At 39.2% G+C, this 60948-nt stretch overlaps 7 protein-coding genes across 8 annotated transcripts; 2 read left to right on the forward strand and 5 right to left on the reverse strand.

The window, feature by feature from the left end:
- Positions 1-2011: 2011 nt before the first annotated feature.
- On the reverse strand, positions 2012-8661 carry LOC136263556 (probable ATP-dependent RNA helicase DHX35). Its single transcript, XM_066058165.1, has 27 exons — positions 8505-8661; positions 8299-8441; positions 8155-8247; positions 8027-8104; positions 7871-7975; positions 7221-7352; positions 6707-6766; positions 6611-6654; positions 6197-6265; positions 6040-6136; positions 5827-5858; positions 5698-5776; positions 5549-5645; positions 5444-5497; positions 5291-5389; positions 4198-4322; positions 4095-4149; positions 3948-4043; positions 3804-3898; positions 3679-3756; positions 3577-3625; positions 3012-3092; positions 2883-2964; positions 2606-2677; positions 2493-2550; positions 2388-2441; positions 2012-2169 (listed from the first exon to the last, which is right to left on the reverse strand). The coding sequence occupies exons 1-27, from the start codon at positions 8533-8535 to the stop codon at positions 2110-2112; spliced, it is 2118 nt and encodes a 705-aa protein (XP_065914237.1). The 5' UTR covers positions 8536-8661; the 3' UTR covers positions 2012-2109.
- Positions 8662-13467: 4806 nt separating this feature from the next.
- LOC136263886 (uncharacterized) lies at positions 13468-15684 on the reverse strand. The gene is made up of 2 exons (XM_066058507.1): positions 15577-15684; positions 13468-15523 (listed from the first exon to the last, which is right to left on the reverse strand). The coding sequence occupies exon 2, from the start codon at positions 15430-15432 to the stop codon at positions 13564-13566; it is 1869 nt and encodes a 622-aa protein (XP_065914579.1). The 5' UTR covers positions 15433-15523; positions 15577-15684; the 3' UTR covers positions 13468-13563.
- Positions 15685-24872: 9188 nt separating this feature from the next.
- LOC136262805 (uncharacterized) lies at positions 24873-33238 on the reverse strand. Its single transcript, XM_066057210.1, has 11 exons — positions 32905-33238; positions 32480-32844; positions 30754-31760; positions 30107-30294; positions 29303-29431; positions 29152-29251; positions 28761-28957; positions 27904-28050; positions 26466-26601; positions 25240-25366; positions 24873-25185 (listed from the first exon to the last, which is right to left on the reverse strand). Exons 1-11 carry the CDS (start codon positions 33175-33177, stop codon positions 25014-25016), a joined length of 2841 nt encoding a protein of 946 aa, XP_065913282.1. The 5' UTR covers positions 33178-33238; the 3' UTR covers positions 24873-25013.
- Positions 33239-33243: 5 nt separating this feature from the next.
- LOC136262811 (ankyrin repeat and SAM domain-containing protein 6-like) lies at positions 33244-40329 on the forward strand. Of its 2 annotated transcripts, XM_066057218.1 has the most exons (15): positions 33270-33349; positions 33393-34073; positions 36412-36450; positions 36512-36624; positions 36678-36769; positions 36992-37155; positions 37220-37295; positions 37348-37381; positions 37435-37546; positions 37800-37930; positions 38620-39238; positions 39561-39628; positions 39681-39788; positions 40073-40118; positions 40164-40329. In XM_066057218.1, exons 2-15 carry the CDS (start codon positions 33557-33559, stop codon positions 40217-40219), a joined length of 2175 nt encoding a protein of 724 aa, XP_065913290.1. In that variant the 5' UTR covers positions 33270-33349; positions 33393-33556; the 3' UTR covers positions 40220-40329. The 2 variants fall into 2 exon arrangements, with proteins under 2 accessions (XP_065913289.1, XP_065913290.1); XM_066057217.1 differs by having other exon boundaries at positions 33244-34073.
- Positions 40240-42530, reverse strand: LOC136262857 (eukaryotic translation initiation factor 6-like). Its single transcript, XM_066057281.1, has 7 exons — positions 42248-42530; positions 42107-42192; positions 41874-42049; positions 41712-41822; positions 41597-41662; positions 40447-40628; positions 40240-40389 (listed from the first exon to the last, which is right to left on the reverse strand). The coding sequence occupies exons 1-7, from the start codon at positions 42352-42354 to the stop codon at positions 40368-40370; spliced, it is 750 nt and encodes a 249-aa protein (XP_065913353.1). The 5' UTR covers positions 42355-42530; the 3' UTR covers positions 40240-40367.
- An 8-nt stretch (positions 42531-42538) lies between these two features.
- On the reverse strand, positions 42539-47280 carry LOC136262864 (cilia- and flagella-associated protein 418-like). The gene is made up of 6 exons (XM_066057290.1): positions 47066-47280; positions 43490-43559; positions 43134-43204; positions 43012-43077; positions 42814-42962; positions 42539-42759 (listed from the first exon to the last, which is right to left on the reverse strand). The coding sequence occupies exons 1-6, from the start codon at positions 47182-47184 to the stop codon at positions 42659-42661; spliced, it is 576 nt and encodes a 191-aa protein (XP_065913362.1). The 5' UTR covers positions 47185-47280; the 3' UTR covers positions 42539-42658.
- LOC136262821 (sodium/hydrogen exchanger 8-like) lies at positions 47215-52173 on the forward strand. Its single transcript, XM_066057233.1, has 17 exons — positions 47215-47458; positions 47507-47640; positions 47802-47882; positions 47942-48084; positions 48145-48246; positions 48310-48344; positions 48392-48535; positions 48590-48722; positions 48768-48873; positions 48926-49042; positions 49096-49178; positions 49234-49345; positions 49536-49699; positions 49856-49915; positions 51621-51706; positions 51763-51802; positions 51858-52173. The coding sequence occupies exons 1-17, from the start codon at positions 47262-47264 to the stop codon at positions 52062-52064; spliced, it is 1944 nt and encodes a 647-aa protein (XP_065913305.1). The 5' UTR covers positions 47215-47261; the 3' UTR covers positions 52065-52173.
- The last annotated feature ends 8775 nt before the right edge of the window (positions 52174-60948 follow it).

Here is a 60948-nt window from a genome sequence, read left to right on the forward strand (position 1 = left end):
ATGTCAAAAGTGTCTCATTATTTTACACAACTAGGAAATTTCCAAAGAATGTGCTTGATATTTTACCGTATAGTGGTTTTACCATGTCTATAATTATCATGAATCTAAAGAGAATGCTACACACATTTCCACAAACATCGTTCTCCACAAATATCTGCTAAACTTTTTATGTCAATTATTGGGGTGAGTCTGACTGAGGTCCTTCTTTTTCATTCATGCTTACAGTGTTTATGTCTGGTGGTTCCAGCTGAGCTGAACCCCATTGCTCCTGAATTTATAGATTTGCAACAAACAACTTCCAGACTATTCTACATCCAGCTAGCTTGCAGTAGAACAAAAAAAGCAGGTGCCACAAAGTATTTGTTTATGAAGTAAGCATATTATGTAACTGCAAATGGGATGCTGAGAATATTGTGACACAAAATTTGTTTTGATATCATGGTGCTAATAATCATGCTATGGACTGTAATGAAGCTTTTGCAAACTAATATTATTTTCTCTAGTTTTAGTTATAGTTTCAATTAGTTTCCGTATTAAAAATTATTTTAGTTATAGTTTTGATTAGTACTTATCAATGCTATGGATATTATAATTATAGTGAACAATTGAAAATCCCTAACTAAAACTATTTTAGTTCAAAACAAACTATAGTATAAGCATATAAGCATGCTTTTATGCAGCCTTTTATGTTTGTGCGAAGTAAATAATGGCTTGAAAGCTGCCAATTTTATGATGAAATAATGGAAATGGACCACCCACCACCCGCATGCAAATATGCATGAGTCCAGGACAGGAAGCAGAGAATTTATTTGGAGTGGCCTGGCCTAACCCACATTATCTATACATACCTGAAACTAGATGACCATGTCCACATAGCATATATCCAGATGGATAGAAAAGAGTACCTTAAATGACAGAACAGGAAGGACAGCAGAAACTCCATTGCAAAGAAATGCAAGGGTGGTAGGAAGAAGAGAACGATGTGCACGTGACAGAGCTAGATGAGCTACATTGACAACAATACAGGTCTAGTAATAGTGACCACTTTACCACTGCAGATGACAGACTACACGATATACTACAATACAGGTCTATGACATCCTGATTTCATGGTGTGAATGCATATATGCACTAATACAAATAGGACCACTGACTAACATCCTAGGCCAGTTTTCAGTAGTTACAAGTTCTAGTGTAAACGAAGTCCAAACTCCAAAGTGGTTTGAGGTGACTTCATAGTTCAGTTAAACCACCACTACAGGTAACAACAAATCTTGTTTTGTTTTTTTCCATAACACACTCATATACGTACCAAACTGGATTTTGAAGTCCATTTGCGGCAGCATTTCTACAGGTCTAGGCTTACTGGAGTCTTGTCTTCAAACATAATAATGAATTAGTCATAATTATATCCATGCATGTGTATACGCACCAATTAAAATTATTATAAATAGCACATAATTATTTATATGACCAAGAGTGAATAATGGAGAGGACACATAACTGATTAAAAACATAATACATGCATATATCAGCCAGCCTTCAGGTACTATTTATAAACAGAACTGCTGTGCCCTGAACTGCTCTGTGTCATGCATGGAATTCAACTAATTAATTTCAACAGCAAAGGTTAATTGTCTAATTTGTATCTCTACGATTATATCCACTGATGTATGTACAGGCTCATAAACCACTGCATGGTACGTGCTTATGCTAATTAGCTCTCAAAAGTGATCATGAAGTGTAGCTATATCATATACATGCAGATACAGCAATACCCAGCCACTGTGAAAGCATAATGTGCATGGCTTGCAATGGTATACCAAAGAAAGAAAGTTTCACTGCTATTTTGGCTTCTACTCTACTATAAACCAGTTAAACTCTGTGTGGTGCACCTTTAATATGCTATCATTGGAAATTTTCCAGCTTTACAGTGATAGTTATTATATGTTGAAAACTAATAATGTGTTCTATAGTAAGTCAGTTGAATTAACCTTGCATGTACTTAAAGGACTGTTATTTTTGTCTTTTGATATCTTGTTAAGGTATATACAATTCTACAATTTGTCATTGTCAAAAACATCTACCCCATCTATCTCATACACTATCTTAATCTTCATCTGTGTTGGGAGTGAATTTCATCCTCTTTGCTTCAGCTACTTCTCTCTCCTATAGCCAATCAAAAAAAAATGTATAAAACACAGTGTGAATGGCTGTTATTATATTATAGATTGGTCTTAGAATTGTCAGTGATGGTAAATGCATGATACCATCCCTGCCAACAATTTCTCTGCTTAACTTGAGCCAACACCACTGATAAAGATATGCATGCACATACTAATCACAACATGCATTTAAAAATATATATATATACTTTGTACACTAACCGTGCCAAAGTCATAAAAGTGTGGTGCTAATTGGTGGAGCCATTCAGGTTTAATCTGCAAACATGGAGTAGGAGTGGCTGGCAAACTTAACCAATCAAAACTCACCACAGTGACATCTCTCATGTACATATTAGCAGTTTGTACCACCTCATTGTAAACCACCCTGGAGATCATGTGATGTCAGGTGATAGTGCATGGCATTATGGGGTAGGGCTCACCATTGGGGTGGAGCTTCCTTAAACAGCACTGATGATGGATGAATTAGCAATGAGAAATCTCCTCTGATAGATCTATTCAATTATGTAATAATAATGACATCACAATTATTTTATAATACAGCGAGACCTGGTCACTATGTAACAAGGCCACCTGCTTAGCACAGCCAATTCTTAAAATCCCCAAATATGTCCTTAGTGATCCTTTAATAAAGCTTAATAAGGTTAGAATATCTTAACTTATACATAACTAGATTAGAGATCTCGCATCAAAATTTACCGATATTCTCCAGTGTAATGTAGACGAGCTGCATTGGCAAAGAAACCAGCAGTGATACACATTTGAACAGGTAATGAATTTTCTACAGAAGTGGAGAATTAACACTGTAAGCAGATCAGTATGGAATACCTTCACTGGATATCATTCGAATGTTGAAGCGCCGCAACAACTTCTTCAGTTGTTCCCTGATACTGTCAGCATGCATCAGTGCTAGATGGTTAAGCAGAGGTCAGATAACAGAACAATTATTATCGAAATGAGTAATCAGAATTCTTGATCTAAAGCAGTTTTGGTATCTGAAGATGTGCTCAATTCTATTTTGGAGACTTTGTATACATTCCAACAACATAGTATGTTTGCTATACAGTTTTACTGTCCCAGGTACAGTTGGATAAAACATGTGCCACAACCCACTATTTCGTCCTGTTCAAGAAAACAGCAGGTTGTCTAGAAGACCCTGAAAGTGATCCCTCACAAAAGAAGAGACTACCACCCAAGACAAGCCTGCAAAGGGCTGAGGGCTAATATAACTGCCTTGCTGGGCAAGCCCACTAACACAAGAGTTGCAGCCTGCCTTACTGGGCAGACCCAAAGTAGACAGCTCTCCTGAGCATACACTTTCAAACAATGCTCTGGTTTAGGCTGTGTGCAGGACGCACACTAACGGGCAAACACACAGAGTCACACTACACACCTTTATAACTAAGGTAATATTTCTGACAGAATTGTGGAGTCTTGTCAGCCTGTAACACTCAAACTACAAACACCGATCAAATAAAGTGACTGCACTACTGACGTGGACAAATCCTCTGTACACATTCAACAAGGTCAGGTGATCCCCCTCATACACTGATAACTTTCTCTGTGCATTAGTCTGCAAGAGATCACATGATCACAGTGGGTGGAGCTCATCTCACTCACTGCATCAGCTTTCCTCCTGGTGGGAGACAGAAAGACATTCTGCACCTGCAACATGGCTGCTATGCTTAGTATCTCCTCTGAACAACCAAACTGGTCTAAGGGTGGGCTTTAAATGGGATGGTACAGTGATAATGTTATGATTACCTGATACCAACAACATTTTGGCAAACATCGGATGTAGTGGGAACTCAGCAATTTGACGACCTAGCAGTGGTGTTAACTGGCAACTGTCATCAAGGGCTATACAAATGTTGGAACATCATGTGACATCACACAAGATCACATGATCACCTTCTAGAGCATAGAGCAGTTCCAGTCCCCTCATCATGGCAGCTGCTGATGGAGGCTAGAGGGTGGGTGTGGCTAAATGCTTGCACAATAGGTAGAAACATACTGATATGAAGTTGAACCTCAAAACATTATCAATCCCTAGTGCCTTCAAGTGGAGTATAACACTTGCCAGGTTGCTACGCTGTATCTCAGGAGGCGTGGCCTTCTCCAGTGCATTATAAGATTCCTCTGTGAGGTGAAGAACATTATCACTATGGCTACAACACTGACTATCATAAAATACAATAACTTTACTGTACACGCATAATCAGATTTACATAGGAATCCAATCCAAATCGCACAACAAGAGTTCCCACTGATGAATTTGAAGAATACAGTGGGATGAGTGATGGTTGGCAGGTCAGGTACCAGCTTAGCTTCAAAATCAAAATGGACGTATATAGGTGGTCAAATGTTTTCTGTGTTAATTGTGCTGCATATTAGAACCATAATAAATTTCATCTTCTGCTTTCATTCACCATCCCTGTCCAAACCATCTTCCTTGTACCAGTGCTTCCTGTCAAGCCAGGCCCTAGCCACAAAGCCTGCTGCTCAAGCTTGCCATAACACCTAGAAAAGATGACTCTCAAAACCACCCTAGTGTAGCTTTAAGTTTAAACCAATAGCCTGGTAGTATAGCTACTAGATAGTGGCATTAGCATATTGTGCAATTTGGATTGGTCTTGTAAAGCAGGACATTACTAAGTAATGGATGGAGCCTTTGTGAATGTGAATATAGTGTCCTCAATAACTACTGGAGGCTTTAAACTGGATCATGTCAGGGGCGTACACAGGAATTTTGAAAAGGGGTTTCCACTACAGCTAAGTGACTGTTAATTAGAGTAGTTTATATTGCCTGACTGCTTTATTAGAGTATCTCAATCTTTTCACCAAAATCGTAATGCTATTAAGTGTTCCTATCAGGTGAGAAACTATTATCTAACTAAGATAAAAGTTTAAAATGTGTCCTGTTCCATGATAGATTCCACATTCTGGAAACCTGAAGTTTCAATTTCTTAATGTTTCTAGTAGTGTGTAAAATCCAAAGGGAAACCGCTGGAAACCCCCCTCGATACGCCCCTGCATGTCCTCACCAGTCAACTGACTGCTTTAAGCTGACTGCTTTATTACAGTATTTTTATACACTAATCCACTACCTGTGTACAGTCGGTAAGATCTTCCAGATCGCAGCCTTCCAGCACGGCCTGATCTTTGATTGGCTGAAGATTGTGATATTGGTACCACTACTAGGGACTCTGTAACCACAGGTCACATGAGGTCTGGTGATCTCAATAATTTATTTGGATTACCTATGGCGTTCTTAGCTGAAAACGTCCTCAACTTCACAAAGCCACAATCAATTACTACAAGGATGACACATCATTACAAAACAGCTGGGAACTCCCTGATCTTACCATACACAATTCCTGCAATTGTAATAGAAGTTTCTGCCAAGTTAGTTGCTATAACAACCTTACGAGTGTTCGGCGGTGTACGGTGAAATACCTTCAGCTGGTGGAGCCACACAAACAAATGAAGTGATTCAGACATCACATGATCATACTTGTTCCCGTGGTGGTAACCCACCATACAAGGGTAACACCATCAGTTGTTGTTTCTTGTTGATGCGTTCAGCATATTCCCTGTATGGCAGTGGCAGGTAAATGTGTAAGTGTTACCAACCTCTGTTTACCTCAGTCTGGTACACACCGTCTCCACTTCTTCCTACAACATGTTAACATACAATGTGACATACACACTGACAAGAGACACAAAATACACACACACACACACACACACGCACACACACACGCACACTACACATACACACACACACACACGCACACACACACACACACTAAACTCACGCACACACGTACACATACATGCACATGCACACACTTACTTGGCCAGTTAGAAATGCTAATATATCACCTTGGGGCTCTTCCTTATGTATAGCAACAACAGTATCTATGGTTACCCTGACATAATCTGGAACAGGACTGCAATACCAAAGAGTACAGACAATAAACACAACACAGTACACACACACACGGACCTACCTCTTGACATAGTAAATATCAACATCAAACAGTCGGCCTTCAATGGACAAGATGGTGGCTGTGTCTTTCCTAGAGAAATACCACAATTGCATCCTTAAAGACAAACCTACAGTATGCTTTAAGATTTTCAATCATGTACATGTTCCTAGTCCCATATCTGATTAAAGTCCCATGACTATATTTAAGGAAGGTTCTACACTTGAAGTGGTTTCTCTTTAAAATGCACTGAAACATGGGTCACTGTGTAGGAAGGTAATGCGTTAGTTTAGAAATTCTTATACATTATTTGTTGACAAAATGACCTGCCTAATGCAACTAGCTGCTAGTGGCCCAATTGTGACCAGATATATGAGCACATTTTTACTGTACAAAACAGATTCCTTCAATGGTGAAATAGTGTACTTTAACCCTTACGTCTTATCTCCAGTGGTGTTGGTCTCAAAGAAACGCTTGAACAGCTGCATACAAATAAAGAGTGTGTGAAGTGTTGTGTTACATATGATGATCCACCTCTGCATCCAGTGTAGCTGAGGAGATTATGATATGTAGGTCTTCACGCTTCTTCTGCACCTAAAATTGCAATGATAAGCAGATGTAAATGTTTAAGGCATGGATAACAGCCAAAACATAAGTTCACACACATACGCACACTGCACACACAAACACAAAACAAGCAAAAAAATAAAGCCGCTGGCAGCCTTGTGAAACACAGCAAAATATGTCACCCAGTGAACCAGAACTGGGATCCCTGTACATCACTCAGACACTCAATTCTGTGCAGGCCAATTCTCCTGGCCAACCCACAGGAGAACTGTTTAAGTCTCACAGAAGGAACCCAAAGCTACTAAGTAAGACAAGGACAGTTGGGCATTGCTTCCCATGTCAACACCATACAGCTGACTGTATAGAGTTTCTTGCTCAAGGAAACTACAACTGGGCACCACAGATCATTGTACACCTCAGTTACCATGCCAGTACTCTAACCTGCTGCCTTAGTTTACTTAGTTTTATTGACACACACTACCTTTTTCAGTAGTCCAGTTATAATGTCAGTGTAGAGAGTACGTTCATGAGCTTCATCCAACATCAGGACACTATAGCAACTCAACAATGGATCCCTCATTATCTCTCTCACCAACATGCCATCAGTCAGGAACTATAGCAACAAGACACACAGCAACATGTTGTGTGGTCAAGTAAGCCAGCATGTCACACAGTGTGTTGTTAACAGTTACAATAATGCAATTTTTCATGTAAACGTATAGTACTGTGTTCCCTTATCCAAATGAAGTAATTTGTATAGCCCACTGTACTATTTTAATTTACAATTAGAGTCAAAAGAGTTACTGCATTCTGTAAACAACCTGTGTATACCATGACAGTATAAAGTACAAGCTAACTTGAAGTTGTAAAAGTGTATGCAAAAAGGCATAGTTAGAAAGAAAGAAAAATAACTATGCCAAACCACAACTCTTGCACATAAGATATTAGTCAAACAATCTTCAAAATGCTATACAGGACAAATGAAAGCAAGTAGCTAGAGGCCTTCGATAATAGCCAGATGATGAGTGCCTTACTTTGAGGATGAAACATATCAATACAAGCTGAGACTGGCGAGTAATAAACGTGACAAACAGTATTTCAGCCATATACACTCACGCTTATAGTTGCTACCTTAATTCTTGTAGACTCTTTATCACTACAGTCATCAAAACGTATAGAGTAGCCCACCTCACCACCAAGCATTGTACCTCTCTCCTCGGCAACACGCATGGCAACCTAAAAAGTGTTGGGTGCAAACTAAACACATAAACAATGTGGCTGCCATACTGTTGTCACAGCAACTCGTCTCGGCTGAGTAACACCAACTACAAAGTTATTAGCTGTCCAGCCAGCCTCATGAAGATACTGTTAGAATATAACTTATTAAATGTAAGTATTTCTGCTGGTATATTTACTTGTGGTATTTGTGTAGTCTTTCCACTACCAGTTTCACCAACAATCACTAGGGTACGATAATTTTCCAGCAGGTATAGTATCTCGTTACGGTGCTATGAAGACCAGTGTGGTTGCCATGGTGACTACAATATGGTGGGTACTACCTGGAATATGGGTAAACGTTGTTTTTGCTGTGAGATGGACAAGCTGAGGTTGGTGTTGTAAGTGATGCAAGTTCCCGCCCCCTCGCTGCCCTCTGATGCGCGTTCTAAACTTAGCCCCACCCCCTGCTGTGGCGCAGAAGTGCCTGAGGTAAAAACACATTCAGTTTAGTGTTACAAAGTAGACGTCATGCTATTTTCAACCTAACCTGGTTTCCAAAAGGTAGGGGTTCGCGCCATCAACTGTTGTGACTACAATCAACCGCGGGGATTACATCTTGGTTTGAACATAAATCTATGGTTTGAACACTAGGGTTTTGAAGCTCGTTTTCAATTAAAAGCGCATGGGCGTATGTATGAGAATCGTGACACGTGTAAATAACCATAGATCATACCCCATAGATATTTTCTATGGGGGTATTCCATAGATATTATCTATGGAATAACTTACCGCTGCCAGTTCGCGCTCGGTCAGATCCAGTCCCGTCCCGTCCAGTTCAGTTCATAACAAAACTGTAGTCTCTCGAGTCCCCCATCTTCCTTGTAATGGTGATCATGGAATTTCAAGTTACCGACTAAGCTCGTAATCAGAGGTAAGATATCATATTTTTTCTGTTGTTTGTCAGTCACACATCTCAATATACATGGCACTCTTAATGTGTTATGATTGCTCTATTAGAATATAAGTTACAATGGCTTGAGCAATCACTTAGCCATGATCCCTCAAACCCACAAGGGGTAGTCACTTCAATACTGTCTGTTGAAACACTCATGACTGGAATGAAGATTCGATCAAGGGGCTTTTGTACAGAGAATCATGTCAGGACATCCGCAGAAGTGACAATCAAGCACCTTTGAAAGCTAACTTAGCAAATGCAATAATTTACTGGATTTTACAGTAAATGATCAAGAACCAAGGCTCTTTTATAGGTGAAATCAAGTGATCAAGGCAAAATTTCTCAATGATCGAAATTCTTGATCCAGTCGCAAGTGTATCAACTGGTGGTATGGAAGTGACTACCCCTTGAACCACCTTTATGTGCACTTTATTTCAGAATTCAGTTTAGTTAACATATTGGTAAGTGCACAGAAGCTAAGGCCTTTAGGGTGGCTTGGTCTCCATCCATGTTAGTCCAATTCAAAAAGCCTATACTCAATAGGGATGTCAAAACCCTTATAAAATTACGAATTTCTTCTCGTAAATATAGTGTCACAACAAGTTGTGCATCCTGCAGATAGCTTAGGCACTAGAATTTTTTGTGTTTCATAGTGATGAACTGCATGGTCAAGGTAGTGCTCTTCTGGTGAGTTTCCTCATGATTAGAGTAACTAGGTATGTGTGGAAGCCCCAATATTAGACCCCTGGCTAGAAAATGTATGGAAGATGACAGCAGGCTAATTTTGTCAATTGCCACATAGAACAGTGTATCAATAGGGTGGTTTTCAGTCAGTGCAAGATGCAGTTTGAACATCTGTATTAGTTTCCTGCTAATAATACAAAGTGACGTAATCACCCATACATCACTTGTTTTTATTTTTGTGCCATGCCTTATGATGGCTACCCTGGAGAATTGCCTATTTGTTTATTTAACAATTACTGGCTATTACAATAGCTAATATGGAAAACCTATATATCATTAATTTTTGAGTTCTACAAAATGCTGTGACTAAAATATGCATTTGTTACACTTTTGAAAATCCATGACATCCCTACAAGCTATAGTAACTCGACTTCTTGTGCACATATACCTGCAAGTAACTAGCAATCAAGTTTGTCTGGCCCAAGTCAAGTTAAAGCTCATGCCAGGACACATCCGCAAACAACTAACTGGTACACACTCTTTTCTTGTGCAAATATAGGCTGATATACCATCTATTTATTATGGAGTAGATTCACTAGTTGAACTGGATGATGTTAAGATGATTTCCTACAGACTAATAATTATTTGCTCTAAATATAATAACAAGAAACAATGCACACTTTAAATGACATAGATTTTAAGGGGGGTGTATGGGGGCTGAAGCACCCCCCTCCACAATTTTACGTTTGAAAACTAGGAAGCTACTAGAAGCTGTAGTACGGGTGTAATTGCATCTTACATACATGGGCAATGATTCAGAAAAGATGCATGGAAAAAGTAGGGAAATTAGCAAGAGGGGCTCATGTAAAATTATACTTTAGGACTAAGTCTTAACTTAGAGCTACTAAAAATTGAAATTCTCTAATAGAACAGTCTACTACTCTAATAGAACATCCATCATTAAAACTGTTGTAAGTTGAAATCAAACCAATTCTTCTTGACCAGTGCACTGCTATCTTGCCATTGTACCAAACATCCTGCCATACCAATTTTATAGTTACCTATTAATGTACTGATTTATATAGTATATCAATTCAATAATTCTTCTTGAAACTCTATTTTGAAAACAAAATATAGAGTGGGTATTTTCAGGTACAAACTTGATTGTTGAGTTGAAATGCTTCCTCTTGCAAAATAAAACAGTAATTATAGTAAAAGTTTTGGCATCTATATATGAAGTTAACATGGCTACAGCATCTGAGAGCTCCACCCCCTTACTTCCATGCCACATTTACCTAAATGTATAATATAGTTGTAGTGACCACTGTATGTAGCTATCCCTTTTATATACTTGTATAATTAATAGTTTTTTATCAACACAAGTGACAGTGACAAAAGTAGGGATAGCTATATAATGTTCATCTTCCTTATATAACCTTATAAGTCCAAAGGAGCTAGATGCTCTACAATAACCACTGTATTAACCATTACATAAGTGATTCCAAAGAGGGAATTGCCCTTCCCTGGTGAAAAACTCTTTGAAAGCAGTTGCAACATATATTCAGTGGATGCAGTTTGCACCATCTTAGTGTTATCATGCAGCATCAGTTTAAGCTTAATATCATACAGCCTGTGTCCCGAACCGCTTGAAAATCAACTTTAGCTCAAACCATATAATACAGCATTTATTATCTATATTTTCAGGAGGGTCATAATAGTTGTGGCCATGTGAAATCTAGTCGTAATGTAAATAACTTTGGAGTAGTAAAATATGGTGATAAAGTTAGCTATGTACATGTGCAATTTAAATATCTGCATGTGATAAAATGACCTCAAGATCCAATTCTGTGTTTCTGAAAATTTCTTTTTGCTCCACTATTTGACCTTACAATTCAGTCTAATCATAGTGTGTATATAGCTACTCTTTATTCTGTGTATATAGTTCTGTCTGCAATTTAAAATTGTTTTCAACTGATTTAACACCACTGTGTGCCCACTATATAGTTCTTTTGAATTTCTTCCAGATTTCAACCTACTTTTCACAATCTTAGCTTTCAGTACAACATTTGGTTTTAAAATAGCTCTCTAGATTCAATCTGGTCGTAGCTATTTTCCAGGTGGAGCATGCCCCCAGAATCCCTAGCTGGAGCATGCTACGCATCCTGACTGTATATGACTCACTCTGCTGACACTTACCACACAAGTCCTCTCTTTATTGACTGTTTGTAGGACATTTACAATAATAGTTTGAGCCATGATACTATATTCTCAAACACAATGGCAAATTTGTTTAGTTGAGGTGAGTAGGCCTGTGTCAAATATGCCAGCACAATATAAAGCACAATAGGCTAGAGTGCTATGCCAGCATAATGCTAGCATATTAGGTGGATATTTCAAACTATGGAGCTTAATTCCACTGATGAAAATAGATGGATACTGGAAAATGCACTCAAATAATAATTATTATAATATACTGTACATAGATTGATACTCTCTAATAAAACAGTCACTTTGTAGTGATAGAGCATTCACTGATTAGAATGTTCCAAGATAATTGTAAGAAATGTTACTAATCTAGGAACATAATGCAAGCATAAGGAAACACTGAAGAGCATAATAGGTGAAAAATATGGGGAATTCCTGAAGCATTTTGGGCTTAAGTGCATGCAATGGCTTTTATAGCCATTGGTAAAACATGGAATGTGGAATGGAATAGAATGGTAGTATGTTGCTTTGTTAAAAAAATTAAATGACTAATAAATTGGCTATACAGAATCATTTTCATGTAAGGTCTTTAGTAGGACTATCTGCTTTTAAAAGTCTTTTTCTGAGAGTGTTTATGCCAGTGTGCAGGGACACCTACAAAAGGGGGCTGGGGAATGGAGCAATTTTTTCCCGCCCATGCAGCCTGTTTGGGGCCCCACTGAACGATGACCTAATGAAATAAGTATGCCTAGTTGACTCCCACCTTATCCCACAAACCACACTGGCAGGGCCACTGGGGCAAGTGATAGAAAATAAAGGTGGGGCCCTTACTGTATGGAAAAGTACTAGTCCAAATACATCTTTACTATATAGGGCCCAAAGCAGGCCAGGGAAAAATTTACTCCAGTTGCCCTTCTCCCCTTTTAGGTAGCCCCTGCACACTGGTATATAACACTCACAGTCTCACATATGTTGAGTAGTTGTTTAGAACAAAATCTGTATGGCAGATCCTTTGAACAAATTATAATGTGGTCAAGAGACAGATGGTCCTTCTATCGACCTTACATGAATATGATTAAGCATAGCCAATTGCAATTTATTAGCCAAAACCTTTTAACAAAGGAACACAGTATCATTCCATGTTTTACAACATTCCCTGCATCACAACCATTAAGCCACCAAAGTGCTAACCATGAACAAACAACCACCTATACACTGTATCTTTATGTCTGTCACATAGTTCAATGTGCCTAACCCTCAAATCAAATAAGCATGATTTATATTGGCTTCTTGTTATGGTTGCAAACTTCTTACAGTAAATATATAGCCATCACTACTAAGACTAGATTGCTATAAGTAGCTATATAGGCTTGCCCCTTCAATGCTATGCATTCATCTATAATAATATTGATCATGTTCCCATCTCTCTCCCTTTCTATAAATTTTAAGCTATTGCAACAACGACTAGTATTACATAACAATTGCTTTGCACATTGGAGCTAGTTACATCAACCATGCAGTTGTCACTTTTCTTTACCCACCCATTATATAGATCCCTTTTAGCACCGAAATCCTAGATCTGCCCCTGTAAACCACAGCATTCATGCCAAACTGGTAAATAGTCAAAACCATTGCATGATATAGGATCACCTTGCCTTATAATGAATCAGTCATTCACACTCAAAATTGCTAAAACCGTATATGGTATATGAAAAAAATCGTAAAGCAACCTATAATAGTCAGCTAGCTTGTAATATTATTGTCATGGGTTCATAATAACAAGACTACCCCATTTGGAATAGAACTCAGCAGCTGTAGGTCGTCTTATTGCATCTCTCTCCCAACACATGTCAAGAAGATCTTCCACTGGTTGTGGCAGCACAGCATTACTAGCATGGGTAGTGGGCAGCATCATACCATCGCCAACATTAACCTGCAACTGTCTAATGCTAAGACCACGGAAAGGTTCTTCTTCTGTTATTACTTCAAACACCACGACAGCCAAAGAGTAAACATCAGCTTGAAGAAGCTGGTTAATATCAAGTATTTCTCCTCGGAGGACTTCGGGTGCAGAATAACGAGGAGTCCCTTGTCCTGGAGCGACACCTGCTGCACTAGACCTAGTTGACTCTGTATCCTTCTTGACAGCACTCAGACCAAAATCACATAGCTTTGCATTGTCCTGCCAGTCCAGTAGTATATTCTCACTCTTGACATCACAATGAGCTATTTTACGTTGATCACATGTGTGAAGGTAGTTCAAAGCATCAGCTACTTGATAGATGATATTCTTCTTCTTGGGCTCTGACAGTTGCACACATTCAATGAAGATCACTCGATAAAGACTGCACTTCAGATACTCCATTACAATCCCGATATTGTTCTCCTCAACCACAGTACCAAACATCTTGATCACGTGGGGATGACTAATGCCTGCTAGAATGGACACTTCATTTACAAAGTCATCTGACTGCCTTATTGACATTCGTTGACGCAACAGCTTCTTGAAAGCAACTGGTTTTTCAAGCCCTGAAGCCTCCAGCCTGGCTGCATACACCTTACCAAACCCACCACTTCCTATGATCTTATCCAGTTTAATTGCCTTAAAGGGAATTATAATATGATTCCCCACACCAGACATATTGGTGCTGGATGAACCTAAGCTCTGGTCTTCCTTAACCACCTCTTGTTGCATTAGGTCTACCGCATGTCCTAAACTAGCAACATCACTCGTGGAGGGATCAAGATGCCTCTTCTTCCAATCCTCTTCAACCGTTTCTCGTTGTAGTTGATCTACTGCATACTGATAGCTGGTACGTGAAGGATCTGAATATGACAAGTTACCTAAAGCTATAATAAGATCTTCCAGAGAGAATTTCTCCAAGCACTCTTCATATTGCTGGGTCCTTTCCTTTTCCTTAGGCACATCTTTTCCAACAACATGACTCCCTAATGGCTTACCAACACGTCCCAACTTTCTGTTGAAAGCATTATCAGCATAGCACTTTGTGGTGATAGTAGTTGTAGCCACTGTCGGGGGTGACCGCACATAGCCAGCTACAGGAGTACCATCAGCTCGCGTGTAACCACTCATATGGACCTTGTCACTTGAAACACTAGAATTAGAGTGAGTTTTACTGCTTACATTTCCAGATCCTGGAGCTGATCTTGTGTACCCAGACACGTAAGTGCCGTCAGCTCGTGTATAGCCACTCACTTGGATTGTCTGATCACTTGAAGCATTAGAACTAGAATAGCTATTACTGCTTGTTGCTCCTGATCCCGGAGCTGATCGTGTATACCCGGATACATAAGTGCCATCAGTTCGTGTATAGCCACTCACACGGACCTTATCACTTGACGTACTAGAGTAGCTCTTGCTGCTTGATGTTCCTGGGGATGATCGGGTATACCCAGACACGTAGGTGCCGTCAGACCTCGTGTACCCACTCACATGGACAGTATTACTGGCCCCTGAAGACCTACTAGATCCACCTGAAGACCTACTGGATCCGCCTGAAGATCCGGGAGACGACCGCGTGTATCCTGCCACATATATACCATCGGATCTGGTATAGCCACTGACCCTAACACTTCCACCACCTGATTTCGATCCGCCACCTCTTGGCATTTTCAAACGTCAGGAACTCCGATACGTTACGTTGGTTCTGCGACTAATTGACACTTCCAAATTGCTGCTAAGCGAGGCTCTACGACCATTCCTGGCACGGAAAAAAATACTATTACATTGTGTATGTTCCAGCAATATACTTACAATATCATGCAGAGACAAGAGTCTTTGAAGCGAGTCCTGTCACGCTGCAGGTGGTCCCCCGCCGCAAGTGGTCCGGCCGGACCAACTACCGCGCCTCAAGTAGTCCGGCTGGACCATGTAAAGTTTCTTATTCGTGTAACGCGTTGTGGGCACTGGTGTCCCTTTCAATTCCCCATTTCAAAAACACTAACAAAACATACTCTAATAGAGCAGTCAGTCAAATAGAACAGTCACCACTATGACATGGCTTAGTGTCATGTAGTCATCCACATGCAGTTGCCAGAAGTATGTGACAGGATAACACTATAAGGTGCATCTCCGGAAGAGGCTACTGCAAATAAAGCTTCTGGGAGCCTCCATCACTTAAGTGTAACTTGTAATGCTCAATTTACCATCTCCACCCATGACACATGCACCAACTGAAAAGTATATGGTACTCTGATTTAGGCTGGAGTATGGGGTAGACAGCTGTTCTACCAATGGTGAAAACCATTAATTCACTTGGATATAGGCTTGGACAGTGATCGGGAACTACTAGCTGCATGTTTCACACCTCATACGCAGTTTCAATAGCTATAGACAATAACTTTTTGAACATGCATGCCAGCATACACTAAAATGTCAGTTTTGTCAAAAATGCATGGTATATACAGGCATGCAGGCTATAGCTGAAGGGTTCTATTCTAGTCTTAGTGTGTAACTTTAAACTCTCCGTTAATGATACTAGAACTACTGCAGTATGGTGACATTAAGTGGTTCTTCCAAGCCAATAAGTTAGTAAACTAAAGTGCAGGGGTGGATCTAGGATTTATAAAAGGGGGGGGGGGGGGGGGCTAACCCAAGGTATTAATCTCGTGGGTAGAGGTGTGCAAAGCACACTTCCCAGCATGCTGGAACTAGGGGGGTCTGGGGGCATGCCCCCTAGGAAAGTTTTGAAAAATAGATGCTAAAATACTGCAATTTGGAGACATTTCCACATAAAATTCATAATATTTTCTGCCTGTAGATATTTTATATACTGCCTTTAGATTATAGGTATGGCTCTCTGAAGCATTTTGTTAATGGAAAAGTTTGGGTAGGTACAGACAACCAAGTACGTGATGCACCCTCTCACAATTGCACAACACTGAATAGGTGCATGTTAGAATAATAATGTTGAAAGTGGAAAATTTTGAAATTTGAACAACACAAGATTGAATCTGAGAGCATTTTCAATGGAAATTGTGTACCTGAATTAAGTATTGCCATACATATTAACTACACAAGTAGGTGAATGAAGCCCTTTAAACAAACCAATGCACTTCATTGTATGTATAGGTGCAGGCAGATTTGGAAAAATTCCATAACAGAACCAATTATATGCATATGCTTCCAGTGAATGTTCTATTAGAGTAGTTAGCTGACTGCTCTATTAGAGTATCTCGATCTTGTACACCTCCAATGCTGATCCAGGTCCTTGTTACATAATCTTTAGTATAAATCCACTGATAATACCTTGGAAAGATGTTTATAAGGTGATTTTATGAGTATTTGTATTATTAGTGACCATATAATTATGCTAAGACAAAATTTCATTATAATACTCAGCATATTGATCAAGTAAAGCCTAAAAGTGAAGGAGGGGGGGCGAACCCCCCCCCCCCCCCCCCCCCCTGGATCCGCCCCTGAAGTGTGACACGTAATAGTTTAATTGAATCACCTCACACAATGGTTTTATTGTTCTATACCGGCCATATCTTATATCTTATTTACTTGGTTAAAACACTGCAGCATTTATTACCTAAGTTTCAAAAATCAATGTTGTCAGTGGCTATTCAGCACCTCTTGATGTTCAAAAACAATGTTTAAATTTTGAGTTTTGAACATAATTGGCTGGACTTTTGAGCACTGATCAAAAGCATAGTAGGCTATTTTCAAAGCATAATTAGCTTAAGCCTAACAGAGAATAACCAAAGCTAATGCAAAAAGGCTGTCTTTCTGGCTAAGCAGCATGCATGCATAAACACAACTTGGCTAGTTGAAAATAAGAAATCATTTGTTCAGTTATGTAGATTCTCCATTTTAAAATCTTGTTATTCACTTTGATGTGCTTTTCAGTCACTTGGAGCAACTGATTGTGCATGACAACCAGCAAGGATTAACATCATATATTTTAGGATTTACTTATGTAGAAAATCAGGTACATTTACAGCAGATACTGTATACTCAGTAATGTTACTTAGCAGTTGTCAGCGGACTTGTGTGTGTGTGGAGTCAGTAGAGGTCACTGATAAAGAGTTGTACAAGAAATTTTTGGGATGAAGAGGTGGAATTTTATTTTATTTCAAACTACTGTGATAATGAGTCGGTGCATGCTATGTAGTTTCACGCTTTCCATTTCTTGAATCCTGCATGTAGTTGAGATTCATACCAGCATTGGCAAAATTTTCATCTAGTGGATTCTCTATAATATCCACTGTTTTACCCATAAATGTGTGAAAGCATCAGTGTTATGACCAGACCACCCTCACCGTTGGCCAGTGCTATATATGGTAAGTTAGGATGATTACCAATCAAGTTAAGCCAAATCTGAAAGCTCCGTGCACTTGATGTCCATGCAACTATTTAAGTTAGCTACTGTATATTTCACCATTTTACACAGGGTCATGGGTGTCACATGGTTATATCGGAAAGGTTTCACCATGTTCACAACAACACTTCACAAAAGCCCTGAAACACAATTCATCGCGAAGATTGTACTGCATGACCACTTAAAGTTGCAGGACTCTAAAAGAGTATACATGCAATATAAAATGATATTATTAATTAAGTGTGAGTAAGTTAGTTATTGATCACATGATCATTACAAACAATTATCCTTGAAAGTGATATCTGGTATCTCTATATTGCTTGATATTATGACATTCTCTTCTTGTGCATCATACTCCTTGACTGTGCATGCAGCATATGGTCAAGAGCTCAAGTACTTTAATTATAAATGGTGAAATTGCAGTTCCAGTTAACAACTGCTACATAGCTATTGATTTAGATCATGATGGCACTGACCTTCTTGGTGACTTAATGACTACAATATCAGCTCATCATGGACTGCATTATAGTGTTGTGCATGAGATCAGTGAAGGTGTTACTGTACTTGTATGAAAATCCGGCTCCTAATTTAATCATGCTTCATATCAACGACATAAGATTATCTTTCCAAGAACCTCTTATAATTGCGTTTATGTGATGTGTATTAAGCCATACTTTTCATCATCATTTAGATAACACTGTAGCTGTAATGTGTGGATGTGGGTACATTATATGCTCAGGCATCACAGCCAATAAACCTCCAGTAGCCTCTTACTACATGTGCCAGTGGATTGTGCCAGTCTTCAATACTGTGAACACTACAATAGTTAGCTACTAATAATAGTATCAGATAAAGTTTTGTTATTATGTCATTTATATGTAATTTATATTATCTTGTTGGCATTAAGCTGCAAGTTTAATTGTACAGTGGAACCTCTCTATTACAGACATTGTGGGACCCAGAATTTTTGGCCACTTTTTGCTGTAATAATTATAGAGGTTTTCCTTTTTAAAGGTATAAAAATGTATTGACCAGACCAGTTGGGACCAAAGAATTTGTCCTTATTATGGAGGTCTTATCTATTGTGTCCTTAATTTGGGGAGTTTGTTAAGAGAGGTTCCACTGTATGTGCTAACTAGCTATATAGTGTTTTTACCCCTTTAATGTTTACAGCAGCTGATCCCGGCAGGGTTTATCAAAGGGGGTGCACCAGTATATGGAGTAGGGATCTGTGCCTCCCAGACGCTAAAGCTTTTTGCAGGACAAAATATCTTGAATGGTTTAGATCATACTGCTTTTTATGTGGACTACATTGATCAAGAGTTGTATATATATAGGGACATTAAAGTGACAATCATGCCAGTAGATTATTATAGACCTAAAGAATGGCATACACAAGATCGCATGCATTTCATTTGCAATATATCCTTAGCAGGCTAAATGTACTAATGAAATTGTAGATGTTAGGTGACTGTTCTATTAGAGTATTGACTGACTGCTCTATTAGAGTATCTCGATCTTATATAACACGCGGCTCGATAACACGTACGCATACTTAAGGCCACCTAGAAGGCCACAGTGGAACGGGAAACTAGGTCGGCACAGTGCACGTGGGGTACTTTGTGCCTAGCCCTACGCCTTCTCAAAGATCTATGATAAAGCCAGTGGGGGACCACTTATGCGGGGGGGACCAACTGTGCCGGGTGGCTTGAGATGTCCGGGGGGAACTGCTGCAAGTAGTCCGGCCGGGGGACCATGCAAGTATGGTTGCTGCGGCTGGTCCGGGGGAACCGATTTTGGGGGGACCGGTTATAGTGTGACAGTTGTCTTCCCGTCAGCCCGTCCTCTCGCCCCCGGCGTCCACGTAAAGTCTCGTGCCGCCCGTCCCAACACTGATTTCCTTTTTCCGAGGTATAGAAAGAGCAGAAGAGGGTCGGGCGCCGCGAGACTATACTTTGGAGGAAGTTTCTTATTCTGGGAATTGGGGCAGGCGGAGCGTGAGGCAGACCGTGGCAGGATAATTTTGTCAGCCTTCCGCATATAACAGATACTCTGATGAGATTTTTCCTGTGCAGATCTGTGACGTTACTGAACAGTACTATAGTGTCAATGGACTTTTTTTTCTCCTGGGCTAGATGGACTGCCCTTGCCACCACCCCGAACGCTAGTTGGCATGTGCTGGACAACTAACAGCGGTGGAGGAAGGTATGAAAAGTTGGGGGGGGGGAGGGGGCTGGCACAGGGTCTGGGGGCATGCTTCCCCAGAAATTTTTTGAAAATTAAGTGCTATGAGATTGAATCTGGAGGCAGTTTTAGGATTTTAGCCAATACTAATCACAGTAATGCCAGATAAATAGTCATAAAGCAAGTAAGAATTGCTATAAATGCTTAAGCTATTAGCCACTACAGCGACCTTGTGCACGCGTATACGGTGTTGATCACGTGATACGTCTTATGACGTCACAAAACACATTTGTTGGGGGGGGGGGGGCTTTAGCCCCTGTAGCCCACCCCCTGCTGCCACTGACTCGAGATCGAGAGCCGGATGGACCTGAAATGATTAGTGAAGTTGCATTCCTCATGCAGGGAAGGACCTCATGTTAATGAGATGCTGAACAGGGGGCTATCAGCTCCTGTGGAGATCATGACCGATCATGACCACTATAACTATCTGAAATGCTCTGTGCCCTGAAGGCTTTTTTTTCTATTTTCATTTTTGTAAAAATGAAAACAGTACATAATGCATAAATAAGCTGAACTTAAATACGATCCTCAGCAACCTGCACAGCAGGCTTGTATTTGTTATTGAGCTGTATTTGTGGCAGCTATTGAAAGTTGAATGAGCCTTAACATTAATATTCAGATCTGATTCATTTTTTTTCACTCATATGTATTCAATGCTCACTCTCATGAATCCCTTGAGTAGTTCCGTCTGGTCATCACTTAACAAAGTCGTGGTTGACAATAACGTTTGTTTATTGAACTTCACACTTTGCAAGAAATGGCATTACTGCAACCATCAGATAAGTCTATATACCTGTGGCCATTATGAAGCTCTGAGGCTTAGTTAGCTACAATGTAGGCAGGTGAGGTAGTTGCCTCACCAAATATTGATGACTGAAGTCACTGAACTGAGAGCTACATTGGACCTTTTAGATGCATTGAAAGCTTGCACTAACAAGGTTTATATGCTATTTAGTTCAATTTGTAGGTGTCCATCCAGGGGCAGCTCTAGGGGGTTAGCTACTGAGGTTTTCAGAATCTGGTCAAGCAAGATCAATATAGTCAAATAGAGCAGTCACCCTAATACAACTGTCAAGCAAACTTTTATGAGGAAATTAATTAAATTGCTCTCACAATCAATCTCAGATGGTCTAACTTTCCCAGGGGAGCATAACCCAGACCCCCTGGATTGACTACTCAAGACAATGTTTGATATTAAACATGCATAAAATACCATAATGTGCATTCTTTGCAATTACCATAATAGTAGGACTACAATTGCCTCCAGATTCAATCGTGTAACTCTTAATTTTCAGAAATTTCCTGAGGACATGTTGCAGGCCCCTTAGCTGGAGCATGCTATGCATATACTGATTGTATACTTACACAACAGAGTGCATAGCAAGCGTAGAGGATTGCAAAGTCTGCCTCACCTATTTAAAATTTCTAGCTACACCCCTGGAGCCATATGATTTACATTTTAGATGGCTTCTTTAATCCTGTCACCTGCCCCCAATCGCATCATTCCATTAGTTGAATCGCATTGAGGATGTTTCTTTGCATGCTAAAGTGGCTCTCTTGTATAAGTAGAGCTGTCAAGATGTACAGTAAGACATGCATGTACATCTGCATGTATATACTGTAGAGCATGCTGGACACTGTGAAGCTGATGGCTAGCAGCACTGCTTCAGTTGGAAGAAATGTTGAGTGGCCTTGAGGCACTGGTACTCTAAAGGTTTTAATACCAGCATTAAAGAAGTAATGTGAAGAGATCAATTTAGAAATAGATCAAATTAGAAGAAACACTGCTTGAAGACGCTACAAGGAAGGGATAAAGCGACAAGTACAAAATGCTGTATCACAGATGCTATGGTGCAGTGATGGCAAAGTAGAATGTGCAAGGGCATGAGTTGTAAGCATGCTCAGTTGAGAAAAGTTCTGGTACTTACATAAATCAAGGTGTTGATATACATGTTATGACATGCCTTGTATGCATCATCACTAATGTAATGCAAGTTAAGTGGTCATAAGTTTATAGCCTTTACAGCACTGTTGGTAGAGACCCGCCGATTATGCTCATTATTTTACCTATTATGCTATGCTGCACTGCTCAAAAATTTACCTATTATGCTTAGATTAATGCTCAATATTTAGGCCACTACAATGAGATTACTTGTTTCTCATCAACCGCCCGCACCAAAATTTTCTTTTGCCCATGCGCACTCATTATTGCACGAGATGGCAGCATGGCTTTTTTGAGTGTTGTGGTAGTGGGTTTATCACATAGAAAAGCACTATTTCCATGAAAAACTGCAATCCCATTGAGATACAGACACCATTTATGAGTGTTTTTTACTTCTGTGTTGATTAGAGAGCTTTCTGGAGCATCAACAACCACCAAGGCATCAACAGTGAGTGCTACAGTGTACATTAGACCATACACTAGCATTGGTATCGTGACCTGCATGCCCTATGTGCAGGGCCATCATATCTAAGAGACATAGTAGCTTTAGTCTTGCTACTTCTGCCACAAGCTTACACAGCCCCTCCCCCTAATAAGACTGACCAGCCTACATGTGCTAAGACTGCTGCTGCATGGTACATGACTCCAAGACTGGTGGAACTTTCGCAAAGGACTTGAATGCTATGTTACTGAAGTTGAAGTTTATGTGCACTTGGAATTTTACCCTCAGTGTGCACCAGTGCTTGGTGTGCATCCTGCCAATAGCCTAAAAATAAAGGATTATTATACTGGTTTTGTACAAATATGCTATGGCTTGTGTAATAATGAGATAATGAGATAACCCGCCCGCCCGCATGTGTTACTCTATGAGAAGTTGATGAGAAACAAGTTATCTCATTGTAGCGGCCTTACCTATTATGCTCAATATTTTTACCTCAGTTCCCATATTTTTCTAATAACTTTGCACTTTATGAAAAAGCAGTAAGTAGTTGAAGCACAGACTGTAAATCCTTGCTTGTCAAAATGCATGTCACAGAAAAGATCGATATACTCTAATAGAACAGTCAGCTACCTGATAATTTTATTAGAGTTACTGACTGTTCTATTAGAGTATATCGATCTTTTTGTCGGATATGTATTTTGATAAGCAAGAATTTATAGCATTGCACAAGTTTTCTGCCTATTATGCTAGCATTATGCTCAATGCTTTCAGGCACCTATTATGCTCATTATTATGCCAGCATAATCGGCGGGTCCCTAACTGTTGGATTATGGGTCTGGACTGGAGTATAAATTAAGGTACGTGGCTGTATTATAAATTACTAGCTGGGGCTGTACCTGATTTTTTATATATTATGAGTTATGGCGGCCCTTATAGTAGAGATGACTGCTCAAAGCAGTATCTTGATTTGTACAAAATATAGAAGCTAAACCATTTTGAAATAAGTATAAGAGATTCTTGTCCTATAGTTCCATTGCATTGCTAACATCAGTGACAGTTTACACAGTATACTCTTTTTAAGGGGTAACAGGTTTGGAAAGAGCTACTAATTGGCATGGCCTTGTTGAGTTACAGTTGTCTGAAGGCAGACATCATGATGTTGTAAGCTTATTGGTCAGTCAGTCATTAACTTATCATTACAAAAATTTGCAGTCAAAACAGCGCAGCGCAGTAGCATGCAAAAATATAGCAACAACAGCAATTTACATTTACCTTATAATTATCCACAGTATGGACATGCTGTATTGGAAAGTTGCTGTTTGAGCAGAAACTGAGTTTATACTCCGTACAAAATTACACTCTGTGACTTTCACATATCCAGAAAGCATGCTACATTTTTCAGATACTTGTTTCATTAAATTTACTTTTTGGCTATTAGCACACTGCCAGTTGAAAATCTGAATTTTCATGATTTCATTTATTGTTATCCTCTTGGTAATCACCTGACTAATCAGCATGAGTCATTCTTTCTCACCAGAGCTAAAACACATAATATACATCACAAACAAGTACAAAAACAAAACAATACACACATACAGTAGATGACTGGTCAAAAGATTTAACTTTTATGATTATCCCAGCAGTTTTAAAGGTAATGACTTTGACTTCCAAAATAATTTAGCAGCTGTACTAACTGTTGTTATTACTTTTGTATCAGCAGGGAGTGATCATGCATGATTGAGTGAGCCATTCATCTTTAAGACATGTAGCAGAGTATCCAGAAGACCAGAACTACTCAAAATTTGTGAGTCTGTTGCAGCCATATAAGCCGAGTGTCTGCCCTGAAATTGCCTAAACATATATTTAGATATGCCATCAAAATTCTCGCCAATTTATTTTCCTCATCCCTAGGGGTTTTCACTAAAATGAACAGTGCAACATTTTCCATACCAAAGAATTTGAAAAATCGCTACTAGAGAACTAAACCACTGGTGTCAAGATTGATGTTAGAGCAGCATGGGTGATTCCTTTCTGTTAAAGCCAGAGAGTCAGACAACTATTCCACTAAACCATTTCTGTAGAGTACATTCATACAAAAATCTATCCTACCACATTTTCATAAAATCACCGATGACAATTGTAATACAGTACAATAACAGACACACGATACAACATACACTAAAATTTGACATAGTAATCAACATAATTATAACTATTGAACTAGCTAATACCAAATATTGCTACAACAATTTTGTCCATTTAGCCAGCCAGTATGGTAATAGCCATGAACCAGGGTCCATCTCTGAGTTGGATCCTGAATTGTCCAGTAAATAGGGATTTCTATTCCAGCGCAACTGAGTTCTCTCATTGGCCGGTAATATCTTTAGTGACTGAGAATTGGAGCGGAAATATCTAATTGACAGGAAAAGGATACAAAAACCACAAAACAAAAGCTATGGTCTTTACCTGTCTTGCTCATGGTTAAAATGAATATCAAGACGATGTGAATTTTTGGTTTCCCATTCCACGAGTTCTAGAGGCCATGTCCTCAAATTCCATACCACATTCTCGATCAGTTCTTTACTATGATCTCCTGTAAGAGCAGTAAAATATACCGTATTTGTTAATCAGTAACCCTCAGACATGGCCAGCAGAATTTATATTACATAAAGCTAAGGTAATACCACAATGGTAATTTACCAAGCTTCAAAACAGGATCATGCCAAAATTGGAAAAAAATTGTATCAACCTTTTTAAATAGAACTTTGCATGGGTGAGATCAAAGGAAAAAGTATACTTTAAATTTCATAAAGTACACTTTAGGGCAAACAGTGCTTTATTGCCACAAAGAGTGCTTCAATCCTATAATGTACCACTCTTTGTGGGCAACAAAGCACAGGCAGGTAGTGCAGGCTAATAGCACGCAGTGCTCATACCAGTATGACTAATCACCCAGGCTGATAGCCCTTGCTGATAGCCCTTGCTGATAGCCCTTGCTGATAGCCCTTGCTGCGCTGAGTGGTCAATCACCTCAACCAATACGAGTTCTACCACTGGATTGCTTTTATAGACACACCTAAATGCTTCGATGATGGGTGGGAGAAGGTAACGTTGCTGTTACGTTTGTTAATGTAAACAGACAAGTCCTGGAGATATCATGGAAATACTTCACCATGTGTCACAATAGAATCGATTGTGGGTTGTGACTAAAATACGCGATGAACGTCTACATTGCCAAACTTGGCGAACTACGTGTGAGTTACTTCGTTAAACTAGTTTGTGTGCATTCAGGCTACTAATAGTTCGTGCAACACATGTTAATTTCAAGTCCTAGTGTATGGTAAAGCTAAATGACTAGAAAGTTCCATAAATTATTTAAAGCATTGCCACGAGTGCTATATGAAAAATAAAGCACAAGGCATGCGGCCGAGTGCTTTATTTTTCATATAGCAAGAGCAAGGCATTGTTTTAACATGTACTAAAAGCATAGTACACATGATTTAGAGTCAAAAGTTATTCAGGCACAGAATGCTAGGGGAGCAAATGTGTCAAAACTTTTCAGCAAATATTTTGAAAAGGCTCAATAATTTAATACATAATCCACTAAGCCAAATGATTAAAACAGTAAACTATTGTTTGTTGTAAACATTTAGATAACCTATAAACAGTCAAGTGACCACATAAACCCTCACCAGTAATGTAGCTGTATATAGTGGTCCAAGCACTGCTCTTCTCTGGGCCTACACTCTGCCATGTTCTCCGTAGGCTGAGTAGACCAATATCCTGAGGGTCTATATCCAAATTTGACCTGATCTTTGACTTCATATTCTATAAGGACACAGAGGGTGAATTACAACTGACCCCCAGTTATCTATTCCTAGAATTTGAACAAAGTGTTCAGATAAATAAGTGGATTTACAAAGCCTACTGATTTACACACAGAGCTCCCAAGGATATGGGGTGTCCCTTCATATAAGATCACTTTTTATCACTAAAATAAACTGTTGAGTTACGACTAGATATGGCATTATAGCGGGTGTGTTCCTACTGTGAATAACAGTAATATGGGCTGGAAAATATTCTCAGCAATTGAAAGTGTGACCGACTATGAGCAAAAACTTGTTGTGTTCGCAAAAATTCTATTTTGCCATAAAAATGTATTGAGTAAAATACTTATGACAATTACAGATATTTTAATTGCTCCAGTATGCATTGAAGGCTTGAAGCAAAGTTCAAATCAATCAAATCAAATCTGCCTGCTCAAGAAGAGTTGCAATTAGAGGTGTGCGATGACAAATTTAGACATATCACGATATTTCCAATTGAACTTACCTCGGTTGTCTAACATACCGCAGAGTAACGTTGTTAAGTGCATGTATCTCTATTAAGTGCAAAATATTTGTTAAGCGCATATACATTTCTTGTGATTAACCATGGCTGATAAGCGCACATGGCCCAATGCGAGGCTCAACACGAGACAAAGCTACACAGAGGGAGAAAAGCTGGAAGTACTGGAAAATTAATGTCTCTTACAATGAGGTCTCCCTTCACTATGTATACAGCAAATTAGCCTACCGGATTGTGATATTCTTCTTTATCACGAAGGATTTCTCCCAGAAATGGAGTCAAACATCCTAATACACTGGCGTGGTGACCACGAACTACTCTATTACAACGTAGTGATTCTGTGCTAAACACACCATAATTACCAACTGGGCGTATGCACCTAACAGATAGTATGATTTTTACAAGTTTTCTCTAAAAATTATAAGCACATGTGCTTAACAGCCTGACTCTACAGTATCTAAATATAAATTTTAGTTAACTACCAATAATGTAACCAGTAATGTGAAGAGAAATTTTTAGTTTTAGCATTGTGTCAAAGTGGTGGGGGACTTGAAGGGTCTATACCATCAGTTGGTATACAAGTAATTTACATTTATTGTTATCTTGACTCAATAAGTCTTAGATAACCGCATACGTCTAGTAAGAATATCATTGTTTCACCTTCGTATAAACAACTGGGTAATGTGAATAAAGTTTCTTGCTCAAGGAAACACCAATAGCAACTGTGCATCACGTACACACACACACACACTACACACACACACTACACACCCACACACACACCTCAAGAGAAAAGAAATAAATGAAGTAGGGTAGGAATGCCAACTCATCATCACTATAGTTATCATCCCTGGGGAAGGTCACCTTCTGGTTGATCATGTTCAGTCCATAATGGTTGGGTACTCCATCAGTACTGCCATTGTATAGTCCCTAATACAAGCCACATGATTACAATGACTGCTTCAAACATTCTAAGCATCTAGTGTACAGGGACACTGTGTCAGTATTGAAGCTATTAAACATGCATTATTTCAAAGTTTGTGAAATCATTACATAACCCAAACTATATACAACTTTTACAGCAAGTGCAGGTATGTACACTTATAGTTCAACATGATTCTCCAGCTGCACACAGCAGCATGACAGATGATGAAATGGATGCCTCATGACAATATATAGTGCTTTGGTCATCTGCACTACCTTAAAGTTCAGGGCTGTAGTACAAGAGTGAACAACTGCTAGAAATCTTGTCCACTACTTCACTATTGTTGTCAACAACATAATATACTGGATCATAAAATTAACAATGTAAACAATATCGACACAAGTGTCCCTATAAGTACAAAACAATAGTCTTTAGACACATGGAACCAGTTGAATATGATGCAAAATGAATGAGGCTATCTATTCTTGGAGGTAAAATTATATTAACAGAGGTCTATAGAACGATCAAAAGCTCTTCTTTAGAAGAGGTTAAATGTAACCTTCAAGAAAAGGACATGATACAAAGATCCTATAAGAGACATTCCAATGTACGTACGTACGTACTGTACAAGATTGTCTGATAATAAGCACATCCTAATTTATTAAGTACCTACAAATGCCTCACGGATAAGCATATCCTATAACTAAGCACCTACCATCCAAGTTTTCCAGTAAACATCCTTCTGAGTGACATGATATGCTGTCAGAAGATATGATAGGATTTGTAGAGAGTTCACACCATGTTCATCAGCCCATGATTGGTTCAAATTCAACTGATCAGGTGACCACATCCCCCAACGAGTTGGTTGACCAGTGACATCAATGAGCTTGAACCCATTATCCTTGATGTGACCTATATAACAGCATTTGGATACACATAAGTGTGCTTTAGTATGCTCATGTAACTATGAACACCCCAACACGCCAATTATTATTCTATTTCCCCACCACCAACATGCCAAAATACAAGAACTCCTCCAATAAAAATATAAGCACTGGAATAACATTTACATAAAGATAAAGACCATAAGTAATGTCAGCACTTACCAACAATTCCATCAATAATTTTCGTAACAAGATTTTTCTCAGAGTTTGATTTCGCCAGTAACTCATGCACAATAGGGTAAGCAAACATGTGACCAACCACCTGTGGATCACATGAGATCACATGAGCTTCTCAATTGTAACACACAATTACCTCATCAGAGCTAGTGTCTCCCTTCCACAACCAGCCACGATGTACCGATGAATTGTGCCATGTACCACTTGTAATATTCACTGAGTCCTTCACCACACTACGGGCCATTAGTCCAGTCTTGCCAGTCACCTGTCAAATGAATTAGTTAAACAATGGCTACATGAAGAGAAGTAGGAGTAGGGCAGTCAACACTACAATGATTGAAATAACAACTATAATATTTTTCTTTGTGAAAGTAGACATGCGATCAACTCACTGAAATTTACAGTATTTAGTTGGTCAAATACTGCAGCACTGCTTGCATATGTTTAAGAATACACCCACCTACTTTATTAGGACAATACATTGCTAAGTAAGTGCAAGTACAAATTAGAGTTTGGTTAGGATAATAAAAATAAAAATCAGCAAAAAAAGGGAGGTCACCTACACCTGCACATATACTAGTGAACATTTAATCCCTAATTCAGTCATGGGTATATAGACTGAAGTAGACAGCATATAACTTTGCAAATAATTTCACACCTTTGACTTCTCTCCCCTTTTCCTAGTAGTGTTACAATACAGAGCTATTTTTCAAATTAGGAGGCTGCAACAAAATAAACTGAGATGGGGCAGTAACCAATAGCAATTAGACATTTTGGGCACCCTATAAAAAATTTGTAAGATTGCCTGAACCTAGAGACACTTATTTTGTCCCAATTTTGAACATTACTAAAAGTAATTAAACTTTCCCACTATGGGAAAAGTATGTCCAGCGGACAAACCTATACCATCATTTCCTAACGTGATACAACTGCTACTTACATTGTAAAGAAACTGCATGCCATTGAACAGTTCCCAAGCATTGCTCTTTGCCTGACTGCTACCGGTCACTTTGTAGCGGAACACTTCAGCAGCTACCAGCCATGATGTCCACAAGCCATCATTATCAGTAGTCTGAGGTGAACATGTGGAGGGAATGTAGTTGAATAGTGGACAATCAGACACCAGACCTATAGAGATGAGAATAGAGTCAACTAAATAATAGTGACTATTGTGCTATTGTGAAGTGATATTTTGTATGTATATACACACTGTAAATCATACTACACATGATCAATTTTATACCACACACATGCACACATGCATGCATACTCACACACAGTTGCTCACACACACACACACACACACACACACACACACACACACACACACACACACACACACACACACACACACACACACACACACACACACACACACACACACACACACAGTCGCTCGCTCACTCACACACACACATACACACACACACAGTCGCTCACACACACACAGTCGCTCACACACACAGTCGCTCACACACACAGTCACTCACACACACAGTCGCTCACACACACACAGTCGCTCACACACACAGTCGCTCATACACACACACACACACACACACACTCACACACATTACAAACACACACCTGGTGGTCTGAAGTGTCTGGCTAACATTTTCTGATAATGATCGGCTTTGGCCTCAAGTGTCCACTCCTCTGCCCTCACAAGTGACATGCCCCCTTCCGTAACAATCAAAACAGTACGCTCCACACCAGAAATCGCTGACACTCTGTCACCAGGCAACCACCTGGGGCCATAATGGTATCCTCTAAATACCCTGGAAGTGACATCATAAATACTATATCCCATATCCGTGCCAATAAACAAACACCCGCCAAGATGGTCATCAACAGACTTCTGAGTTGCATGTGGATAAACGGGAGTATACCCTAAATAGAATAGTTCATTGATGTGGTTATAAGGAAGACCCTGCTCCGGTCCAATTCTCTCAAAGGTGTAGTTAGTGTTCAGTCGACTCATGGAGACATTATTTACAACGAAAAGAGACCCATCCGGTGTAAAAGTCATCGAAGATACTGGGCCATCCACAACACCACCTAAACCATCTTCCCAGCGAGACATCCATTCAAATCTCCACTGATACCCATCAAAGAAGTACAGTTTGTACTCCGATGCTACAGCTAGCAAGCCAAACTCTATAACAGGTGTAGAGTAGGAATTAAAGTTGATGTAGCCATACGTGACCCCATCCAATTGAATATCAGACACACCTAGAAAAGCCGAATCATCCACTGGATTGACTGGTGTAGTCAGTTGTAAATAGTCACCCAGGTTGAAGGAGTTACCAAAAAACACCTTGGAACCATCAGAAAATGATAGCTGTGAGTGTCTGTGGCCATGTGAGAGTACAAAAGAACTCTTGGGGTTCTTTGACACAAGAGAACGCCAAGCAATATGTGATGCTGGTCCAGTGACATTTTCTACTTTTCTTACGACTAACTGAGAGTGTTCCCATGCAGCAACATGTAATCCATTGACAGTCCCAATCCACAGTGCTCCATCCGATAGAGAAACAACAGCTGATAAAACATGTTCAAAGTTGTATGGACCATGTCTTGATACCACAACACAGCTAACAAGGGAAAATTTAAACGATTACTTCTAGTTCAAAAGATGCTTTCTTAATTTGTCAGGTGCCTATGTCATGTATAAGTGTAGTGCATGTGGTGTGTGTGTGTGTGTGTGTGTGTGTGTGTTGTTTGTTATGTATGCTGTTTAGGATGAATTGGTCCACCTATGCATGGTGTGACAATGCATACATTATGTTCTCTTTGAGGGACACCCCGTTAAAATCTCATAAAAATTATACTTGCAAAAATAATTCCCCTAATTTTACCCCTCAATCCATATAGCCAACCAACACACATATCATGCATATTGTCCCATTTCCTGTCCAAGATTCATCACCACCACATATAGGGTATCAGATAAAAGTGCTATATAGAATCCTTAATGGAACCTGTCAATATGGACCCACATACAGCTCAAAAGTAGCATATCAAAACAAGACTTGCACAGAACATTGGTCCCAGGGCATTGGTAATAGTTTTACTCTTTGAAAATGCCAAAGAACCGCCATTGGTTGAAATTCAAAGCTATACTCAAGCCAACTCATCACCCAGGAAGCACTATACAATGCCAACAAAGCAGTCAAGACGGGAAATTTTAAACATTAAGTTTATTAAAAGAGAACTTATTGTCACAGAAATGTCTTCATGTACATCACCAGGCTTAACTCTCAATCACAAGAATTTCAAATAACAAGTGTTACTACTACGATTTGATACTCACTTCTCAGCCCATCCTTGTGAACAGTTTAATCGAGTAATCATCATTGGTGATACAATGTACAATCCTGACGCCGGTTCCACAGCTATTCTACTTCCATTCACAATCTCGATTCCCAAACTGGTACCAACATTGGTGAACTGTACTAAGCTAGGTCTGGTGGATGCTATGTTACTAACACACACTAAACTATTTGTCCCTAACAACCAGACACCCGAGGTATCAGCTAGTTTTGCCTCAGCTGCTTGTACGATATCATCTTTCTTCAATATGTCCGGTAGCTGAGGCCAGTTTGCAAAATGTCTGTCTGAGTATGTCCACCTTGTGGCTACCCATTCTGTGTAGGGCAAATCTGTGAACTTTAATGACTAGTAAGAGATACAAACACTCACGTGAACATCTTATATAAAATAAACGAATTAACTCACGTTTTGCTTATAGCGCAGATAGGCCAAGTAGTCTTCTGGATAATAAAATGTGTTCTCGGCGTATATCGCCACATAAATGGCAGATATTAGAATACATATGAGGAGGTAAGAAGTGGCCAAAAATTTCCACCGGTAGCTTCCCGGGTTTTCGTTAGAAAACTTTCCTTGAGGGGGACAGTAAACCGGCAAATGAAGATAACTGTTTGTTCGATTTAGTGACGTCAATGCGGCAGGAGCACTTTCAGACTTATCGCCACTATCTCCACTTTCCATCACTGCCTACTTGACCCTGTCATTCCATTTCAATCTTGGATTTTCTCACGTGTGCCGCAAATTAAGCGCATTATGTTTATTTTCGTGCACATGATTTCGCGCATGATTAATAATTAAGTACCGGTGTCAACCGGTTTGTATGCATCGATAAACAATGGATCACAGACAGCAGGTATTTTTGGCTGCTGAGCATGGTAATGTTAAAAGTCTCACAGTTCTGGAGCAAGATCACGGCGTGGAGTGTCTGAAGATATGTGACGACGAAGGATTCACACCGCTGAGTTACGCCGCGGCGAATGGCCACGAGAACGTGATAAGGTATCTATTAACAAAAGGATTAGACTGTAACGCGGCTAACTCATACGGTTGGACGCCGCTAATGCAGGCTGCTTACTACGGTTGGTTACCGGCTGTTGGCCGCTTAGTGGAGGGCGGCGCGGAAGTTAATGATGTTAATAGCTGGGGGACTACAGCCCTTCTGTGTGCGTGCAAGAACGGTTTCTACTCCATTGCAGAAATGCTGATAAAGAAAGGAGCCAATGTGAATGTGTCAGATGAGAACCGATGTGGGTTTACACCATTAATGGCTGCATGCCAGTCAGGAAATGAGCAGATGGTCCGGTTACTGTTGACACATGGTGCAAATCCTAATGCACAGCTAAAGGGGAGTGGCTGGACAGCTCTGATGTTGGCCTCCCTTAACAACCACAAAGAAGTAGTGAAGATGCTGTTAACAAATGGAGCCAAAAAACAGCTTGTTAATGCTTCAGGGAAGAATGCAATCACTATTTGTTGTGAAGTGGAGAATGATGACATCAGCGCAATTCTGAATGGAGGAAAACCCTACAAGACAGTAGACAAGAAGCGACCAATGAGTTCCAACGCACCAAAAAAGAGTAAGTCACTATGTAAAATTATGGAACCAACTAGATAATCTTATTATCCAAGCTCCATCTCTTGATTTATTTAATAATTATGTAAATTTGTAAATAAGTAGCTAGCTACATATGTACGAATATACTCATGATTGAGTTTGTACATTAAAAAAAAATATATATATATATATATATATAAACAATTACCTAAAACAAAAACAGCTTTGGGGCTGTAAAAATAGGACGCTGCCAAGCAAAGTAGGATCAATCAAACAAGCTTATTCAACGTGACTGGTAAGAACAAGGACTGATATGAAGTTGTGGCCAAGTGAATGCAGTATACCCATTCTCTTTGTATCTAGCTATAGCTATATAATAAAACTAGAGCAAATACACATGCAACTGTTATTAAATTGTCATTTTTTAATAACAGTTGCATGTGTATTTGCTCTAGTTTTATTATATAGCTATAGCTAGATACAAAGAGAATGGGTATACTGCATTCACTTGGCCACAACTTCATATCAGTCCTTGTTCTTACCAGTCATGTTGAATAAGCTTGTTTGATTGATCCTACTTTGCTTGGCAGCGCCCTTTTTTACAGCCCCAAGGCTGTTTTTGTTTTAGGATATCACACATTTTTGTCACTGAGCAAGACAAAAAAAATTAATGCATAAAGCTAATAGTTTCATACAAGCCACCTTTGAATATCACAACAACTTCAACAGTTATTGTGTGTACTGCATCATAGCTTGAGACATGAAGTGGCAAAACCAAAGAATGTGTACAAGTAGGCAGGTACTGGCTTGTCGGTGTTGCAACCTCAATAGGGTATGGCTTCTTCTATAGATACCATTAAAACCATCAGTGAACAGAGTGATTTCCCGGCAGGTGAGAATGTGCCCATTATTAAATAACAACTGAATAACAAACACTTACGAGAATAGCACACGATATAGCTGAGTTCACCACACTGATCATGTTCACCTAGCGTTGATGCTTACAGCCGAATTTTTACCGAGTTCACCAACTGTAAATTAATGCTACTGCAATTAGAAGTGTCTTAAATTTAAGAGAGAGTTGTAAAAGACCGCAAAATTAATCAGCAATTAGCGTAGACAACGTTATTATCCATGAGCGCACTTATGGAAATTAACTAACCACTTCCCATACAAAACGGCAGGTCATAATCGAGCGAAACTACTCCATATGTTTAATTACATATCAAAGATCGTCTCATGAAGCGCAAGAGTGAAAACTTTGAGAAAATCACTTATGGTGGCTCTCGCAAGAGAGGTGGAGTTCCAAGATTTGTACTGAAGAAACTTAACTAGCCAAAGAACTTGTGATAGTAAATCCAAGGCTGTGGAATTATCACAGTCTAAGATATAAGAGTAAAAAAATTGGCGGCTCACGCTAACAAGCATGCGAAGGAGAAGAATACGACGTTTTCAGCAAAATTTCATGCGATGTTACTAAAATATAACAGGGATTACTTACTTAGTAATACGCTTATATAACAATGTACTAAAGGTTTTGCTGTATCGCAAGGTTTTTTTTACAAAAGAATAGTTTTAAAGGTAGGTTTTAGGTGTGCGTTCTATTAGAGTTAGTCGTTCGTGTAAATAACTCACGGTAGTCGTGCGCCCTACTTTCCTTGGCCACACGACTTACTACCATGAGTCTTGATTGCATTTACATAGTTGCAATGTTGTTCTCCCTTGCCTTTTGGTTTACTTCGTAGTTTGAACCATGCAGTTTGGTGGGCTGTGTGTTAATCCAGTGGCCTGTGGATTGAGCCATAAGTACTTGGAATTTTTAGCCCATCGTATGTGCTGGCAGTTTATTCAGCTAGGATAATGATTCTCTCAAGATAGGCTTCAAGACTCGTGATGTCATTCATGCTCGCTCACTTCTAGCTGTACATGAGCTAACTGATAAAGAAGAAAACATGCATGCACTCAAACGTCATTTATAGCTATTCTTCCTTTGATTGTCATTTCAAAGATGTAATATTGCTAGCTATATAGCTATTTCTGATAAATTACGAATTAGAAAATGCATTATTTTTGAATATTTCGAAAATTTAACCTATCAAAAATTTCCCACTGTCGTCTCAGATAGGTACTTAATTAAGGTGTCAGTGACAATGAAATAGCTAGCACGCAAGCTCACTGACTTGAAATGAATAAAGAATCTATACACATTTGCTCAGAAATGCAAGTTGTAAAGCACCACTGGTCTGGGAACAGTTCTAATGTCAAGACTCTATTACCAAAATAAATAGTGTTCATAGTTTCCTATTCCCTTAGTGTGTAGCAGACACTTGTATTACCTCATGTGTTTCTTTCCATACTAGGTGGCGCTCAAGTTGACTTGTTTGAGGCATCCAAACAAGGTCAGTTTTTACTGGTGGTTATAGGTGTCATGTCTAAAAATGAAATGTGATTGTCAAACAGGAAACATCATTGCTGTTGATGACATCGTTTCGGCTAACAAGCAAGCTGTCCATGTTGTGGATAAAGATGGAGCCACGCCCCTTATGTTTGCTGCAATGAGAGGCCATGTTGAGGTATGCAAAAGGAGGTGGGGCTTGCTACACTGTTGTTTGGTGCATTTTACTAGGTGTGTCGTGCATTGGTGGAAGCTGGCAGTAATGTGGATGCTCAGGACTTTAGGTGTGGCTGGACCGCATTCATGCAGGCTGTCCATCACAGGTGGGTGTGGTTGTTGATCACATGATGTGTATGAGTGTGGCATGTAGAAAGTTTATATTCTCTTGTAAAGGACTAAATTCCAAGTTAAGAGTTTGGAAAAAGCAAAGAAGTGAACATTTTTCACAACAACTCAAACAAAACTTTCTGCATAGTCCATAAAGTTGATTATATTTATTATTTCATTGCCAACTATAAGTTTTAATGTGCACTTGTTTACTGCAGGCAGCACGCTGTTGCAGAGCTACTCATTCAATATGGAGCTGACGTCAGTCTCAAAGCAATGAATGGCTGTAGTGCTTTTGAAGTGGCGACATTTAACAGTGACTCAAAGATGATCCAGCTTATTGCATCCACCGCCATGGGGAAAGGGAAAAAAGGCAAGCAAGGTATGGGGTTTTGTGTTGGTGAATTTCTTTGCAGTAAATAAGTCTCTTTTTGGTTTATTGGTAGTCGACATGGACAAAGCCAATGCTGCCCAAAAGGGGCTATCTTTGATGGAAAAAAGAGCTCGACTTAAATCTGGAAAGTGAGAGATTAATAAAACAATGTTACCATTGTAATGTGTTCCATTAATTTAGGATGTTAACTCATGAATCAACTGACGTCATATATGTGAGTGTCATTGTGACAAATTTCCAATTATTCCCCACCTGTTTGTTACTAAGGAGTCACCACAGAAAGAAGACGAAGGATTGAAAAACTATGTATTAAAGAAGCATCAGTCAGATATGGACTTTGATGCACAACCATCACCCACAAAACTACCTAAACATGCAAGTGTGTACTGTGCATTGAAGTGGCAGTAAATGTGATAACTGAAAAGTTTGACAAAAGAGTAGTGTATTCCAATGAAAGCCTTCCAAGTTTTTTCATATATATTATTTATTTGTTGTTGACAATTTAGTCATTTTTGTCTCATACTATTCTGTCAAAGTTAATTCACGAAAGTTACTTACCCTCCTGTCAAACCTTTCTAAAATACTGTACTTGGTTTAAGTGATTCATGATGTTGTTGTTGTTGTTGTTTCAGGTTTTGGTAGTTCATCTTCAAGTGTGCAAATGGTTCCAGCCCCTCCTGACTTCTCTATGACCCCATCCCTCTCTGTACTGGTCAATCGTGTCAGCATGGCACTCAACACTGCAGACGAGCAGCCCAAACCAGTAAGTAGTTGTGAATGTACTTTGAGTAGTTGTAACAATGCTTCAGTAGAGGATAACTATTCAAATTTAGGATAAACCTCTATAATAAGGACGATTTTGTTTTTCAACTCCAATAGTGGACAACCTTGCAAATGTGGATCAAAGTTCTTGGACCCAAAATATCCCATTGTGGAAAGCTTCACTCAAATAGGCAACGATTTTCTGTAGAGGTTCTTACCTTTTAGCAGGTGTTACTGATAAAACACCATATATGGCACCAGAGGCATGTACAACAAAAGTAATTATTACAAGTGGACGTTATTAATCACATGGTTGTGTGACGAATGTGTGTCTGTGTTGTGTGGGACTCATGGATAAGTGGACTGGGTATGGATGATGGAGCCCTACTTTGTGTGCTTCTATACTAAGCACATAGGCTCTTTTCTGTAGGTGTTTTTGTTTCTTTAAAAAAAATTAAGTTAGCTTTTCATAGAGATGTGAGGGTGGAAGGGAGTGCATAACCCCATTAGGGCCAGTTAATAAAAAAATTTAAATGAACAAACATCTAGCAGTACACTGTAGTGATTTATTTTGACCCATGTAAATAATGAAACAATGACACATTGTGAAAACGTTTTCATCATTAATACACGTTTTTTGTTGAGAGATACTTTTTGCAATGTTGGTTGTTGTCTTCATTTTAATTTCAGAGTGAGGCTGAGCAGGCTGCACAGCGATTCCCCACCTCACGACAACAGTCCAAGAATCAAATGGAAAAAATTGCTTCTACTAAACAAGAAGAAAGCAGTCCAGTGTCCACCAGAAAGGAAGTGGCAACTACTCCTGTTGATCATGGCAGTCCCAAGCCTCTCCATCACCCAGTATCTGCATCTCCTCCTACTACAAGAAGCTCCTTCCAGAAGTTTCTCATGAAGAAATCTTCTCAGGGAAATGTCCCTTCAGAGCTTGCAGTAGCAAAGACTCCAAGCACCGCTGATAGTTCTCCTCCTAAAACCAATAAGAACCCAGCTGGTATTGTTGGTGTTGTTAGTGACTTTAAGAAGCCTGGTGCATCTAAGGAACTGCCTACCTCCATTTTCAATCTGCTTGCAAAAAATGCTCCAAAGGCTGGCACTCGTAATAAAGCTAATAAACATCCCTATGGTAACGTGGGCAACTCTAATGACCTTATTGCTAATCTAGCTATGAAGTATGGCAAGCAAGGGGGTGTGGCTGCATATGTGCAGGATTCTCCGCCTGTGAAGCATCACACCAAACAACTAGCTGCTCCTTCTGTAGCTAATGTGACACCCTCCATCACTGAGGATTGTGAGTTATGTATTCACTATTGGTATACACAGTGAACCACTGGAATAGGACCGCCTACTGTATGTATGGAATAGTGAAGTATGAGGTGGTCTTATCAATGAGGTCATGAAGTACACCTTAGCTATGTTTGGGGCCTACTTGACATGGTCACTATAATGAGGTGGTCTTATTAATGAGGTCATGAAGTACACCTTAGCTATGTTTGGGACCTACTTGACATGGTCACTATAATGAGGTGGTCATATTAACATGTTAAGTGAGGGCTTACCACACCATCAAGTCCTATTGTTTGACTGCGTCTTAATGCTACACTCTTTTCCAGCTGATCTCTCTGATGTCCTCAAACAATATTCACTGGACCGGTTCATCACCATATTTGAAGAAAATGAGGTAAGCACATCAGTGACTATATCACATGAGATCACATGATCTCACACACCAGGTTGACCTACAATCATTCCTCACGATGACAAACAGTGACCTCGAAGAAGTCGGTATAACTGACCCTGAAGAAAAGCTGTATATACTGGATGCCATTTATGAGATAAAGGTATTGATTCAGTTCTTAATGGAAAACCAAACCACTATCCAACTGTGGAGCCCTGGACTTTTAAAAATGTGTTCACCTGCATACTTTGCTTGGACACTTGGGAATGGTCCCACAGAATGTAACAGACTGATAATCAGGTGGTTGATCCCAAGGTGCCTACAATTTCAGTGTACATAGTATTTATTATGTTCCTAAAGCTGTTTCTGGGGCCAAGAGAAGGTTTCTGTCTATCCAAAAATAATCTTTTTTTATTGACAGTTATTGGCAATTTTTTTTTTTTATAGGATAAAATGAATACACCCACATCATCATTGAATTACAAACAAAAAGGTGAGTTGTTACCATAGTTACAGTGACCTCACAATAATGTTACAGGGACAGGTAAAGGTTCCAGACCATCTTCATTCAATTTCCAGGATTTTCATTGGTGACAAGCTACTTGTTACCACAATTATTTTAACACACGTTCATTTACAAATACACAATATATTTTTGTACAGAAATTCAAATACTAAAAATTATCTATAGTAGTGTTCAGTGATGCATTGGTTGGTGTATGAGGCATTGTGGAGGTGGGGCTTACTTTGCTCCTGCAGTTGCACTAAAATATTAAAATCAATAAAACAGGTACTGTATGAAACAAAAAAAAGGGGAGTACCTGTCTATCAGGGATTCCTTCAAGGCTCCAGGAATGTCTGTCGGTTTAGAATCATTTAATCTGAAGATGCTTTCAATTACAGAGAGTTCTGCGCTGGTAGTGTCCAAACCACAGAACGCTGACCAATCATTAACCACCATCCCAGCTCCTATAACTTCACTACCTCTGTTGACTGACCCAACCTGCAATAAGTTATAATATCCTTCAATGGTATAATACCATATATGTGATGTCTTAGAATAAATTTGCATAGCTCACACCAATTAGGTCTGAAAAAGCACATGGAGTGAAATATTCATTATCAAGAGTTCATAATATATATATGCTGAGGAGAGTATCCTACTCTCATATATCCCTGTAGAAGGACGTATTGTGAAGTTATGACATAGCACTTCCAAGTTCTCCCGTTTCTCTTTGTATAATATTAATGATGTCATTAGTTGAACATGATATCGATTGAACGCATGTTTAACAATGTCACTAGCAACCAAACTAACTCCAGCTCTAAGAGTTTCTCACTGAACTACAATTGTTCCTTCATGGATTAAGACTGGTCCATAGGCATTTTTTTTGCTAGGCCATTAATGAATATGGCTATCCTGAGCGTCGCAAGTGTGAAATGGTGCTAATGATTTTCTGTTTGTACATCACAAACCACAACATCTCATTGTTACATCATGACTTCATGATACGCCCTTCTACAAGGGTATATGAGAGTAGGATACTTTCTTTCGCATATACATTATGAACTCTTGCTATTAATTCTTCATTTTAAATACCTTCCTACTAGCATGCATCAGTGTGCCTAGGACTAAACGATACCATGAAGGATTGGACAATTCATGGTGAACGGTTGGAACCAAGTCCCAACTCTGTATAGTCACTACATAAATTACTTTACTCTTCCCACTGTCTAGTACTATGACTAGACATAATAGGCTGATACTTTGGTAACTCATTCTATGGACACTGTAGATAATAATGAGGCAACAAAAAGAAATCTGGGAAAGAGTGCAGATTGTGTGGTGACATTCACTCTTGTTACAAACTAGAAATAAGAAAACATTTTGTAATAATTAAAATGCTTCCAATGGCGTATGCAGAAAATGAAAGATTTATTTTGCTAAGATATACAGTACTTAATGCTTACCACTAATGGTACTTGTAGTAAAGATGATAGTTCATCTTGTTCTTGTACTTTTGTCTTGGGGTGCACCTTGAATAGAATAATGTAGTACACATTTCAAATGGTTTCTTAAACTCACCATGCCCCCTCTGTTGCTAAGGGCACAGTATGTGCCTACCAAAACATTATCGGCGATGGTTTGCCGGAACACTTCAACCTTTAGTACATCTGTAAGTATCTCTTCTGTCTCCTACAACAAACAAAAACTAACAACTTGGTTACAAATCATCGTAAGACGTACTCTGTCCAGATCAGGGTGGACTAATGCTACATAGTCATTGCATACGATGACATTTCCAAGTGCTGATAGTCTTTCTTCAACACGTTGAATTGCTATTTTATCTGGGAGGGAGTTCTTTAGATGTTGTAACTCCTGATCTGTGGTGGAGCTTGGTACCAGTAGGCCATGTCGGTTGCCTAGTAACAACACGTATGGATCACGAGATACTTACAAAACAAAAGATTACCACTCACCTACTGATAATCGCCCTATTATTCTACAACCATTAATTGACGCCCTCACAACTGGAATACTGTCTGAAAGCTCACTTTCAAAAACGCTAGAATTAAGTGTATTCTAATATATTGGTACACAACATTTTTTATACAATTTACCTATAGAAATTGGCTGAACTCCCGATCGTGACGAGACAGTAAGCGTTGGTTAGTTTGGAAAATACTCCAACTTCGTTGTTGCCTTCAAATTGTGTCCTTATAGCCATGATGCTGTCGATGCAATTCCAGTAGCTGAGAATACAAAAATCAAGTCAAGCCGTTTATAAATATGCACTCGTTTAATAGTATATTATCGCTGCAGTTAGCGATTTATACACAACACGTGTAGAGAGCGTTGCACAATATCCTATCAATATCGCATTGCGTCATGCGTAAAAATAGTACTATAGCTGACGTAATTATCGATAATTCAATAAATCATCAATAAGTAATGAAATACACTATACTTTAAGAAATATTTCATGCTAGTAATTACATAGAAAAGTGATACAGTGCCGATGAGTACACGACTTAATGTCTACAACACGTCCATTTTACATCAATCAAGTTACTAACATTAGTCAATTCTCTGATGCTCTTCCAGGAACACTGACAAGCATAAGCTCTGCTACCTACATGTTGTGATGTGTGATATCACATACATACCATAATGCCATAACACTCACCTTTCATTTTATTTAGCTTAACTCTTAGCCGAGCAAAATCAGGGGCATTGTTACGAAAGAAAAGGTAGTCACAATCCGAACTCCACTGGTAGTCGTCAAATGACACCACCTTGAAGTCACATTGGGTACACAACAATTGGTCGCAAGCCCTGTACAGCATTACGGGTGACAAATGTAATAAGTGAACTAACATAATACCTTTGTTCTGAGCTTGTGCTTAGACCTCTTGCATGTATACTCCCCCCAAGGAAGCAGGGGAAACACCTTGATATAACGAGATGGAGGGAAATTGAAATATTAATTCACATAGATTCAATTACTTCTTCTGAGGTTGTTGTTGTTTGTTAGACAATGCTGCTGGTTTATGGGCAGAAATAGTTGTTGCATCATCCTGCAAAAAAAAAAGGTAATGAGTAAGTGGCCCCCCACATTCACTTTAAAAAAAAATTATTTGTGTGAAATCAGTTTCTGCACAAACTGGACAAAATCATTTTATTCATGTTCGTATTATTGAGAGTGAAGAATTTGTAAAGTACTTCGGCTTGTGGAAGTTCACTCACGTAGAAACATGGACAATTGACACTTATGGTAAACATGAAATTTAGCAGTAGGAGCACTAGGGGAATCTCATCTCAAGTGTTTCACTATACTAAAGAATAACTTTAGAAGCACTTACCAAGTCATCATCATCAATTATGTCCGCCATTAACTGGTCTAAATCAGAATTTGGTGGAGACATCTGTTCACTGCAATGGGAAAGACCACAAGTAATCACTTAAAAGATTCAAAAACAAGACACTCAATACATTGAACGAATACACCATGTACCAAAAGTACCAAGAATACATTATAATGAAACTGATTTTGGATGTACATATAAGGTAACAACCGGTAATAGTTACAACACAATGAACTCTGATCAACACTAACACATGCTCCCAGTATTGTTGATGATCAGTGGCAGGGGCGGATCCAGACTTATGGAAAGGGGGTCAAAATGAACTGAGGCACCACATTGTCTCTGGTTTGGTAAGGTGAGACCAAAAAACAAAAAAAAAGTCACAGCCAGCTGGCAATAGCTGCCACCTCACCAACTACGCATTTATAGCTGATAAACTACATAAAAATCCTTACATAGCTCACTACACACTGTTCTAATACTGTGACTGCTTTATTAGAGTGATTGCTCTATTAGAGTATCTCGATCTTAGTATACCAAAGTTTTTGGAGGGGGGGTCAAGAGCCCCCTTTGACTCCCCCCGCTGTATCTGCCCCTGATCAGTGGGTCAGAGACCTCAACTTGTACAGTGCGACATCAAACGAGTGAAATATGGTGGTGAGATTCTTTTCAAAATAAAATTATTAGAATTATCCTGTGCAAATTGTAGAAACCTGTCGCTACTTTAAGGTTACGGGATACTGTAAATCCCACATGTACACTATCAATCATTTTTCATGATTAGGGGCTTGATTTTTCTTAATGCATTGTTATCAAATATTTATGCATTCTTAACTTCTCATTAATCGACATGGAATTCAAATGTTGTTATGGAAACATGAGTTGTCCCCATGCCAATTAGTGAAAACTATGAACCAAAAATCAGACCAATGAAGAACCATGAGAACTTACTAACAATTCTAAGGTTTGAAGAACATCACTTGTGAGGGACTGACAAGAGGATTTGTGTATAATGTGTATAGTTGCTGAAATATGACTACAATATGGCCTAAAGCAAGACTCTGTGATCACAAAATTAATTTTTAAATTGATATCACAAGCACTAGAAATATTATTTCTAACAAACGGCTCCGTCAGGACCTAGACAAGAAGCCAAACTAGTAGTCTGTTTATACAAAATGTTAACAACTAGTTTGACAGTCCTGATTTTTGGTTCAGGATAATATCGCCATTAATCAGCAAAACTACGCATGCGCTCACAGGTGCGCCAGTTGCTAAGTGTGTTGTTTCTATGTTATCTTGTACTGTTACGTGTGTTTTCTTGTACCTTGTACCTGTCCAGTCAGCGAGCTATGATTCTCCCAACAATTTAACCCAGTTACCAGCTGATACTCAACACAACAACACCAAACCCGCCTTAATTACGTAATAAAATTTTTGTTTGACAGTCGCTTAGTATCCCGTAACCTTAAGGATATCTCCTTCTGTTCCCAGCTAACTATTATAGCATGCTTAGTACCTTCCTTGTTGGATTTAAATCATGAAAGCTTGTATGAGAATTATATGTCATTACACAGTGCAGTGGAGAGTCCATATCTGAATTCATATATTAGCAAAAAAGTACAAACAGGTATTCAATTATAGAGCTATGTTCAATAGCATGCACCTGTTGACAAAATACTCTAATAGAACAGTCATTATCCATGATAGATATAGTTGTGGGTTATCACGTAAGCACATACTGTTGATCTGCAACTGTGGTCAAATTCTTGATCGGTCGAAACTTTTCCTTGATCCAAGTTGACCCATGAGAGCATATTTTAAATTGTGACTTAATGACAAATACCATTATTTTGTTTACTGTGGTTTTCAAAATTTTCATCCTTGACCGTAGTGTGGTGAGAGAGATACAGCATACTTCTATGATGAGTCAGATGAGGGTTTGTTTGGTATACCACTTGTGCAGCTGGAATGTAATTAACATCTTGTCCCTACAAAAGGTGCTAAATTTCTTTCACTGATACGAGATCTGCTAGATAGGTTTTAAAGTGCAGAATAGTTCACAAGCATTACAAAAGGTATCTTTTCATTGAGTATTGTATTCAAAGCATCAAACTTTAATACACTGTAAGTTACCCATTGCATAATGTTGCATATCATGGATTTAGACGTGAGCGAAAGTGTTTACTTAAATTTATGAGCAACAGAATATAAGCTTCTAAGGTATACTACATGTTAATAGTGCCATGTTTAGCTACTTGCTATGTAATCTGATACACTGTGTGCAGCATATGTGATGTACAAATCTCTAGTTCTCCCTTTTGTACTAGGACAGGGGAGATGAAAACAGAGCAGTCTGGGCACAAGACTACTTCCACATCTGGTTGGAGAGCCCATTACCTCAACATTGAACTTGTTACTATAAATAGCTACTGTATGCATACAAATTTTCGAATTTCAGGATTTGTTTTCGAGGATCACTCTGAGATTACCTATTAGACAACATAGAGCTAACCCTAATAATTGTTAATTTTCGAGGATGAAAATTTCAGACAGTCAAGCAACCGTGAAAATTACATCCTGTACATGTACGGTATACTTATATTTATTTATTAAGGCTTTACAGCATAAGTGCTGAAGGTCTGTAGATATACTAGTCTGGCACCGCCGACCCTATTTAGGTGCTTATACAAGCGCCCCGAAAATAGGGTCTGGTCTGTCTAGAATCAAGGACTTGTGCCACCGTTACCGAAAACTGGTGCGTCCAATCAAATCGCAGTATTGCCAATTAAATGCATTTTGGCCGCACGGCGTGAGTAAATACTGGGGCAAAAGTCACAAAACGAAAGTTGCATGAGTTCTTTTTGGGCCAGGGTGAATAAACCCAGGGACGATTTTCCATTTACCATTCGTGTGTAATAGACACCTTCCCTCGGAAAGTAGAAATATCGTCTCCACAACCTAAACATCACCCGCCCATAGAAATTAACTGATTGAAACCCTTAAAACATCACTGTTGTGATTGAATTCTTCGCTGTTCGATGTTTGTTAATGCAAGCTGCAGTGTAATTACGCACTCCTAAACACAAGTCTTGAATGCTAGACAGACCAGACCCTATTTTCGGGGCGCTTGTATAAGCGCCTAAATAGGGTCGGTGGCGCCAGACTAGGTATATACGTGCTGCCATTTGTTTTCTCAGCACATAGTCAAGGTGATGACACTCTAATAGCCACTGTACTATGTGATCTGTGACTGCAGTCAAAGTTGGATCAAATATTTTGACTGAAAATGTTCATGAAATTTTCCCATTTATATTCATTTCCTCACGCAGTTTTGACCAATCCTGCAACATCTGCTTAACTGTACTCCTTTACTTAAAATTGGCCTTGTTCATTCATTGACCCTGGTCACAGATTGCAGTAGAGTGAGTGCTGGAGTAATACACCCTAGTTCACAACTGAAATGATAGTATCATTCTTATTGGCTACATGTACATGCACGTTATAGGTGCCTACACTAACGTCACTCTAGTCATTTACAAACCGAGAAGATGGGATATCACATACACTCACGTAGCTAGCTCGCTTGAATTGCAATTGGTTTGGCTCTTGGGCTGGAGCTTAGGCTTAGAAAAGGTGGACTCCATTTCGTCCAATAAATCTTCAACATCAGACATTGGGTCATCTTCCATCGAACAATCTTACGTTGTTTGTCAAAATAACAATTTTGTTTATCAAGATCCAGGGGGGCACTATATAGAATGAACGGATGGACTTCAATCACAAATGCGCCGCGTTTTCGAAGTATTGTTCGCGTGTATCTGCTTATGTGAAAGGTGTGCGTCATTCTAAATCTAAAGAGATGAACCAACAGCGAAACAGTCGCGTTCATTGGAAACCGATAGTGTTTCTTGCAATATTCGGGCTGAGTGCAGTTCTGTGCGGTGCTCAAGCAATAAACTACAGGTAACTGGGCGTTAATTACGATACAGCTTGCATCTTCCGTTACCGTAGACAAACTAATGAAACCAGAGGGACTCTTACCCCAACGCCTAGCCCAGAGACCACTCTTCCGCCAGCTACTCCTGCTGGTAGTGATACAGAAACACAGTCAAGTCAAGCGGTGTTCTTTATAATGGGAGTGCTAGGTATGTGTTAATCATGCCTTCACTTTTGTGGACCATTTCACAGAGAAATATTGTAAGAATAGTCCTTTATGTATGAATTATAGTGAAGTCCTAATGTTCACTTTCATGGTTCAAAGTGTGTACACAAAGCAAACATTGTCAGGTGTTCCGTTAATTTACAGGTTTGTGTACAATGATGGTGTATTTTCTCATAAAATTCAAATTTCACTACCTACCTGAGAGCATTGTAGTAGTTCTGATAGGTGCGTTACATGTAGTGTTGTGGGCACGCATGCACACTCAGTTAATTGTGATGTTTTAGGAGTAATTATTGGTCTGATATTTTTCATCATCAAAAAGAGCACGGCACAGGATTTGAAGTATTTAGAACAATTTCAGTCTAACTCGTTTTTTCTCATCCTTCTTCCCCCAATTATATTTGAATCAGGCTACTCTCTACATAAGGTACTAAATGTTATTTGTTGTATGTGCTTTGCATTTATGTATATTTCTTTGCACACGCAGGGTGACTTCTTTCAGAATATTGGTTCCATTCTTGTGTTTGCTGTTATCGGCACAGCTATATCAGCTTTCATAATTGGAGGAGTGATATTTGGTCTAGGAAAGGTATATAATTTGTGTCTGTCCGTAATCGACAGTTAGTGTCACTCAAGATAATGTGTGATACAGATTGAAGTTGTGCCCACATTTGGAGTTATTGAGAGGTGAGGTGCAATGTTGTGTTTTATTGTGTGCGTAATGGCCAGTGTAGTTTTGCTTTTGGTTCACTAATATCTGCTGTTGATCCGGTGGCTACTCTTGCAATCTTTCATGCTTTGGATGTTGACCCTACTCTAAATATGTTAGTATTTGGAGAGAGTGTTCTCAACGATGCTGTATCAATTGTAATGTTCAAGTAAGGACCTTTATAATCTATTATAATGTGTTGTAATGTATGAATGTATTGTAGGACTGTAATTGATCAAGCCCATGTTACAAGTGATGGGACATATGTAATACTTCTGAAATCTCTTGGAAAGTTTTTACTGATGTTCGGCTGTTCAGCACTCATAGGAGCAGCATTAGCAATATGCAGTGCACTAGTGGGTGTAGTGTTTTATTGTACTGCCCTATTACACCTGATATAGTTGACCAAACATATTGCACTACGGCGGCATCCCTCCCTCGAGCTCCCCATGATTCTGATATTTGCATTTCTTCCTTACTTCATTGCAGAGGGCCTTAATCTTTCAGGTGAAATATTGTTAGCTAGTGTATTGTGTGCTTATGGTCGACCCAACCATAGGTATAATGGCTGTGCTATTCAGTGGCATAGTGATGGCCCACTACACACACTACAACCTATCCCCAGTTACACAGGTCACCATTCAACAAACACTTCGTTCTGTTGCATTTATGGCCGGTAAATCAATGCCTTGTAACTTGCCAAGAGATCATGTACACATTTCTTTTCAGAAACTTGTGTGTTTGTCTATCTCGGTTTGGCCATATTTGCTATTAGACACAGGTTTAATGTGAGCTTGGTTATATGGAGCATTGTGAGTTACCCCTCGTGTAGTGGTAATATTATACCATTGTATGTTGTGTGTGTAGCTGTTGTGTCTCATTGGAAGAGCATTTAATATCTTCCCCTTGATGGCACTAGTGAATAAGTTCCGTAGTGTCAAGATCAATCGTAGGATGCAGTTCATTATGTGGTTCAGTGGTGCGTTCATATGTGTATGTGTCTTGCATACTAGTGTCTGTGTGTGGTCCTATATAGTGTGTATGTACATATGTGTATGTATGTATGTATGTATGTATGGATGCATGCATGTTTGTATGTGTATATGTGGTGTAGTATGTGTTTGTATATTCATGATCTAATACTATCTCTTTGTTTTATTTCACTCTAGGACTAAGAGGTGCAATAGCATTTGCTCTGGCACTAAATCTTGAGGAGTATGTCACTGAAGGAATCTTCTCCGAGGAGAATTATCATTATGTAGTCACAACTACACTGGTCATTGTATTATTCACTATAGTCTTCCTTGGTGGTTCAACACTTCCACTACTAAAGGTATGTTAATGCTATGCACTGAAGCCTGATAATGTGGATGCCTGCATAATTCACATACGGGTAAATCCTGCCAATCAGGTTATTCCTAAGGTATCCATATTACACAGGTTCCAGTATGGTAGTGTTGTATTTGAGATGGTGTGGTATTATGTGTAGCTGCTGAAAGCAGAGTCAGACTCCACTGAAGATGTTACCCTTAGCAAGACTGAAGAACTGGTATGTGATGTGTTTGTGTGCGTAATTTGTGGATGTGTGTATGCATGGACACAATGGGTCTCACAAGCATGCACATACGTACACACTACACACACTGTTATTGTTGGACACTGCCCATGTGGGTCACGTGTTCCCCTGAAGGGGAAGCAAAAACATGTATGCACATAGATTGCATGATCTTTTGTGGACTGCAAGGCCCTCAGCACTCTTAATCCAGCATTGACACTGTACTCATTGGACTGCCCTGTGATGTTGATACATGGGTTTTTTCCCTTTGTGGAAGACACTTGTGTGTCTCAAGGCCTGCTGGTCTCTTGAAAGTTCTCTGACAAACAACAACACACACACAAAAGCAGTAGTTTTACCCATAATAGGTCATAGTCACAGTGGCAGCAGATCGTACAGTAGTACTGTATATTGGGGATCTTATGAAGGTCTGGGCTTTTTGGCCAAAATTGTCATCCTAAAGCCAGCCTTGCTTTTCCTTCATGACAGTATTGGTTAGATATAATCAAGCCCTACAGAGTAATCTAACAAATTTCTGTGAAATATTTTTAACTGAATTTTCTGTTAACTGACTGACTAACTGATGCCTTGCGCTTATAGCTTGACATTAATGCCATGGGCATGATACTTCACTGTTGGACATTGGCTCAGCCCAAGAAGTGCCTTTTCACTAACCACAACAGCTACGATGCCCACACCATGAATTTACCTTCATCCTCCTTTGTGTTCTGTTTCTTTTTCCACTGCTGCATAGGTGTTGATTAACAGGTACCATGTTATGGCTTCTACAGTACTGAATCAATACAATAGAATTGTTCATAGTTTCTGCAGCAAGTGTTGTGATTGTAGAGGCACTTCTTTTGTTTGTAATGCTGTAAAACAAGTAGTACAATTTCACAGACAACTCTCTAATGCTGTTCATTTGTAATGCTGTATAACAGGTGGAGAATAACTGAAATGAAACAGAATGGCCACTTAATTTTCAGTAACTGATAGTCGAGGTGTGCATTTAGTTGCTCAGTTGATTGTTATAAAGTGTCTGGGTGGCACCATTCTTTCCTTTGATGTGGTATGTGTTGGTTCACACTAGCCATAAATCATGTTACAGTAAACAATAATGTAGAAATTTTGCATTTGAATATAAATAAGTAAAGGATACCTGCAGTACTTCAGACATGGTTACATCAGGGTGTACATGACTGAAATGTCCATTGACCTCCTTTTTCGTTGCCTTTTACTTCTATGACTCCTACTAAAATGTAAAATTTCTTACAATAATCTTGCCAGCTATCTATGAGTAAAATTAAGTCACCCATTACCATTGCAGGCCTTTACAGATTACAGGAAGTTTTCTTGAACAGTCCCAAAGTAAACTGATCATTTTTAGAGGTGTTGGATAAGTTATTTTGATGAAGAAAAAAAGTTGAAGTTTGCATTGTACAGTGGGAGTAAGTGGTGGTGACTGTTCTATTAGAGTATATTGATCTTAATCATAACTGTTCTGATTTTAAAATACGCTGACTGGTTTCTGGAAATCTGAACCTTTCCTGCAGGTAGGATAAATATCACAGTGTTAATGTAATCAGGAGCTCATATATGCCACAAGGCACAAGGTGTTCCTTTGGTGCACGCACACCTTTACAACAGACACCCAGTGCATTATATATTAGGGTGTATTGTACCACTTCACTCCACATAGGGTACAGCTGTAACAGTGTCACTAGACGACTCATCACAGAAGTGGCCATCAATTAGCGTACATGGCTTCAGCAAACTAGATTATCGGTCAGTAGCCAAATAATAAAAATGAGTTGTAATTTATGTGAGTGTTCCCTCTTCAGTTTCATCAGTCCATTCCTCACAAGAAGATTTACAAGAAGTGTAAGTAAATTATATAAGTAACAGGTTGTGCATACTTCATGCACTGTTTCTTTAGGAGGTGCGAGAAGCTCGTATTGAGATGCAGAAGGTGACAAATGCCTGGTACTCTGGTGTGAGAGAGGTGTCTAGCGATGAAGAAGAACTAATGGAAGGAGACCATGAACAGATACTTGAAGAAGAAATAACTGAAGTTGACTTTCAGCAACCACAAAGCTCCCCTAAGCTTAACAATGATTCAATGGAATTGACAACCAGCTTATAGCAATTGTGTGTCTGGCTAACACAACATTTTGTTGTTGCCAGGTTAATGAATTGAATTTACCGCACATGAGTATGTAATTTGTACATAGAGTATTTTGAGCACCACAGAAGTGAGGTAGGGTACTTGGTAGTCTCACGTGGCCAGACCTTTCAATATCATTTTGGTCGTGTACACATGATCACACATGGTAATGTCCTCAGGCCCTAGTCTCACAGCTCTAAGGATGCTTATCATTAAAGATAAAAGATGTTTATCTGTATTGCTCCTGTTATGACAATACTAGACTGTATATGGTAGTTGTCTAGGCTGAACCTACTATGCTTCAAAAACTTTAGTATTATACTGTTGACCAGTACTCAAACATCACCTATTATGCTCATGAGAAATGTCTATTAAGCTCAAAATTATGCCATGCACCACCATCTATGGCCGATAATGTTATTTTATTGCTGTATTAGACCATTTGCATTGATTTTTCAGCTTCAAATAGTTTTCTATTCTTTTTAGCTGGTTGCTATATTAGATAATTTCATTTGCTATATATAATAATATTGCGTGACTGTTCTATTAGAATTTCTGTCTGCTGTATTAAAGTATCTCGTCTTTTTAAACGGAATTGTACAATCTGCTGATTTTCTCCCATAATTACTGATTCCCACACTACCTATTATGCCAGCATCACTACTGCATCTCTATAGTTGTCACTGAAATGGTCATATCGTTTCTGTAAAAGTCATACAAAGCAATAAGTAGTGCATAATGATATATACAGATGATTGTAAAGAAAGTATAGTTCATATGACAACATTTTAAAGCATTGTAATTGTTGTGTAGGATTGCTGTACATGCAGTTCATAGTTTACAAACAATTGCAAGGTTGATTGTATAGTCAATTACATCAAATGGTGCCTGTATGTTACACTGCTGTGGTAATTCTGATCCATCCGATCAAGTCAGCCTGCTCTGTAAGTCCACTTATTGGGATTGATAAAGTAAGTCCATCGGTAGATGACTCCCATTTTCCCATCTATAGCCACCAACCAATCTTTAAACCAAGCTCACCTGCCAGATATATTGCACCATCATAGACAATGAGGTTGGTTGTATCTGTGTGAAGACAACATAATGATAGCTCCAAAAGATTTGCTTTAGGTCGAAGAATAATGCACGTTCACAATCAAATCATCATACCTGTCCCTTGCAACTGGGCGACCTCACGGCTAATTTTGGGACACTTGAAGTAGTCAATAGTTGTATGAAAGCTTTGCACTGCAACTGGAACTAGTGTCCTTTGGTATTTTGAATTGCATGGGAAGCCCTGGATATTAACTGTATCAGGATTATTCAGGCAAGCTCCAAACGGGATGGGGGTGGCAAGAGGTTGTTTTTAAAAAATAAAGAGGAAGATGTTGGGATGAATTATAGGCCAAGTTATGGGCCATTCAGGTTTCAAAACTGGCTCAAATGAAAGAGCGTTTACAGCACAGGTCTTTATTCAACACTACGGAGCTGTACAGTCACATACAGCCATGGCCAGAACTCCATTAGGGCCCCAAACTTCAATTGCCACTGTACTTGTGAAAAGTAGCCAGCATTTGACATTTAAAGCATTGATTTTTGATTTTATTTTAAATTTAACCTCACGGTAATCGGCATAGCCGTTCTTTACCAGAGCATTACATACATACAGCGTTACACATAAAAGTACAGTGACAAGCAGACAAGGTAACACATACAAAAACAACTATACAGTGGAACCTCAGTTATCCGAACCCCTTGGACCAGGTGTGGTCCATAAATCTGAAAAGTCCGTATCTCTGAAACTGTATAAATAATCTTAAAATAGTATAAAGAAAAAAAATTAAAATATCAGTATTTTCAACTACCCTAATAGAACAGTCACTACTCTAATAGAACAGTCATTACTCTAATAGAACAGTCATTTCTGTAGTTCAGTAAACCGAGAATCCAGATAAGTGGGGTCCGGATAACTGAGGTTCCACTGTATTACACAAATAAAATAAAAATACAATTAACCATTCACTACACAACAAGAAGTCAAAAACAGTGGCCAGAAGGTTTGATGATAAAAGAACATTAACATTTCCACTGAGCTAACTTACAAATCTTGTCATTAGTAATTACGCAATCTACCACATGAATATAATCGCAAGATAGATAAGTTACTACCAATAAAGATCCTTGAATATGGATTAGTTTAATTAGCTCTCAGCACATCTTTTACTGATTTTATGATAGCACTTTTGAAAACACTATAATAAAGTAGTCATGTAAATGTTAGATCTAGCGTGCCTTTAGACCAAAATCAGCCTATATCATACTTGTGACAACTTTATGTAAAATACTGTACTAAAGCATATTAACAAAGGGAAATTATATCTGAACCTATGGTTTATTGAATCTTCTTCATTTGCTTCCAACTCAAACAGTAGGTACCTCTTTACTGAAATACTCTAATAAAACAATCATTAATTCAAGACACTCTATTATAGAACACTCACCTGTCTCAGATGACACCAAAAGTACATTGGCGCCGTATATGTCTTTCACTCGTGGTACTGTATCTCCCATTGATAGCTTATGTGTTGTGTTTATGTACAAATTTTTCATCCAACCATTCGCTACAATCAAAAGTCGTACAGCTCTCAAATTTGCACATCTTGTCAATACACGGCTATTCTCTTTGCACACAAACTAATGTGGTAGTTGAATTAGCCAAACAGAAGATTAGGCAATTTTCTTTGGACGCGTTGATGCAGACAACTGGAAATTTACGACAAACATAACCGAAAAACCACCAGAAATGTTGCCATTTTGCATAAGCAACCGCATATCACTTCAACAAACTATTGTCCATCATCTCAACTGACTAAACTGCTAAAGCACTGCCTAACCTAACAAACTGCACGGTTTAAACTCGGTGGAAAGACACAGCTGGCCCTTAGCAACAAGAATTCACGGTTTGATCCCGTCACGTGAACTGATGTGTACGCTATCATCCGGCTAGCGTCCCCGCTAGCTATAAAAGCAGTGAACCGTGTGGTGAAAATTAGATTTGAGTCGACGATAATCTCCCAAACCCACCCACCCCCAAGAACCAGAGATGCCTTCCAAGAAGTCGAAGTCAAAGGGAGCCAGGAGGCTCAAAAAAGCCTCTCCTGCTAAACCCAAGTACTCCGACATGATCGTCGCGGCGATTACCGCGATGCAAGAGCGAGGCGGCACTTCAACCCACAAAATCCTGAAATACATTGGCGCCAATTACAAAGTGGGAAAAGGATTTGAAGTTCATGCTCGCCTTGCTCTAAAAAAGTTGCTGCAAGCTGGAAGTCTTGTATGCACAAAAGGATCGGGGGCCTCTGGCTCATACAAGGTGGCCGCCAAGAAACCTACTAGAGCAACAAGGAGGAGGAGGCCAGCTGCTAAGAGGCCCTCGAGATCTGGGGCTGCTAAAAAAGCTGGAAAGAGGAGAAAATCCGGCAAAAGAAAAGCAGCCCCTAAAAAAAGGAGGGCATCTCCCAAAAAGAAAAGTTCGGCGGGTAGAAAAAGATCTGCTACAAGGAAACCAAGATCTTCTGCAAAGAAGCCAAGAACAACTCTAAGGAGGAGGCTTCCTAGGAGAAGGTGTGCTAAGAAGTAAACTGATTAACTACTACAGAACTGCACTTTAAGGGGCCCCTAATTTAAAGTGCATAATTGACTGAACTGACTGATTTCATATGGCTTTTTGAAAGCTTTGTACATTTTTATCACTCATGAGATTATTTTATTCTTGTATATATACATTTCCATCACTTTCCATCTCTGTTGTAATCATGTTGTTGTTGCTGCTGCTGCTGAATGAATAGTCTCTTAAGTAATGTTGTATAGTGTATCATCAACGATGCATGGGGTCTGCATGATGTATTAACCCAGCCTATATATGTAACTTCAGAGTATGCATGTATGTCCATGCAGGATACAGGTAGTAGTTGCATGGTTATACACATAAGTGACACAGGATGGGGCATTTGGGGCAAATGCCCCCTCTCCAGCCATGCTTCTGATTAAAATACTAAACTTTATAGGCCAAGATCAATTTAGCTATAAAATATGAGTAGATTTCATTACAAATTCACAGCGATAACCTTCGTGCATACTAAGTGCCTCTAAACATAATTATCTTGTTGCTGTTGTTTAAGACATTCAGAACCTTTTATACAGCTTTTAAGACTTCACAACCCAATTGCAAAGGCCAAAATTGCAAAAATCAATGGTGAGACACTAAAGAGGTGATTATTTTCCGCTTCAAAATTGCAGCAACTAACAGGCTCTCCCCATGCAACCACCTACAACTTGGCCAGTTTGTGGCCCTCCCCTTGCCAGCTCCTGGATCCGTCCCTGGTTGAACAAGTCCATACACAAGGTTATATTGGATTATAAATAACAAGATGAAAAGCTGATTTGGGAACACACACACACACACACACACACACACACACACACACACACACACACACACACACACACACACACACACACACACACACAGAGCAGCAGCAGCCTTTTAGAAGAAAAGTGGACCTTTTTTGATGTGGGATTAGCTACATCAGGGTGTGCACTTTTCAGCATGCAAAGCATACTGGGCATTTGGAAAATAAATACTAAAAAGGTTGAATTTGGTGGGATTTCAGTCATAAAAATAACACAATTTGATTCAAGCTCAACGCCAGCTAGGTTGATGACATCTAGCAAAGTATCTCTACTGCTGCTGTAATTATACTGTCTGTGTCTAAATGTATTGGAATGCCACAGTGAATATGGATGGGAAAATCTGAGCACTCTCTCAGTGGAGCAGGCCAAAGAGTGCTTTAAGGCAATGAAATTTACACATTGCATGCAGTTGAAGCATACATGGATGTTATTCATGGTGGACTGGGGAGCTTACCCAGCACAATTTTATTTTCATACTTTAATGAAAGCCCTAGTTTAGATGATTTCAAATTTAGTACTTACATACAGCTTTTAAATGAAAATGTAAATACTCTATTGGAGAGTGATTGTTCTATTAGAGTGGTTGACTGCTCTATTAGAGTATACTAAAATTGTGGACCTTTTGGCTAAAATTATACACCTTTTGCTAAAATTGTGGACCTTTTTACTGAAATTGTGGACCTTTTTCAGAACTCCCCGAACCCAGGCCTGCACACACACACAGAGAGGGACATAGAGAAGGAGTTTGTAGGCTTGCAGCATTACTATAATAGAACAGTCACAGTGAGAATATTTCTGTAAATGGGTAAGAGCAGAAATATAATAATGTGACTTATCTTAGTGACCTTGTCTTGTGACTTTTACACACTAACTGTATAGAGCAGGCTCCACTGTAGCTAGACATTGAGATTTCCTGATCACAATCTATGAAATTATGAAGTTTGTAGGATTTTAATCTGTCAGCAGCTGAGCTGAGTCTGTCACTCACTATCAAATTTATACACCTACACACTAACCAATGGCCTATATCTGCATGTATCCCTCAAAAACCTAGACACATGCAGATGCATATCATACAGACATGTGTGTGCACACACACGTGTGTACGCATGCGTGCATGCACACGCATGTCTGCATTTGCATGTGTCTATGTGTTTTCAATGTTAAGATTTACAGAAATTTACCAGTAATAATAAACCATGACAACACAATCAAAGATTTGAGTGTAAGTGTGTGTATACGCGTATGCACACTTAAACTCAAGTCTACAAGATTGCACCATAGTCCACTTCGACAATGACTCAAAATGATACACAAGTCATAATCTCCATGACGCATACTTTGTGCAATGTATATAGGTAAGAATGATTTTGTGCTGTCATGGGTCTCGAGTTTGCCCTAACACTGACACACCTTTTCTCAGAAATTTATATATTGTCTGTAGCATTTCTTCCAGCTCTGTGTACTTTATAAAGCAGTCCAGATAATTATTTGTCCAACCTATTTCGAAACACCCTAACTGGATAAAAGAAGTCATTAATTCAAGACACTCTAATAGAACACTCACCTGTCAAAATAAAGTATTAAAGCGGCGCCTGGTTATAGATGATTTTACTCTTAATGTTGTGTCTCCCATTGAATGCTAATGGTAGCTTCCAGAAATGTTGTGCTGTGTTTATAGACAAAATTTTCATCTGATCGTTCGCCGCAATCAAAAGTCGTACAACTCTCAAATTTGCACATCTTGTCAATACACAGCTATTCTCTTTGCACACAAACTAATGTGGTAGTTGAATTAACCAAACTGAAGATTAGGCAATTTTCTTTGGACGCGTTGATGCAGACAACTGGAAATTTACGACAAACATGACCGAAAAACCACCAGAAATGTTGCCATTTTGCATAAGCAACCGCATATCACTTCAACAAACTATTGTCCATCATCTCAACTGACTAAACTGCTAAAACACTGCCTAACCTAACAAACTGCACGGTTTAAACTCGGTGGAAAGACACAGCTGGCCCTTAGCAACAAGAATTCACGGTTTGATCCCGTCACGTGAACTGATGTGTACGCTATCATCCGGCTAGCGTCCCCGCTAGCTATAAAAGCAGTGAACCGTGTGGTGAAATTAGATTTGAGTCGACGATAATCTCCCAAACCCACCCACCCCCAAGAACCAAAGATGCCTTCCAAAAAGTCGAAGTCAAGGGGAGCCAGGAGGCTCAAGAAAGCCACTCCTGCTAAACCCAAGTACTCCGACATGATCGTCGCGGCGATCACCGCGATGCAAGAGCGAGGCGGCACTTCAACCCACAAAATCCTGAAATACATTGGCGCCAATTACAAAGAGGGAAAAGGATTTGAAGTTCATGCTCGCCTTGCTCTAAAAAAGTTGCTGCAAGCTGGAAGCCTTGTATGCACAAAAGGATCGGGGGCCTCTGGCTCATACAAGCTGGCCGCCAAGAAACCTACTAGAGCAACAAGGAGGAGGAGGCCAGCTGCTAAGAGGCCCTCGAGATCTGGGGCTGCTAAAAAAGCTGGAAGGAGGAGAAAATCCGGCAAAAGAAAAGCAGCCCCTAAAAAAAGGAGGGCATCTCCCAAAAGGAAAAGTTCGGCGGGTAGAAAAAGATCTGCTACAAGGAAACCAAGATCTTCTGCAAAGAAGCCAAGAACAACTCTAAGGAGGAGGCTTCCTAGGAGGAGGTGTGCTAAGAAGTAAACTGATTAACTACTGCAGAACTGCACTTTAAGGGGCCCCTAATTTAAAGTGCATAATTGACTGAACTGACTGATTTTATATGGCTTTTTGAAAGCTTTGTACATTTTTATCACTCATGAGATTATTTTATTCTTGTATATATACATTTCCATCACTTTCCATCTCTGTTGTAATCATGTTGTTGTTGCTGCTGCTGTTGTTGTCGAATGAATACTTATTTAATGGTATCTAATATTATGGCTATAGTTACCATGCATGCATGGGGGACCCAATGACATAAAGCATGCATGAGCTAGAGATGGTGGTTATGTATATGGGTGAGTTGGTGGATTTACACAAACACACGATATGTCTCACAGGTGAAAAGTGTCAGGCATCCAAAGTCCCATCATTCATCATGTTATACAGTGATACTGCATGCACTCATACTCGCTCACATGCACACACACACACACACACAAACATGCAACACATTACACAAAACACACACACACGCACACACACATGCAACACATTACACAAAACACACACACACACACACAGACACACACACAGACACACACAAAAGACAATACCTTCAGCTACCACTTGCCTACCTGACTGCATCTGTGTGCTAGCTACTCATGTAGGCTGGTGCTAAGAGTCATCGTAAGCATAATCCTTCGAGGGCAGGTCTAGTATTATACGTAACACACAGAAAGGTGTACCATACAGTATCTCATGTGAATGTGTGGGCATGGCAGCCCAATTAAGTATCACCTGTACCTTCACCCACTACATATGTTATATCAGAGCTATGGATGGTCTGCCTCCCCAGTTGTCACTAGGTTGCCACTTAACACCTGGGTAGCTGTACTGGGCATCAAACCTGGCTGAAACCTTTCAATTACCGAACTCAGACCACTTATCTTAACTGCCTCATTTAGTCTCTCTCTCTCACACATACACACACACACACACACACACACACACACAAACACACACACACACAGAGTCTCATGACTTTTATGTTATGTATACAAAAGAAAACTGCAACTTTGGAAATGAGAGTGCATATATAGCCCAGGTGCATGCATACACAGGATGATTATATTTACAACTGCTCCCTATTATAAGAAAAAGGAAAGATTCTACTAGCCACTTGCAAATGGGGAAAAATCTTATGTGGGATTGCTTTAGTACCTCCTGCACTCTACACTGCTCTAATGTAACCGTCAACTATTAAAGACTAAAAATTCTTGTTAAAATGTTTTTATTCTATATAAGTAGTAGCTTGACTCACTGTGCTTGTATATTGGATTTATTATACTACAAAGACTAATGGTCGGACATCTGACATTTTCCGACCAAAATTGGTGTTTGTCCAAACATGTTCTATTTTGATCGGACATCATGTCCAACCAAAATTGATATAAAATTTACTCAGACAAATGCATATCAGACTTAATATAATAATTTTTCATGGTAAAAGTATTCAATGTCTGAACAAGTTTTACAAATGTCTGATCAAAATTAGTTTTATAGTTTAGTTGCTATGTCCTAGAATTTTTTGTCTGCATATTTCAAGCACTGCCCTTGTGAAATCTTAGTGGCCAGACAGGGAAGATGTGGAAACAGGTTTAATAGCACAACTCAAGCTGGGAAACAAACAACAGTCAGTCAAAGGA

The sequence above is a fragment of the Dysidea avara genome, chromosome 8 (assembly GCF_963678975.1).
Source record: "Dysidea avara chromosome 8, odDysAvar1.4, whole genome shotgun sequence".
Lineage (NCBI taxonomy): Eukaryota > Metazoa > Porifera > Demospongiae > Dictyoceratida > Dysideidae > Dysidea > Dysidea avara.

What these genes read in the sequence shown, in the direction of transcription:
- LOC136263556 (XM_066058165.1), bottom strand. Translation starts at nt 8,535, where the DNA reads ATGGCGCGAACCCCTACCTTTTGGAAACCAG. An exon ending in AAGAGTCTACAAGAATTAAG is followed by an intron (nt 7,353 to 7,870) that starts GTAGCAACTATA and finishes TTGTTGCTATAG; the next exon opens with TTCCTGACTGATGGCATGTT. An exon ending in GGTTACCACCACGGGAACAA is followed by an intron (nt 5,646 to 5,697) that starts GTATGATCATGT and finishes TGGCTCCACCAG; the next exon opens with CTGAAGGTATTTCACCGTAC.
- LOC136263886 (XM_066058507.1), bottom strand. Translation starts at nt 15,432, where the DNA reads ATGCCAAGAGGTGGCGGATCGAAATCAGGTGGTGGAAGTGTTAGGGTC.
- LOC136262805 (XM_066057210.1), bottom strand. Translation starts at nt 33,177, where the DNA reads ATGGAAAGTGGAGATAGTGGCGATAAGTCTGAAAGTGCTCCTGCCGCA. An exon ending in ATCTGCGCTATAAGCAAAAC is followed by an intron (nt 32,845 to 32,904) that starts GTGAGTTAATTC and finishes ATCTCTTACTAG; the next exon opens with TCATTAAAGTTCACAGATTT. An exon ending in AATTATTGATGGAATTGTTG is followed by an intron (nt 28,958 to 29,151) that starts GTAAGTGCTGAC and finishes GCTGTTATATAG; the next exon opens with GTCACATCAAGGATAATGGG.
- LOC136262811 (XM_066057217.1), top strand. Translation starts at nt 33,332, where the DNA reads ATGGATCACAGACAGCAGGTATTTTTGGCTGCTGAGCATGGTAATGTT. An exon ending in AGGGAAAAAAGGCAAGCAAG is followed by an intron (nt 37,156 to 37,219) that starts GTATGGGGTTTT and finishes GTTTATTGGTAG; the next exon opens with TCGACATGGACAAAGCCAAT. An exon ending in ATGCCATTTATGAGATAAAG is followed by an intron (nt 39,789 to 40,072) that starts GTATTGATTCAG and finishes TTTTTTTTATAG; the next exon opens with GATAAAATGAATACACCCAC.
- LOC136262857 (XM_066057281.1), bottom strand. Translation starts at nt 42,354, where the DNA reads ATGGCTATAAGGACACAATTTGAAGGCAACAACGAAGTTGGAGTATTT. An exon ending in TACTACAAGTACCATTAGTG is followed by an intron (nt 40,629 to 41,596) that starts GTAAGCATTAAG and finishes AACTTATTGCAG; the next exon opens with GTTGGGTCAGTCAACAGAGG. An exon ending in AAGGAATCCCTGATAGACAG is followed by an intron (nt 40,390 to 40,446) that starts GTACTCCCCTTT and finishes TTAATATTTTAG; the next exon opens with TGCAACTGCAGGAGCAAAGT.
- LOC136262864 (XM_066057290.1), bottom strand. Translation starts at nt 47,184, where the DNA reads ATGGAAGATGACCCAATGTCTGATGTTGAAGATTTATTGGACGAAATG. An exon ending in TAATTGATGATGATGACTTG is followed by an intron (nt 43,205 to 43,489) that starts GTAAGTGCTTCT and finishes TTTTTTTTGCAG; the next exon opens with GATGATGCAACAACTATTTC. An exon ending in CAACAACAACCTCAGAAGAA is followed by an intron (nt 43,078 to 43,133) that starts GTAATTGAATCT and finishes CGTTATATCAAG; the next exon opens with GTGTTTCCCCTGCTTCCTTG.
- LOC136262821 (XM_066057233.1), top strand. Translation starts at nt 47,262, where the DNA reads ATGGACTTCAATCACAAATGCGCCGCGTTTTCGAAGTATTGTTCGCGT. An exon ending in ACATTTGGAGTTATTGAGAG is followed by an intron (nt 48,345 to 48,391) that starts GTGAGGTGCAAT and finishes TGGCCAGTGTAG; the next exon opens with TTTTGCTTTTGGTTCACTAA. An exon ending in TAGCAATATGCAGTGCACTA is followed by an intron (nt 48,723 to 48,767) that starts GTGGGTGTAGTG and finishes CACCTGATATAG; the next exon opens with TTGACCAAACATATTGCACT.